The following is a 68,631-nucleotide window of genomic DNA, read 5'->3' as shown; positions in this document are numbered from 1 at the left end:
ACTCAGAAGGTCGGGCAGCGGCAGTGGAGAGAGGAGCAGGTTTATCGTTCGGGGACAATGGTAGGGAATCAGATGTGGTTTAAGGTGGAGAGGAGAGGAGGTTGGCTTCGGGGCGAGGGGGGGAGAGGACGTGGTGCTGGAGGGCGCGAGGGGTGGTGAAACCTGCCCAGGGAGGCCAGAGAGATGAGCTCTGCTGTCTGAGGGAGGGGTAAAAGGACGGGGGGACGTTGAAAGGGAAACAAATACGTTTGGCAAGCAGGCGGGGCCCCTCAACAAGAGGATAGCAGGGGTCGATGGGCTGAATTCCATTCTCCTGTGCTGTTCCGGTTCTAAGAGAGATTATACAGTAAAGACATCAAGGTTGGCGACAAGTCAGGGACCGGCCCTTGGTTCCACAGTCAGAGGTTTTCCCGGGATACCCGTCAATAACGTAACAGTTTCCTGATGGAACTGCTCAGCTGGTCGTACAGGAGCCTGTGGGAGAAGGAACAACGGTCACCATCCCATCACACACCCCCAGGGTCAGACACCCCCAGGGTCAGACACTCCCGGGATCAGACACTCCCAGGATCACGCACTCCCAGGATCACACACACACATCTGGGGTCAGACACAGGATGAGGATCCCTCCACACCGTCCCATCACACACTCCCGGGGTCAGACACAGGGTGAAGCTCCCCCCGCACCGTCCCATCACACACTCCCGGGGTCAGACACAGGGTGAAGCTCCCTCTACACCGTCCCATCACACACTCCCAGGCTCAGACACAGGGTGAAGCTCCCCCCGCACCGTCCCATCACACACTCCCGGGGTCAGACACAGGGTGAAGCTCCCTCTACACCGTCCCATCACACACTCCCGGAGTCAGACACAGGGTGAAGCTCCCTCCGCACCGTCCCATCACACACTCCCAGGCTCAGACACAGGGTGAATCTCCCTCCGTACCATCCCGTCACACACTCCGATACATACGCCATGTCCCGGTGGAATTCGGGGTTGCTGAGCAAGGATGAGAAGAACTGTATGATCCTTGTGAACAGGTCCTGAGCGCCTCCGCGGAGGATGTCCAGGCTGAACTCCGAGGGTTGTTGGGGTCCTCGGTGCTGGTAGGTCGAGGCTGGAGCTGCAGGAAGAACAAGGGGTTACCTCAGCTCCAGGGACCCAGTCAATCCTCCCTCCTCAGCACCTCCCCCTCCCTCCCTCCGTCCCCCTCACCCTCCCTCCATCCCCCTCCCTCTATCTCCCTCCTCCATTCCACCCTCCCCCACCCCCTCCCTCCCTCCCCAATCCTTTCCTCTCTCAATCTCTCCCTAATTCCCCCTCCTTCCCCTCCCTCCCTGCCCTACCTACCCCTCCCCTCCCTCCCTCCCTCAATCTCTCTCGCCGTTCCATCCCAGACTCCTTGCCCCCTCCCCTTCCATTCCATAATCTCCCTCATCGTCCCTACCTCCCTCCCCGTCCCTCACTCACAGCCCCCACCCTCCCCCTCCTGCCCCCTTGTTTACCATCCTCCTCAGCCTGAGCTGCCACTGGCTGGGACCACCACACCTCCCCCCACCCCGTCTGACGGGCTCCCCTGAGGGGGGTAAGGGTGGGTTCGTCGACCTGGGGACCATTTAACCCTTTGCCGGACGGGACACGTACCCGTGAGCAGAACCAGGCCCAGACACAGGGCAGCCAGAGAGATCAGAGAGAGACGCATCTTCACCTGGGAGCACGATGACTGTGGGGGGAACAGGGAGAAGTCAGAGAGTCCCCCCCTCAACAAAAACCGCCCCCCCCAACTGAACACCCCCCCACCGGACACCAACCGCTGGACACCCCCCTCCCCTGCCGGACACCCCCCACCGGCAACTGTGGGGAGAACAGGGAGAGGTCAGAGAGTCCCCCCCACCAAAAACCCCACTACCGCACACCCCCCCACCAGATACCCCCTCACCAAAACTACCCCCCACCTACACAGGAGGGAGTTACAGAGAGAGGGAGGGGTGTAGGGTAAGGAGGGGGTCACAGAGACGGAGAGGGGTGTAGGGGAGGGAGTCACAGAGATGGGGAAGGGTGTGAGGGTCTGAGGAAGGGTCAAAGGGACCACTCTCTGCTTGTCCCAGATGAACTGAGGGAGAGGAAGATCCCGAGAGCCGAGACCATCACCCACGGCAGCCTGCACTCACAGGGAGTGTTGTAGGGTCTGGACTGCTGCTGTCTGCCTGCCTGACCCAGCGGGGAGCCTCTCCTTATATCGGGAGCCTGCACCCTCCGTGAGTCAGGGGCAATTACCCCAGCTGTAATTACCGCCCTCCCGCTGTGGGCTGGGTCTGGCCTTGTGGTTTCACACCTCGCCCTGAATCTGCGCTTGCACAAGAGGTGTTGAGGGTGGCACTGTCTGCAGCCAGGGGTGGTACACAGGTCTGGCCACAGCCCTGGCTGCCTGCTCCCTGCTCCCTGCGGGATGGGACCACAGACCCTCCACCCAGGGTTGGCAGGGATCTCGGCAGTTCAATCTGGAGAAGTGTGAGGTGGTACACTTTGGAAGGACAAACTCCAAAGTGGAGTATACAGGTAGTGGCAGGATTCTGGGTAGTGTGAAGGAGCAGAGGGATCTGGGGTCCATATCCACAGATCCATGAAAGTTGCCTCACAGGTGGATAGGGTAGTTAAGAAAGCTTATGAGATGTTAGCTTTCATAAGTCGTGGGATCGAGTTTAAGAGCCGCGAGGTAATGATGCAGCTTTACAAAACTCTGGTTAGACCACACTGTGTCCAGTTCTGGTCACCTCATTATAGGAAGGACGTGGAGGCGTTGGAAAGGGCGCAGAGGAGATTTACCAGGATGCTGCCTGGTTTAGAGAGGATGCATTATGAGGAGAGACTAAGGGAGCTGGGGCTTTACTCTTTGGAGAGGAGGAGGATGAGGGGAGACATGATAGAGGTGTACAAAATATTAAGAGGAATAGATAGAGTGGACAGCCAGCGCCTCTTTCCCAGGGCACCAATGCTCAATACAAGAGGGCATGGCTTTAAAGTAATGGGTGGGAAGTTCAAGGGAGATGTCAGAGGGAGGTTTTTTACCCAGAGAGTGGTTGGGGCATGGAATGCGCTTCCTGGGGTGGTGGTGGAGGCAGGTACATTGGTCAAATTCAAGAGATTGTTAGATAAGCCTATGGAGGAATTTAAAATAGAGGGATATGTGGGAGGAAGGGGTTAGATAGTCTTAGGCGAGGTTTAAAGGTCAGCACAATGTTGTGGGCCGAAGGGCCTGTATTTGCTGTACTGTTCTATGTTCGGGAGGGGCGTCAGCTGTGTAGGGATGTTCTCCTCCGTGACGGAGAGCAGTGGAGAGGGGATCAGCCCAGTGGTTCAGGGGGCAGAGCTGCTGTCTCCAGGCCCCAGGGACCCAGGTTCGATCCACACATCCGCCGCTGTCTGCACAGAGTTCGCACGCTCTCCCTGTGACCCCTGCAGGTTCCCCCTCCCAGGATCGGAGGGGGAATCGGCTGCCGTGAATCGATCCCCGTGCCCCCCCCCCCATACCGAGTGTGTGGGCAAGGGGATGGAATCGGGGAATAGAATGGGATGGGCGTAGACAGGCCAGCAGCAATTCGATGGGCCAAAGGGCCTGTTTCTGTGCTTGATGGGTTGCAGAGAGGACATTTGGCCCCTCCTCCTCAGGGAGGGGGACCGGACGGTGCGCAGTATTCCAGGGCGTGCCTCCCCAGGGGGAGTCAGAGCTGGGGGGGGGGAGCGTGTGGGGGGCACAAGGTGTCGGGGCCACCGCAAGCCAGTGGGGACCCACGGCAGTGGGATGGAGCTAGCACTGTCCGGATGGGCTGAAGGGCCTCGGCCCTGTGGTTCTGGTGTTTCCCTGGGTCGGGAGTGGGGTGGGGTGGGAGTTGTTGGGTACAGGAAGGGAGAGGGGAGGAGGCACACCCCCCCACCCCTCCCACTGAACACCCCACAAGCCTGTACCACGAGGGTGACTGTCCCAGGACAGGGGACAGGGAGGGGTGTGAGCACACATCCTCACCAACCCCCAACTCACTCTCCCCACCCCTCACCCCAGCCTCACCTCCCCCACCCCCCACCTTCCCAAACCTTCAGCACCCCGTCCGATGCATCCCACGTCTGCTGGGGGCCCTCCCTCCACTTCCCTCCCTCGTCCCTCTCACTCCTTTAGCTGGTTCTGCCTCCAACGCTCTCCCTACTCCTCCCCTGCCCTTCCCCGCTCCCTCCCGATGCCCTCCCCCCACCTCTCTCCCTCCCTTCTCTCTCTCCCCCTCGCCCTCCCTCCCTCTCTCTCTCACACTCTCCCTCCCCTGTCTCCGTCAACACTCTCTCCCTCCCTTCTCTCCCTCCCTCTCCCCTCTCTCTCTCATTCCTTCCCTCTCTCTCCCACCCCCCCCAATTCCTGAAGGAATATCCCCAGCCAGGGATAGCCATCTCCCCCTCTCACCCCCACATTAGCCCCAAGCGATATATCGCCCCATTCCCGAGGGGTTTCTCCCGGTCTCCGTGAGGAGTCGATGCCTCCATCGGCAATTGTGTCAGGAACACAACATGTCACAACAACACACCTGCTGCATTGACATAGCAGCTGTCTCCATCCACGCCCGAAGTGTGCTCCTTGCTGTGATTCTACGCACAGCAAGATCCCACAGGGAGCACTGTCACTCTGACCAGCTTGGGTAATGTTGGGGTGAGGGGTGAGTACCCTGTGGAGAACAACCCCCCCCACCCCACTGCTCTCCCTCCAGGAGATGGGGTCTTGAGTCAACGTCTCGTCTGGAAGACAGCGCCTCGCTCCCTCCTCACTACCCCTCCCACAGCGCTCCCTCCTCACCGCCCCTCCCGCAGCGCTCCCTCCTCACCGCCCCTCCCACGGCGCTCCCTCCTCACCTCCCCTCCCACGGTGCTCCCTCCTCACCTCCCCTCCCGCGGCGCTCCCTCCTCACCGCCCCTCCCACGGCGCTCCCTCCTCACCGCCCCTCCCACGGCGCTCCCTCCTCACCTCCCCTCCCACGGCGCTCCCTCCTCACCTCCCCTCCCACGGTGCTCCCTCCTCACCTCCCCTCCCGCGGCGCTCCCTCCTCACCTCCCCTCCCGCGGCGCTCCCTCCTCACCTCCCCTCCCGCGGCGCTCCCTCCTCACCGCCCCTCCCACAGCACGTTGCTCCCTCCTCACTGCCCCTCCCGCAGCATGGCGCTCAGGAGGGAGAGTGGGCGGGAGAGAGAGGGGGAGGGAGAGAGGGGTGAGGGAGGTGAAGAGAGCAAGGTGTGAGGGAAAGGGGGAAGTGAGGGAGCTGATGGGGAGAGAGAGTTGGAAGGAAGGGGGAGGGGAGGGGGTGAGGGGAGCGTCGGTGAGGGAGTGGGGGAGCTGGTCAGCGCTGTCTCCCCCTCTCCCCCGGGTCCCGGGAGCCCTGACCTCGGCTGTGTCCTGTGTCAGGACTCAGTCACACAGGACGATCTGACGGTAACACGGGTCCCCGAGCCGGCGGGAAACTCCCAGTGCAGGTGGGCAGGACCCCCGTCCCCTCCCCTCCCCATTACTCCAACCCTCCCCCCCTCCCCTCCCCCAACTCGTCCATGCCGACCAAGGTGCCTTCCTGAGCCAGTCCCATCTGCCCGCATTTGGCCCAGATCCCTCTGAACCTTTCCCACCCACGGACCTGTCCGAGTGTTGTTAATGTCCCTGCCTCACCCACTTCCTCTGGCAGCTCGTTCCACGTAAGCACCACCCTCTGGGTGAAGACGTTGCCCCTTTAAATCTCTCCCCTCTCACCTTAAACCTGTGCCTCCAGACTCCCCCAACCTGGGGAAAAGACTGTGACCGTCCACCTTTTTGATGCCCCTCGTGGTTTTACAAACCTCCATTAGGTCACCCCTCAGCCTCCTTCGCTCCAGGGAAAACAGTCCCGGCCTGTCCAGCCTCTCCTTATAACTCCAGCCCTCCAGTCCTGGGAACATCCCCGTGAACCGTTTCTGCCCCCTCTCCAGCTCAATGACACCCTTCCTATAGCTGGGTGACTAGATGGTGTCCAGGAATCTACTGGGTGGGATCGAGCTTCTCGAGTGTTGTTGGATCCGCCCTCACCCCGGGAGGTGGGGAGTGTCCCGTCACACTCCTGACGTGTAGATGGGGGACAGGTAATGTGGCGGATGTGGAGTGCATGGACTAACATGGCCAAGTTGGGGGGAGCTCCATCGCTTTCCCGATTCCTGGACTGGAGAGAGACTGGGAAAGTCCGGCGCCGGTTGAGGGGGATTGAATTGGGACGTTGGAGATGCGGAGTGATCAGGAGGGAGATGAACATTCCCCAGGGAGTGAGGCTGGTCCCAAAGGTTGGTTTGCGGGTGCAACAGGTTATCAAGAAGGTAAATGGAAGGTTGGCCTTCACTGCTGGAGGGATTGAATTTAAGAGCAGGGAGGTTATGCTGCAACTGTACAGGGTACTGGTGAGGCCGCACCTGGAGTACTGCGTGCAGTTCTGGTCTCCTTACTTGAGGAAAGATATACTGGCTTTGGAGGTGGTGCAGAGGAGGTTCACCAGGTTGATTCCGGAGAGGAGGGGGTGAGTCTCTGAGGAGAGATTGAGTCGCCTGGGACTATACTCGCTGGAATTCAGAAGAATGAGAGGGGATCTTATGGAAACATAAAATTATGAAAGGGATAGGTAAGATAGAGACAGGAAGGTTGTTTCCTCTGGGAAGTGAGACTAGAACCAGGGGACGTGGCCTCAAGATTCAGGGAAATAGACAAGACGGAGATGAGAAGAAACTGCTTTTCCCAGAGAGCAGTGAATCTGTGGAATTCTCTGCCCAGGGAAGCAGTAGAGGCTCCCTCATTAAATCTATTTAAGGCACAGTTAGATAGATTAGGAATTAAGGGTTCTTATTAACTAAAAAATTAACTAAGAATTAACATAGTCGGGGAATTAAGGGATGTGGGGAAAAGGCAGGGAGGTGGAGCTGAGTCCACAACCAGATCAGCCACGATCTTATCACAAATGACACAAAGGTTGGACGGGTTGTGGATGGTGTAGAAGGTTGCCGTAGGTTACAACAGGATATAGACAGGATGCAGAGTTGGGCTGAGTAGTGGCAGATGGAGTTCAATCTGGACAAGCCTGAAGTGATTCGCTTTGAAAGATCGAATTTGAAGGCAGAATACAAGGTTAATGACCGGACTATTAGCAGTGTGGAGGAACAGAGGGATCTTGGGGTCCACGTCCATAGATCCCTCAAGGTTGCCGTGCAGGTCGATAGGGTTGTTAAGAAGGCGTATGGTGTGTTAGCCTCCATTAGTCGGGGTATTGAGTTCAAGAGCCGCGAGGTGATGTTGCAGCTCTATAGAACTCTGGTCAGACCACACTTGGAGTATTGTGTTCAGCTCTGGTCACCTCATTATAGGAAGGATGTGGAAGCTTTAGGGAGGGTGCAGAGGAGATTTACCAGGATGCTGCCTGGATTGGAGACCATGTCTTATGAGGAGAGGTTGAGTGAGGTGGGGCTTTTCTCTTTGGAGAGAAGGAGAATGAGAGGTGACTTGATAGAGGTGTACAAGATCATGAGGGGCATAGAGTGGGCAGCCAGCACCTTTTCCCCAGGGTGGCAATGGCCAATACCAGAGGACATCCGTTGAAAGTGAGTGGAGGAAAGTTCAGGGGAGACGTCAGTGGTGGGTTCTTTACACAGAGAGCGGTGGGTGCCTGGAACACACTGCCAGGGGTGGTGGAGAGGCTGATACAACAGGGACATTTAACATCAGGGCACGGATGCAAGGAAAATGGAGGACTCTGGGCTGTGTCGGAGGGTTAGATTGATCATGAAGTAGGTTTATGTAGGTCGGCACAACATTGTGGGCTGAAGGGCCTGCACCGTGCTGTGCTGTTCTATGTAACGGTGGGGCAGGTTCGACGGGCCGAATAGCCTACCCCCCCGCTCCTACGGCCCGGGCGCAGAAAGCAAACACAGGACAACGGCAGGCAGGATGATTCTTTATTGAGTTAGTCCCGAGAGCCAGTTAGTGGAGGTACAGAGCGTCCCGATGTGAGTTCGGAGGGAGGGGCTGGGATCCCAAAACCGTCGCGTACCAGGAGAGGGGGGCAGCGGTGAAGCAGAGGGGAGGGGGTGAGCTGGTGGCCTCAGTTGACTTCCTCCTGTTGCTGCCTCACCGAGTCGAGCAGCTCCTGGAAGCGGTGGGAGATGGCCTGGGCCTCGGACTGGAACCAGTCCCGGAGGGCGGCCATCTGGTCCTCCACTGCCTGGCGCAAGCCCTGGGTGTCGCGGGCGGCCTGCTGCTGGAAGCTGTGCGCCTGCTGCCGGACCTGGTCCAGCCGCTGCTCGAAGCCCTGCTGCAGGGCGGACAGACCCTCCTGCAGCTTGGTGCCGGTGGCCGAGGCCACGGGGTCCACGGCCTGTCGCAGACCCTCCACCGCCCGTTGGCCCTGATCCCCCAGCAGCTCCTGGTACTCCTGGAACTTGTGGCGGATCTGCTCCTGGTCGCGGGTCAGCCGCTTGCGGTACTTGCGCAGGTAGACGCCCAGGGTGTGGCGCAGGTCGCTGTAGCCCTGCTGGGCCAGCAGCTGGCTCTCGGTGTGGTACTGCTCCACTGTGCTCTGCAGGGAGCCCAGGTCCCTCTGCAGCCGATCCCGCAGCACCTCCAGATCCGAGTGGAACTGCTCCGAGTACGGACCCAGCCGTGCCCGTAGGTCCTCGGCCGAGGTGTTCAGCTGCGAGAGGCCCTCGGTGATCAGCTCCCTGCAGCAGTGGGGGGGGGGGGGGGGGGGGGGGGGGAAGGAGAGGGGGGAGGAGAGGGTGGGGAGGGAGGAGGAGAAAAATATTAGTCCCAGGAGAGAGGAACAGAGAGAGAGACAGAGAGACAGAGAGAGAGAGAGGGACAGAGAGACAGAAAGAGAGAGAGAGGAAAATTAGTCCCAGGAGAGAGAGAGAGAGAGAGAGACACACATACAGAGAGTGAGGGGGAGACAGAAGGTGCGGGGGGGTGGGTGCAAAATGTTAGCTCCGAGAGAGAGAGAAATGCAAAGCTCCCCACCACCCCCCTCCCTCCTGTGGCGCCCCCTCGCCCCCTCCTCCCCAACCCCTCCCTCCCTCCCTCGCCGCCCTCCCTCCCTGTGCTCTGTTCTGCCCCCGTCCCCTCCTTCCTTTGCTGCCCCCCCCGTCCCCTCCTTCTGCCCCCCCCTCGCCCCCCGTGAGACCCGTTCACTGGAGCTGACCCTGCGGCTGGGCGTTGGGCAGCACCGATTCGGTGGAGAGCAGGACCTGACTGGCCAAGTCCCAGAACTTCTCCACCGCCTCCTCCCCCCTCACTACCATCCCTCGCTAGCCCCCCCTCCCTCCACCGCCCACCCCCCCCCCCCGCGAGACCCACTCACCGGAACCGGTTCTGCAGCTGGGTGTTGGACAACACCGATTCGGTGGAGTGCAGGACCTGACTGGCCAAGTCCCAGAACTTCTCCACTGCCTCCTCCCACTTGGTCGGGGCGTTGGGAGCTGGCTCCTGGGAACCCTGGGCAGCTGCGGCAGGAAAATGCGGGTCAGAACCTTCCTGAAGAGGCAGCCGGAATGCCTCTCCCTGCGCGGTATGAGGAGGGACTCCCCACCCTCTTGTCCCACCACCGTGGGGGAGCCTCGGAACCAGGGGCACCTCACCCCAAGCACCAGAGCCCATGGGCTGGGGAGGGTGGAGGCCCCCTCCTCTAGTCCAGGGGAGGGGCAGTGGCTCTCTCTGGAGTGGAGGCTGAGGGAAGGGCGGGGGATGTGGGGCAGAGAGAGGGTGGGGAGTGGGAATTAGAATCGGTTTATCATTGTCACTTGTCCCGAAGTCCAGTGAAAAACTTGTCCTGCATACCGATCGTACAGGTCAATTCATTACACAGTGCGTTGAGGTAGTACAAGGGAAAACAAAACAGGATGCAGAATAAAGTGTCCCAGCTACAGAGAAAGTGCAGTGCAGGCAGACAGTAAGGTGCAAGGGCCATAACGAGGTAGATTGTGAGGTCAAGAGTCCATCTTATCGTACTAGGGGACCATTGAATAGTCTTGTAACAGCGGGGTAGAAGCTGTCCTTGAGCCTGGTGGGACGTGCTTTCAGGCTTTGGTATCTTCTGCCCAATGGGAGGGGGGAGAAGAGAGAATGTCTGGGGTGAGTGGGGGTCTTTGATCATGCTGGTTAGACAAACTTGTGTTGTTTTCTCTGGAGCAGTGGAAGCTGAGGGGAATTTATAATTTATAAGATTATGACAGGCACAGATAGGATAGACAGATGGTATCTTTTCCCCAGGGTGGAAATGAAAAGAGAATGTTCGGGGTGGGTGGGGTCTTTGATCATGTCGACTGCTTTACTGAGGCAGCGGGAAGTGTAGACAGAGTCTGTGGAGGAAAGGCTGGTTTCTGTGACGTGCTGAGCTGTGTCCATGACTCTCTGCGGTCACGGGCAGAGCAGCTGCCGTCCCAAGCCGTGTGGCAGAGGTGCCTATGGCCAGGGTGCAGGAGTTTGAGGGGATCCGAGGGGTAATGCTTCCCCCCGGGGGCTTGGGATGTGGAACGGACTGCCTGAGGGGGTGGGGTGGGGCAGAGACCCTCACGGCACTTGAGGGAGGGTCCAGACGGCCACTCGAACAGCCGATACAGGGGAGGGGATGGACTCTGTGCTGAGGAACGGGGTCAGTGCTGGTGGGTTAGCAGGAACGCAATGGGCTGAAGGGCCGGTGCAACTCTGTGACCTTGCTAACCTCACCCAATACATTTGTTATTTCAGGAAGCTGGTGGGGGCAGCATCTATCGCCCATCCCTCACCACTGCTGGAGGTTCGGGTGGGGGATTCAGGGTGGGTGGGTAACTGAAGCAGTGCGGGGGAGTGGGTCCCAGCACTGCGGAGGGACCAGAGGTCCAGAGGTGTGTGTGGGCCCCACAGGGGGGAGGCAGGTATCCCGTCCCGGGGGGTGGGGGGGAGGTGAGGGGCTTATAGGGATAGGGAGGGGCATGAAGGGAGGGGGGTCACTGAGGGGGGAGGGGGTTCAGGTGGGGAAGGGTGTAGGGGGTTACAGAGATGGGAGGGGCATAGGGGGTCAAAGAGGTAGGGACGGGTGTTGGGGGTCACGGGGAAGGGTTACAGGTGGGGAAGTACGGGTTACAGGGGGTGGGGGTGTAGGGGGTACAGGGTGGGGGTAGGGGTTACAGGGGGTGGCGGTGTAGGGGATGCAGGGGGTGGGGGTACAGGGGTTGGTGTAGGGGTTACAGGGTGTAGAGGGGTACAGGGTGGAGATAGGGGTTACAGGGGATGGGGGTGTCTGGGTTATGGGGTGGGGGTGTTGGGGTTACAGGCAGTGGTAGGGGTTACAGAGGGTAGGGGTATAGGGGTTACAGGGAGTGGGTGTATGTACAGAGAGTGGGGGTGTGGGGGTACAGGGGTGGGGAGTGTAGGGGTACAGGGTGTAGGGGGTACAGGGGTGGGGGTTACAGGGTGCAGGGGGTGGGGGGGGGTGTCACAGGGGGTGGGGGTGCACTCCGGACTGCCTCATTCTCTGAACTACTTCTCATTCCCTGCGAGTCCGCCTGTGTCGGCACTTTGAATGTCCGCCTTTGTGTTTTCCACTGACGGTTCGGACCTGGGAGGTCGCCGCACCGGGCAGCCGTCCCAGTGGCAGTCCTGAGCGAAGACCACCTCCCCCACTCTCCCTTCCCCCACCTCTCCCTCCCTCCCTCCCTCCCTCCCTCCCCCACCTCTCCCTCCTTCCCTCCCTCCCTCCCTCCCTCCTGGAATTTCCCAGCCAGCTCCCAGCGCTGTGAGACGCCATGGAGATGGTATCGGGGTAAACAGAAGTTGGAATGTCTCACCAGAGGGACGTCTCCACCCTCCCCCCGACCATCCCCCGCGGGTCCCAACACGCTCAACTATTTCACCGACTCTGCATCCTCTCCCTGTCTCTGGTGCAGTTACCGACACCACCCCCCGCCCAACTCTGTGACCCCCACTCAACTTTGTGACCACCCCTCAACTCTGTGACCCTTTCAAATCTGTGACCCCCATCCCTCAACTCTGTGACACCCTCCCTCAACTCCGTGACCCCCTCAATTCTGTAACCGCCCCCCGTGACACCCTCCCTTAACTCTGTGACCCCCCTCAACTTTGTAACCCCCTCCATCAACTCTGTGACCCCCTTCCTCCTCTGTGACCCCCCTCCGGACCCCACACCCCTCCCTCAACTCTGTGACCCCCCTCCGGACCCCACACCCCTCCCTCAACTCTGTGACCCCCCTCCGGACCCCACACCCCTCCCTCAACTCTGTGACCTCCCTCCGGACCCCACACCCCTCCCTCAACTTTGTAATCCCCCTCCCTCAACTCTGTAACCCCCACTCAACTTTGTGACCACCCCCTCAACTGTGACCCTTTCAAATCTGTGACCCCCATCCCTCAACTCTGTGACACCCTCCCTCAACTCCGTGACCCCCTCAATTCTGTAACCGCCCCCCCTGACACCCTCCCTTAACTCTGTGACCCCCTCGACTTTGTAACCCCCTCCATCAACTCTGTGACCCCGTTCCTCAACTCTGTGACCCCCCTCCGGACCCCACACCCCTCCCTCAACTCTGAGACCCCCGTTCCCTCTCTAACCCCCCCCGTCAATTGTGTGACCCCCTCTCTGGCCCCTACACCCCTCCCTCAACTTTGTAATCCCCCTCCCTCAACTCTGAGACCTCCTCCCCGTCTCTGCGACCCCCCCCCCCAACTTTGTGACCCCCTCCGGTCCCTACACCTCTCCCTCAACTCTGCGACCCTCTCCCCGTCTCTGTGACCCCCTCGGACACCGCCCCTCTCCCCCCAACAGAACGGACGACTTTCCCCGACCGCTCCAACACAAGAGAGTTGGTCCCGTCCCGTCCCGCCGCGCCCCGCCCGGTGGGAGTGAAGCAAGTTGCCCCCACCGCAGACGGGGCAGGGAGCGGGCGGTGGCTGAGCACTCACCTGCGATCAGCCCTGCGACTAGGAGGGTGACGAGGAATTTCATGGTTCCTGCCTGCGGTGTCTGTAAAGTGGGAAGAGAGTAAATGACCAGCAATCTCCTCGTCAGACAATCCCTTTCACCAGCAACCGCACGGAACGCGGGCAGGGCACTAATTTACCGAGGCTCTGTCGAAATCTCAATTAGTCTGCGCTCACTCTCGCTCGCTCGCCCACTCTGCTCCGATTGGACCGGTTCAAACAACAGTCCTTTTAAATAGCCAGGAGCCCAGGACAAGTCCCGGCAGCGAACCCACCCACTGTTACGAGCAACCACCACCCCCCACCCGACTTCCCACCCCAACCCCCAGCCCGAGCCGCAGATAACACCTCCCACACGAGGCTGTCTCCGGGGAGGGGAGGGGAGGGGCGGGGAGCTCACTCTGATGGGCATCAGCATCAGGGGTTACTCCGAGGCACAGAGCGAAGCGGCAGCGGAAATCCCTGCCTCTGGGCTGTGCATCAGCGGCGGCGGACTCGTCCCAATTTGTATCCCGAGTATCTGGTGTTAGCCATCAGTGCCACTCCGTTCAGCCGTCTCTGTAACCCCCTGCACCCCTCCCGTGACCGACTCCCTCCCCTTTGGACCCCACACACATCCCTTCCGCCCCTGCACCCCTCCCCTCTGTAACTCCCTGCACCCCTCCCTGTCTCTATAACCCCCTGCACCCCCGTCTCTATAACCCCCTGCACCCCCGTCTCTGTAACTCCCCTGCACCCCCGTCTCTGTAACCCCTGCACCCCTCCCCGTCTCTGTAACCCCTGCACCCCTCCCCGTCTCTGTAACCCCCTGCACCCCCGTCTCTGTAACCCCCTGCACCCCCGTCTCTGTAACTCCCCTGCACCCCCGTCTCTGTAACCCCTGCACCCCTCCCCGTCTCTGTAACCCCCTGCACCCCCGTCTCTGTAACCCCCTGCACCCCCGTCTCTGTAACCCCTGCACCCCCGTCTCTGTAACCCCCTGCACCCCTCCCCGTCTCTGTAACCCCTGCACCCCTGTCTCTGTAACCCCCTGCACCCCTCCCCTCTGTAACCCCCTGCACCCCCGTCTCTGTAACCCCCTGCACCCCTCCCCGTCTCTGTAACCCCCTGCACCCCTCCCCTCTGTAACCCCCTGCACCCCTCCCCATCTCTGTAACCCCCTGCACCCCCGTCTCTGTAACCCACTGCACCCCTCCCCGTCTCTGTAACCCCCTGCACCCCTCCCCTCTGTAACCCCCTGCACCCCTCCCCATCTCTGTAACCCCCTGCACCCTTCCCCTCTGTAACCCCCTGCACCCCTCCCTGTGTCCGACCCCTGTCTCGGATCCTACACCCCTCACCGTCTGTACCCCCCCCATGACACTCCCCCCTCCCTCCCTGTGACCTCCCTTCCGTCTCTGTGACCGCCCCCCGTCCCTGTGACCCCCCCGCCCCCCGTCTCTGACACCTCCCTTCCCGCGACCTACCTCTCCCCTAACAGAGGTGTAGGGGAGAGCAGACAGGGTCGGACCTTTTATACCCACACCAGCTCGGGAGGTTCCAACTCACGGGGTCAGGGTCCAGAGAGCAGAGAGAGCCGGCCCGTCTGATCTCTGCCGCCGGCCGGGGACCGGGATCAGGCCGGGCTCGGACAGTGCAGGGGAGGGAGACGGGCAGCGCCAGAGCGCCGAGGGTGCGGGAGGAGCCGCTCAGACCGCCCGCACTCACGGAGGGTCCCGCCGTGTCCCGGACACGCAGGGAGAGGCCCCGGCTCCTTCTCCCGGGACACAGGCAGGGAGGCTCTCCCGGTTCCCCCCAGGTCACAGACCCGGAGGGGTGTAGGGGAGGGAGGGGGTCACAGAGACGGGGAGGGGTGTAGGGGCCAGAGGGGGTCACAGAGATGAGGAGGGATGTAGGGGCCGGTGGGGGTCACGGAGACGGGGAGGGGTGTAGGGGCCGGAGTGATTCACAGAGATGAGGAGGGGTGTAGGGGCTGGAGGGGGTCACAGAGACAGGGACAGGTGTAGGGGAGGGAGGGAGTCACAGAGATGAGGAGGGGTGTAGGGGCTGGAGGGAGTCACAGAGACGGGGAGGGGTGTAGGTGCCGGTGGGGGTCAGTGGTTACGGACATGGGGAGGGGTGTGGGGGGCCGGGACTTCCTATGCTGGTGAAGGGTCAGTGCCACAGGGGCCCAGGGATCAGTCTCACACTGACACAACCCCTTCCGCACACCAAATCCTGATGGGAAGTATCCCAGATGATCATAGTTCACTGAACCCAGCCGAGGTTGACGTACCCCTGGAGAGCCGTCCCCAGCCCCACCCCCACCCCATCCCTCTGCCTCTGTCCCTGCCCCCGACACAGCCCGAAGACTCCTATCTCCCCGTGGGCTGACTCAGCTGAGTTGTGACCAGGCGCTCGTGATTCATTGCAGTCACATCAGGGAAATGTGCCCTGCCGGCACATTGGTATCTTATCTGACCCGTACAAGGTCCCTCCGAGGCAGTTTCATCGCTGCCTCCCGCACTTTGCCCTCGCAGGAATCCTCTGAACCTGCCGTTCACATTGGCTGAGCTCCGTATGAAGTCCTCAACACATCGCGGCCTCTCTTCAGCCAGTTACTCAGGGACGGGAGAGGCCCGTTGATCCGACCCCACCAGTTTCATCGGGCTGGGAACTTTCTCCGTCTGACCCGTTTTAACCCCACCGGTTAACAAAAACTGCCCCATGCCAGGTTTGATGTTCACCCCACCCTGGATCCTCCTCCCGCCGTCCTTTGAGAAGGAGAGGTCGAAATACCCTCTACCCTCTACCCTCTGAGAGACAAAAACTTCTCCTCATCTCTTAGACAACAAGGATTGGTGGTGGAGTAGACAAGTGAAGGGAGGTGTCTCAGCTTACAGCAGGGTCAGGATCAACTGGGGAAGTGGGCCAAGGAACGGCAGACGGAGTTTAACTCGGACAAGGGTGAAGTGATGAGTCTGGAAAAATACTTTCACAATACATTGCATCAATGTCACAGTTGTGTGAAACTTTGTTTAGACCACCTCTGGAGTTCTGGTCGCCCTGTTACAGGGAGATTGTGGGGGCTTTGGAGAGGGTGCAGGAGAGGTTCACCAGGACGCTGCCTGGATTAGAGGGCATGAGCTATAAGGAGAGGTCGGACAAACTTGGGTTGTTCTCTCTGGAACGGCAGAGGCTGAGGGGAGACCTGATAGAGGTTTATAAAATTATGAGAGGCACAGATAGAGTAGACAGTCAGTCTTTTCCCCAGGGTGGAAATGTCCAATACCAGAGGGCGTGCATTTAAGGTGAGGGGGGAAAGTTCGGAGGCGATGTGTGGGGCAACTGTTTAACACAGAGAGCGGTGGGTGCCTGGAATGTGCTGCCAGGGGTGGGGGTGGAGGCAGATACAATCGAGGGGTTTAAGAGGCTGTTAGACAGACACGTGGACATGCAGGGAGTGGAGGGAGACGGACCGTGTGCAGGCAGAAGGGATTAGTTTAGTTGGGGTCATTGTTTCAATTAGTTGGCACAACATTGTGGGCCGAAGGGCCTGTCCTGTGCTGGACTGTTCTAGGTTCTATGTTCTAAGTGTGAGGTGATGCATTTTGGGAAGTTACACAGTGAACGGCAGGGCCCCGGGGAGTGTTGTAGAACAGAGAGACCCAGTGGTACAGGTACACGGTTCCCTGAAAGTGGTGTCACAGGTAGACAGGGCAGTGAAGAAGGCATTCGGCACACTGGCCTTCATCGTTCAGGGCACCGAGTACAGGAGTTGGGACGTCCCGTTACAGCTGTACAAGGCGTCGGTGAGGCCGCACCTGGAGTACTGTGTGCGGTTCCGGTTGCCCAGCTATAGGAAGGGTGTCACTGAGCTGGAGAGGGGGCAGAAAAGGTTCACGGGGACGTTCCCGGGACTGGAGGGCTGGAGTTATAAGGAGAGGCTGGACAGGCCTGGACTGTTTTCCCTGGAGTGAAGGAGGCTGAGGGGTGACCTTATGGAGGTTTGTAAAACCACGAGGGGCGTCAATAAGGTGGACGGTCACAGTCCTTTCCCCAGGGTGGGGGAGTCTAAAACTAGAGGGCACAGGTTTAAGGTGAGAGGGGAAGATTTAAAGGGGCATGTTTTTCACCCAGGGGGTGGTCCATACATGGAACGAGCTGCCAGAGGAAGTGGGTGAGGCAGGTACATTAACAACACTCAGACAGGTCCGTGAGTGGGGAAGGTTCAGAGTGATATGGGCCATGGGACTGGCTCAGGTAGGGTCCTTGGTCAGCACGGATGACCAGTTCATTGTCAGGAGGGCAGGGATGTCCCGGGACAACTTCACACGACGTCGGTCAGACCCCCAGTGGGAGGACTGCGTGGGGATGTGGGCCCCACACAGGGGGGAGGAGGTGACTGCACTGGAGAGGCCACGGGGAGGGTGGGGTGTCCCCGGGACATGGCCTTGGGACAGAGCGTTCAGGGAGAGATGGGGAGAAGCTGGGGGCTGAGGGGGGGGCCTGATAGAGGTGGACAACATTGTGAGGGGGGAGAGACAGGGTGGGGAGTAGGGAACCCCTGCCCCGTGGGAGGGGGGTCTAAATCTGGTGATGTGGAGGGGATCTGAGAGGGAATGTTTCCCCCCAGTGGTGGGGGGTTTTGGGATGTGGAACGGACTGGATGTGGGGGAGCAGAGACCCTCACAGCACTGAAGGAGGATCCGGATGGGCACTCAAATGGCCGAGGTAGGGAAAGGGAGGGACCCAGTGCTGGTGAACGGGGTCGGCATCAGTGGGCCGGCAGGGACACGATGGGCCGAAGGGCCTGCGCCACGCGACCCTGTGACTAACTCCCACTGGCATCCATCGGCCGGGGAGGTGGGGGGGTGGTGGGGCGCAGGGGGTTGGTCCAGAGGGCAGACGACATCAGACACACGGGTGTCGGTGTGACGGACAATCCTCAGAGCAGCCGTCGCGAAGTTCTCCCGGACAAAGGCCAGGCCAGTTCTTGCCAGATTCATCAGAAGGAGAAGCAAGGGAAGCCATTCGTCCCCTCCTCCCTGCTCTCCCATCCCCTCCAACCCCAGCTGAGCCCTCCCTCCAGCCTCCACTCCCCTGCACCAACCTCGCATTCCCCCGTTCCCTCAATATCTGGAAACCTCTCCGGGTGGGGGAGAGAATTCCCGAGGTTTCCCTGACCCTCTGGGTGAAGAAATCTCCCCCCTTCTCCGTCCCGACCGGCCGACCCCCTCATTCTGAGATGGGACCCCTGGTCCAGGACTCCCCTGGCCGGGAGAAACCCCCTCCTCACACCCCCACCGTTGAGGGTTTTGTGTCTCAGTGAGACCCCCTCTCTTTCTCCCAGAGAGTCCCGGCCCCTGTCTGCTCACGGGACAATCCCCCTGTCCCAGGGATCGATCCGGTGACCCTTCACCCCCGCCTCCCTCTGTGGGGAGTCCGTCCTTCCCTAGGGAGGGAGACCGGATGGTGCACAGTATTCCAGGAGGTGTCTCCCCAGGGACCTGGTGGGTGGGTGGAAGTGGTAACCCTGGATATTTCACACTGGGAGGTGGGATTGTCCCACCTCCCAGTGTGAAAGAGGAAATCTCCCAGGATAATTCCCACACCCTGTGGGGCTAAATTATGCAGGTACAGTGGGGTCACGATCCCGGGAATTTCATTGGCTCGGTGATGGTTTTCCAAATATCCAGAGGCCGAGCAGATGGAGTGAATGGAGGGAGCTTTTTGGAAAATCCAGGATCCTGGGAGTCTGAAAATTCCAGCCCGGAAGTGCAGTTGGGGAACAACTGGGAAACTTAAAAACTTTTAAACTTTCTTAAAACTTCCATTTACGCCACCAGGCTCAGGGACAGCTTCTATCCTGCTGTTATAGACGATTGAACAGACCTCTCACACGCTAAAGATGGACTCTCAATCTCCCAATCTACCTGGTCGTGGCCCTTGCACCTTACTGTCTGCCTGCACTGCACTTTCTCTGTAACTGTGATACTTTATTCTGCATTCTGTTTTTCTGTACCACCCCGATGTACTGATGTACGGAGAGATAGAAACATAGAAAACCTACAGCACATACAGGCCCTTCGGCCCACAAAGCTGTGCTGAACATGTCCCTACCTTAGAAATTACTCGACTTACCCATAGCCCTCTATTTTTCTCAGCTCCATGTAGCTATTCAAAAGTCTCTTAAAAGACCCTATCGTATCCGCCTCCACCACCGTTGCCGGCAACTCATTCCACACACTCACCACTCTCTGAGTAAAAAACTTACCCCTGACATCTCCTCTGTACCTACTCCCCAGCACCTTAAACCTGTGTCCTCTTGTGGCCACCATTTCAGCCCTGAATGGCACGTAAACTAAAGTTTTTCCCTGTGTCGCAGTACCTGTGACCAGTCGCATCACGGTCTGGGACGGCAATTTGAATGCGCAGGAACATAAGAAGCTGCAGAGAGCAGTGGACTCAGCCCAACACATCACGGGCACATCCCTCCCCACCATCGGGAGTATCTACAGGAGGCGCTGCCTCAAGAAGACAACGTCTGTCATCAAAGATCCCCACCATCCGGGCCGTGCCATCTTCTCGCAGCTGCCATCAGGCAGGAGGTGCAGAAGCCTGAAGTCCCCACACCACCAGGTTCAGGAACATTGACTTCCCTTCAACCATTTGGTTCTTGAACCGACCGGCACAACCCTGATCACTGCCTCAGTGCAGCAACACTGGGACCGCTGGGCACTACAGTGGACTTGTTCTAATTGTGTTCTTTCTTGTAAAAATTGTGTATAATTGATGTTTTTTTCATGTGAATGTTGTGTCTCTGATGCTCTGTGCCTGTGATGCTGCTTGCTGCTTCAGTTAAGTTTTGCATTGCACCTGTGCACACACGGACTTGTGTGTGTGTGTGTGTGTGTGTGTGTGTGTGTGTGTGTGTGTGTGTGTGTGTGTGTGTGTGTGTGTGTGTGTGTGTGTGTGTGTGTGTGTGTGTGTGTGTGTGTGTGTGTGTGAGTGAGACAGTGAACTCCACTTTGAATAACAAACTGGTTAGTGAAATGAAGCAATCACCACTGGATGGATAATGTGCAAAGATTTATTCACATTGAGCTGGGGGTGAGGTTAGGGGTGGGGGGGAGGGGTGCTCCTGGGTTGGGGAGGGGTCCGGGGACATCCAGGATCGGGGGAGAGGGGCGGAGGAGGATTCAGTTCTCCTTCTGGATCTCCTCCAGGATGGCGTTGATCTTCTGCCGCACGTTGTGGTCGTAGGTGGAGAGCTGTTCGCTGACGTCCTCAGCGTAGGGCCGGAGGTTCTCATGCAGCTCCTGGGCGTGCTGCACCACCTTGGCCTGCATCTCCTCCACGAAGGGAACCAGGCCCTGCTGGAACTGCTCGATGCCCTGGTTGACCTTGAGCTGGACCTCAGCCGAGTAGGGTGCCATCTTCTCCTCAAAGGCCTCCACACTGAGCCGGACCATCTCCCGGAGCTCCTGGCCCATCGCCTCGGCATTGATGTCCACCTGATCCTTCAGGGAGTGGCCGAGCTTGGTGACGTGGGCGCTCAGCTGCTCCCGCAGCTGCTCAGCGTAGGGCGAGAGGCGCTGGTTCACTTCGGCCAGGTTGCGGGCGATCTGCTGGCGCATCATCTCGGCGTTGGCGCTCAGCTGCTCCACCAGTTCCTGGGCCAGGGGCTGCACTTTCTCGCTCACCTCTGCTGCATACAGGTTGGCGCTGTTGACACTCTGGGCGATCCGCTCACTGGGGAGGGACGGAGGGGGGGGGGTGAGAGTCATGCGGTGCTGGGAGAGGCCATCCGGCCCATCGTGTCCACCCCTCCATACTAACCCAACTCCCAGCACTTGGCCCATAACCCTGACGATCCTGGACATGCGGTCACAGAGTCTTTCAGCACGGAAACAGGCCATTCGGCCCAGCCAGTCCGTGCTGACCAAGGTTCCCATTCCAGCCAGTCCCATCTGCCTGCGTTTGGCCCATATCCCTCTAAACCTTTCCCATCCACGGACCTGTCCGAGTGTTGTTAATGTACCTGCCTCACCCACTCCCTCTGGCGGCTCGTTCCATGTACGGACCACCCTCTGGGTGAAGAAGTTGCCCCTCGGGTCCCTATTAAATCTCTTTCCCCTCTCACCTTAAACCTGTGCCCTCTGGTTCTTGATTCCCCAACCCTGGGGGAAAAGACTGTGCGCATTCACCCTATCGATGCCCCTCGTGGTTTTATACACCTCTATAAGGTCACCCCTCAGTCTCCTACGCTCCAAGGAATAACGTCCCAACCTGCCCAACCTCTCTCCGTAACTCAGGCCCTCGAGTCCCGGCAACATCCTCGTAAATCTCCTCTGCACTCTCTCCAACTTAATGGCATCTTTCCTACAGCAGGGCGACCAGAACCGCACACAGTTCTCCAAATGCGACCTCACCAACGTCCTGTACAACTGCGACATCACCTCCCAACTCCTGTACTCAGTGCCCTGACCAGTGAAGGCCAGAGTGCCGAACGCCTTCTTCACCGCCCTGTCTACCTGTGACGCCACTTTCAAGGAACCGTGTACCTGTACCCCTGGGTCCCACTGTTCTACAACACTGCCCGGGGCCCTGCCGTTCACGGTGAAAGTCCAACCCACGTCTGTCTTCCCAGAATGCGACACCACCCCCTCCAGCAGTGTGTTCCAGGTCCTCACCTCTCTCTGGGTGAAGGAGGTCCCCCTCAGACTCCCACCTTAAATCTCTGCCCCCTCACCCAAAATCTATGACCCACACCTCAAGGTTCAACAACAGCTTCCACCCCACTGCCATCTGGTTCTTGAACCCACTGGAAAAGCTCAACACTGCCTCGGACTGTATCCCGTTTCCTGTCTCTTAATCTGCACTGGTGTCGTTATCTTTATCCTGTCCTGCAAGTTCTGTATAATTTATGTTAGTTTAAGTTTATGCTAACTTCTGTCTGTGGTGTAATGTCCTGCTGCAGGAAGCCCACTCCCCTGGCATTTACACCCTGGGTGTGTGTGTGCCCGTGACAGCAGACTTGAACTTCACTTCCAAGTTCATCTACATGGGGGAGAAGTTCCCTGCAGTCCACCCTGTCTCTCCCCCACCTCACAATGTTGTCCACCTCCATCAGGCATCCCCCCCAGCCCCCTCCGCTCCAGGGAGAACAGACCCGGTCTCTCCCCGTCACCGGAACACCCTGTCCCAGGGCGATGTCCCAGGACACCCACCCCCTGCGCCCTTTCCAGTGCAGTCACCTCCTACCCCCAATGTGGGGCCCACAGCGCGCGCAGTCCTCCCGCTGGGGGTCTGACCAACGTCGTGTGAAGCTGTCCCAGGACCTCCCTGCTCTTGTACTCTGTGCCCCGGCTGATGAAGGCAGGAGTCCCGCACGCCTTCCTCACCTCATCTCCCAGCCCTGCCCCTCTCAGGGATCCTCGGACCTGTACCCCGAGGTGTGGGTGTGGGATCTTGTCTTCAAACCCCAGACCGGTGCCTGTTACCGAGTGAATTCCAACCAACCCTGGACCGCCAGGAGATCCCGGCAACAGCTTGGTGAGAGGGAGGGAGGTGCAGAGAGGGTGAGGGAGGGGATTCTAGAGCTCGGGGCCCGGGCAGCTGGAGGCACGGCTGTCAGTGGTGGAGAGGCGGGAATCAGAGGGTGGAGAGGTCAGGATTGGGGGGCAGATTGAGGAGGGATGTGGGGGGGGGTCACAAGAGATGGGGGGTGTAGGGGCTCACAGAGATAGGGAGGGGTGCAGGGGAGGGAGGGGGTCACAGAGATGGGGAGGGATGTAGGGGCCGGAGGGGTCACGGGGAGGGGTGCAGGGGCCAGAGGGGTCACAGGGATGGGGAGGGTTCGAGGGGTGGAGTGGCCCTCCCCACAGTGGCGCCCCCTGTAGACCGCTCGGGACATGTCACCTACTTGAGGTCCTGCCCCAGTTCTGACTGTTTCACCGCCTCCAGCGTCTCCTTGGCCATGTTACTCATCTGGCTGACGTACTCCCAGAAGGCATCCTTCGCCTGTTCCAACCTCGTCCGGTGCTCTTCCTGCCAGGGGAACAGGTAGGCCTGGGATCCTGGGAGAGGGCAGAGCAGGGAGCACCGTCCCAGTGAACTGCTGAGCGAGAGAGAGAGGCGTCCCACGTGCGGGGAGCGTGGACTGTGTGTGTACACGCACCCCGGGAACGAGTGGGAACTCCCCCGGGGACCCCACCCCACCCCGTCCCAGTCCCAGCACCGTGGGGAGACCCCACCCCACCCCGTCCAAGCCCCAGCACCGTGGGGAGACCCCACTCCACCCCGTCCAAGCCCCAGCACCGTGGGGAAACCCCACCCCACCCCATCCAAGCCCCAGCACCGTGGGGAGACCCCACCCCACCCCGTCCCAGCCCCAGCACCGCGGGGAGACCCCACCCCACCCCGTCCCAGTCCCAGCACCGCAGGGAGACCCCACCCCACCCCGTCCCAGCACAGCACCGCGGGGAGACCCCACCCCACCCCGTCCCAGCCCCAGCACCGCGGGGAGACCCCACCCCACCCCGTCCCAGTCCCAGCACCGCGGGGAGACCCCACCCCACCCTGTCCCAGCCCCAGCACCATGGGGAGACACTGGGACAGGCCACCCAAGAGGGGAGGGCAGTGAGGGTGGAGGGGGGTGGAGGGGGTGGGGAGGGCTGAGAGGGAGGGGAGATAAGGTCGGAGAGGGTGAGAGGGATGCAGAGGGGGTGAGGGAGGGGGTACCGGAGCTCGGGGCCCGGGCAGCTGAAGACACGGCCATCAGTGGTAGAGAGACGGCAATCGGGTGGGGTTGGGGAGGGGTTGGAGGGATGGTGGAGGTCGGGATTGGAGGAGGGGAGATCAAGTAGGGGTGTTGGGGTCATAGAGGTAGGGAGGGGAGGGGATAGAAGGGGTCACAGAGACGGAGAGGGGTGTAGGGGTCGGAGGGGGTCACAGAGACGGGGAGGGGTGTAGGGGCTGGTGACCTAGGACCCCACCCTGGTAGCTCCCTTCCACTGTGAGATGAGGGTGGACTCACCGAGTGCGAGGCTCAGGACCATGAGGAGAGCGATGAGTTTCATGTTGACGGAGAAATGGATCCACTCGAGACGCTGCGGGAAGAGCAGGCAATTCCAGGGATTAGTCCTTCCCCCAGAGCAGGTGCATTCCCCGAATCCCAGCCCGGGCACCGGGAGCGGCTGACCAGCCCCTGAGGCCACTCGGCCCATCAAATATGGTAGCTGTCTCACCAAGATCCCAGGGGCCAACCACTTCTCTGCACCCCTCCTGCAGCGCGACGCTCCCTCCTCACCGCCCCTCCCACACGCAGACCTCCCCCCTCACTCCCCCTCCCTCCTCACCGCCCCTCCTGCGGCGCTCCCTCCTCACAGCCCCTCCCTCCTCACAGCCCCTCCCTCCTCACGACCCTCCCTCCTCACGTCCCTCCCTCCTCACAGCCCCTCCCACGACGCTCCCTCCTCACACCCCCTCCCTCCTCACCGCCCCTCCCACGACGCTCCTTCCTCACCCCCCCTCCTCACCGCCCCTCCCACGACGCTCCCTCCTCACCCCCCCTCCTCACCGCCCCTCCACGACGCTCCCTCCTCACCACCCCCTCCCTCCTCACCGCCCCTCCACGACGCTCCTCCTCACCACCCCCTCCCTTCTCACCGCCCCTCCCACGACGCTCCCTCCTCACCACCCCCTCCCTCCTCACCGCCCCTCCCACGACGCTCCCTCCTCACCACCCATGCACTGTTATTCTGAACATTCCTCTCCAGGATTTGCTCTGCCCACTTTGCGCCCTGTGTGTGGCAGCGGAGGTCCAGGACCTACCGTGCTAGGTTACGGGGGTCCGATTTCGATGCTCGAATCACAGCACCAGGAACAGAAGCAGGACGCCATTCAGTCCCTCGCTCCTGCTCTCCCATTCCCCCACCACATCTCATCCTCTCCCTCAGCCCCACTTCCCTGCACTAACCCCGTATCCCTCAATATCCAGAAACCTCTCCCGGGGGGAGAGAATTCCCAAGGTTCCCCGCCTCTCTGGGTGAAGAATCTCCCCAATCTCCGTCCTGACCAGCTGACCCCTCACTCTGAGTCCGGGACCCTGGTCCTGGACTCCCCCGGCTGGGGGGACACCCTCCCCACACGCCCCCTGTTGATTCTCCGAACGTCAGCTCTTAATCTTCCCAAGTCTGCTGAGGCAGACTAATCTCTTCTCCGGATCCCCAGGGAGTCTCTGCTGATAATCCGCTGTTGACTGGGCAGCCTGTCCCCTGCCACCTGCATTCACCCTCCTCCCGAACACCCATGTCCCCATGGATACTCGCACTGCGCTCTCTGCCGGCGTATCCCTGCGTGGAAGGTCTTACCTGCCAACCCGTGGATGTCCGGATGAAGTAGACAGAGGCAGTGTGGGTGTCCGTATATATAGGCGGTGTTCCTCGACGACAGGGAGTGCCGCTACCTCCTTGGCGTCCCAAAGTTCAACCTCTTATCTCCTTCCCTCTCTCTCCGAGCATGTTGTAACTCAAAGGTCCCACTGGTGATAACGGGCAGCTCAGCCCCGAGAGAGCTGCACCGAAGGGCCAAGGTCTCGGTGACGAGGTCAGGAAGTTCTGGCCGGGTACCAGCTGGCTCCTATGGAGGAGATTCTCCTGCGGCCGGTTTAGGTGGAGATGTGGTGCCCACGGGTCAGTTGTGGTTTGGTTGCCAGTGGGAAGAAGGCGGTGTCTTCCCCACTGCCACCGGGCGAGCGGTTGTTCGTTCACGGGGGGGGGGGCATTTCTGTGTTGCTGGCAACACCAGCATTTATTGCCCCTGAACCGAGGACGGATCACGAGGGGTGGGTCAGGAGCCAGCTCTGGGCCAGACTGGGTAATGACGGCGCAAACTCCTCTCCTGAGGGACACAGCTGGGCTCATGGGTCACCTCTGCTGAGAAATGGGACCAGGTGCATTCATTCCTTGGAGCCTGTTGGTCCGTCGGTCGATATCCCAGCTAATCTCCCTCTTTCCTGTCCTGACCCCCGATATCCCTCCCCTAATATCCGGGAATCTATGGGTCTCTTATCTCAATAGTTTTGGGTAAATTGGTTTATTATTGTCACCTGTACCCGGGGTACCGTGAAAAACTGCTTTGCCGTTCAGGACAGATTGTTTCGTCACGCCAATACATCGCAGAATCTTCAAGAAGGCGGCATCCGTCACTGAGGACCCTCACCACCCGGGACATGCCCTCTTCTCGTTACTATCATTGGGGAGGAGGTACAGGAGCCTGAAGACCCACACTCAACGAGTCAGGGAACAGCTTCTTCCCCTCTGCCATCAGATTCCTGAACGGTCCATGAACCCGTGAACACCCACCCCATTATTCCTCTTCTTTTGGACTATTTTACTTATTTTGTAATTTACAGTAATTTTATGTCTTGCACTGTACTGCTGCCACAAAACAACACCTTTCACCTCATATCATCTGATCCTGATGTCAAGGTAGAACAAGGGAAAAGCAATTCTCTGGAGCAGCGGAGGCTGAGGGGAGACCTAATAGAGGTTTATCAGATTATGAGAAGCACAGATAGAGTAGACAGCTGGGATCTTTCTCCCCCAGGGTCAAAATGTCGAATACCAGAGGGCATGGGTTTAAGATGAGGGGGGGAAAGTTCAAAGGAGATGTGTGGGGCAGGTTTTTTTACGCAGAGAGTGGTGGGTGCCTGGAATGTGCTGCCAGGGGTGGGGGTGGTGGCAGATATGATGGAGGGGTTTGGGAGGCTGTTAGACAGACACAGGGATGTGCAGGGAGTGGAGGGAGATGGACTGTGTGCAGGCAGAAGGGATTTAGTTTAATTCAGCATCATGTTCGGCACAGACACAATGGGCCGAAGGGCCTGTTCCGTGTTCTATGATTGAGACCTCTGGGGGGAGAGAATTCCTGAGGTCCCCCGACCCTCTGGGTGAAGAAATCTTCCCCCATCTCTGTTCCAACTGGCCGACCCCCTCATTCTGAGACTGGGACCCCTGGTCCTGGACTCCCCTGGCTGGGGGGGATCCCCCTCCCCCACATCCACCCTGTCGAGGGTTTTGTGTCTCAGTGAGACCCTCTCTCGTTCTCCCAGAGAGTCCCGGCCCCCGAGTGCCTAATCTCTCCTCACGGGACAAACCCACCCTCCCTGTTCTTCACTGCACTCCCTCTGGGGCATGTCTGTCGTGTGTGATGTGGGGAGACCAGACCCCACTCCAAGGACATTCTCAGCGAGGCCCCGCACGGTCTGAGTGGCACATCTTTACACCTGCAGTCAAATCCTCTCATAATAAAGGCCAACGCACCATTTACCCCCATAATTGCTTGCTGCCCCTTCAGTGACCAGTGTACAATGACACCCAGGACCAACTGAACATCAGCACTACCCGATCTCGCACCAGGTAACAAGGCCTCCCCCCTCCTGGGCCAGATTGGGTCACCCTCAAATTTTCCCAGTTACCTTCCATCTGCCATGTTCTCACCCCTCGCCCCACCTGTCTGTACTCCCTGAAGCCGCTGTACACCCCCCTCCCCACTCCCACCTCAAATCAAATCGTGTGCACAGGGACGGTGAGGTGCAGGTACAGTGTAAAACGTGCTTGCAGCAACATCACAGGCACAGAGGTACAGACAACACACAGAACATAAAGTGTACATCACATTATACCAGGCAGTGAAGAAAGTGTGCAAAACCAAGGCTTTAGTGCAAACACAAACACACAATCAGAGACAAGTCCACTATAGTGCACAGTGGCCCCAGTGTTGCTTTACTGAGGCAGTGATCGGGGATGTGCCGGTCTGTTCAAGAACCGAATGGTTGAAGGGAAGTCGCTGTCCCTGAACCTGGTGGTGTGGGGACTTCAGGCTTCTGTACCTCCTGCCCGATGGGAGCTGTGAGAAGATGGCACGGCCCGGATGGTGGGGATCTTTGATGATGGACGTTGCCTTTTTGATGTAGATACTCCCGATGGTGGGGAGGGATTGTGCCCGTGATGTATTGGGCTGAGTTCACCACTCTCTGCAGCTTCTTACGTTCCTGCGCATTCGAATTGCCGTCCCAGACCGTGATATAACCGGTCAGGACACTTCGAACAGAACATCCGTAGAAGTTTGTCACAGTGTCGGGTGAGCGACCCCTGGGACCCGGCTGTTTACGATCTGCCTCAGTGATTCAACTGAGGGGACCTGGTGTCATCTTTTTTAGCTGGTTGATGTTACCAGAGCAAGACGGCAATGTTTGTCATCGGAGACCCCCACCATCCGGACCGTGCCGTCTTCTCACAGCTCCCATCGGGCAGGAGGTACAGAAGCCTGAAGTCCCCACACCACCAGGTTCAGGAACAGCGACTTCCCTTCAACCATTCAGCTCTTGAACCGACCGGCACAACCCTGATCACTGCCTCAGTGCAGCAACACTGGGACCGCTGTGCACTACAGTGGGCTTTGGTGTTTAGTTCTAATTGCGTTTTCTTGAAAAAATTGTGTACAATTGACTTTTTCTTGTGAATGTTGTGTCTCTGATGCTCTGTGCCTGTGATGCTGCTGCAAGTAGGTTTTTCACTGCACCTGTGCATCTGACAATAAACTCGACTTTGACTTTGGACCTGGATTAAGCAGAACCCCAACTCATCACAGTCCAACCTGGGAGGGATCCGTTTACTCCCAACCTTTGCCTTCCAATGTGTTAACCAGCTCTCAGCACACATTCCGGTAACTCTGCGTGAACTGAGATCACATAAACCAGCGACCTTTTACCCCAGTGTCAGTTCCTTCAACTAACTCCATGGTCCCAGACCCAGTCAATAACTGGGGAATTAAGTTCAAGCCCCCAGGGTCCCTACAGGGCTGGACAGAGTCACGTAGTTTGTGTCAGTTGATGGCCCTTCCTTTCAGAGAACAGTGTGCAGGATTAGCATGTTAATTAACACAAAAGATTTATTAACATTCATGTCGCAATTGTACAAGGCCTTGGTGAGACTGCATTTGGAGTATGATGTTCAGTTTTGGTCATCCTGCTGTAGGAAAGATGCCATGAAGCTGGAAAGAGTGCGGAGGGAGATTTACGAGGATGTTGCCGGGTCTCGAGGGACTGAGTTACAGAGAGAGGTCGGGCAGGTTGGGACTTTATTCACTGAAGTGTAGGAGACGGAGGGGTGACCTTATAGAGGTGTATAAAATCACGAGGGGCATCGATAGGGTGAATGTGCACAGTCTTTTCCCCAGGTTTAGGGAATCAAGAACTGGAGGGCACAGGTTTAAGGTGAGAGGGGAGAGATTTAAAGGGGCAACGTCTTCACCCAGAGGGTGGTGCTTACGTGGAACGAGCTGCCAGAGGGAGTGGGTGAGGCAGGTACATTAACAACACTCAGACAGGTCCGTGGATGGGAAAGGTTTGGAGGAATCTGGGCCAAACGCAGGCAAATGAGACCAGCTCAGGTAGCCACCTTGGTCAGCATGGACAAGTTGGGCCGAAGGGCCTGTTTCTGAACTGTAAACTCCAAGAATCCACGATTCCAAATATCCATCAAAATAAAGCATAATCACTCTTAGCTATAAGGAGAGGTCGGACAAACTCGGGTTGTTCTCTCTGGAGCAGCGGAGGCTGAGGGGAGACCTGATAGAGGTTTATCAGATTATGAGAGGCACAGATAGAGTAGACAGCCGGGATCTTTCCCCAGGGTGGAAACGTCCAATACCAGAGGGCGCGCATTTAAGGTGAGAGGGGAAAGTTCAAAGGAGATGTGTGGGGCAAGTTTTTTTTTAACACAGAGAGCGGTGGGTGCCTGGAATGTGCTGCCAGCGGTGGGGGTGGAGGCAGATACGATCGAGGGGTTTAAGAGGCTGTTAGACGGACATGTGGATGTGCAGGGAGTGGAGGGAGACGGACCGTGTGCAGGCAGAAGGGGTTTAGTTTAATTCAGCATCGTGTTCAGCATGGACACGATGGGCCGAAGGGCCTGTTCCTGTGCTGGACTATGTTTCTCCAGGACACACTCCACCCCTGTGGCTCCCATCGGTCCCAGAAATCCCCGTGTACCCGCGTGCTCCCTCTCCTGGGACACATGGGCACGGACGTAACCCCCGGAGGAGGGGCGAGCAGGACCCTCGACGGCCCACTGCCCGGACCCGTGGATGGTCATCTCGGCCAGGCCCAGGAGATCGATTTCCCCAGTGACCCACACCCCCTCCACAACCAGGTGACAGAATGTGGGTCATGTGGGTGGGTGGCTCAGTGGGCAGAGACCCGGGTTTGATCCCGACCTCCGCCGCTGTCTGTGTGGAGTTTGCACGTTCTTCCCGTGACCACCTATGTGTCCATGGGTTCCCCCCGGGGGCTCCGGTTCCCTCCCACACCCTGGGGTCAGAAAGGGTGTGGGTGAGGGGCATAATCAAGGGGGGAAAACTGATGGGCATGTGGGAGGGGGTGGGGGAGGCAGAGGAGCTGGTTACAGGCTTAGCGGGGAATGGGACTTCTCTGGCACACACTTGATGGGCTGAATGGCCTATTTCACAGGGAAACATACAACGTGCTCCCATTGTCTCTGGGCAGTCCCACAGGACACAAACCGTGCTGGATCAGGGGCATGAAGAGGCCATGCAGCCCCTCTACGTGCTACCCCACTCAGCAAGGACAGGGCTGTCTGGTGGGAACCCCAGCCCCCCCATTCCTGGCGAGGATCAACCTCCCTCCATCTCAACGACAGTCACACTCAGCTCCCACCAGGCTTCGAGGGGTGGGGGAGGGACAGACGCCCTCCCCTCGTCTCCACCTTAGATGGGTTGTCCCTCAAACGGTGGTCCCTCGATCGAGAACCCTCCCCACTGGGAGAGTGTTGGGGCAACATCCTCTCCAAACCCTCCCGTCCAATCGTCCCCATGTCCCTCTGGCCGCCACGCCCCTCCCTGTCTCCATGACCCCCTTGTGAGGGCCAAGAACGATCCACATCTGGACACCACCACGGCAGGGCTGAGGTGGGTCGGGGCGAGTCTGTGCCTGCCTTGTGCAAATGCTGACTCACTATCAGCAGTTCCAACTAGCGACCGGCCCTGTAAATCCGCCTCCCTCTTTGCCTTGCCTCCCTGTTTCAGTTGGATCCTGACCTTTGGAACCCGGGCAACGTGCAGCACATCGCCCAGCGTGACGGGGCAAAGCTCACCTGCCACACTCCAATACGGCTGGCACAGCGGGCAGAGACACTGCACTCCCGGCCCCAGACCCCGGTTCAATCCCCACCTCCGCGCTGTCTGTGTGGAGTTCGCACCCTCTCCGTGACCCCCATGGTTCTCCCCCAGGGGCTCCTGTTCCCTCCCACACCCTCGGGATCAGTGGGTTAACCTGCTGTTGGGAATCGTCACCCAGTGTGTGTGGTGGGGGTCGGGGGGGTGGGGGGAGGGGAAATGAGTCAGTACGGTTCGGTGGGCCGAAGGGCCTGCTCCCATGCTGTAACGCTGACTGGAGGAGGACAGTCAGGCGCAGTGGGTGGTGTGGCCCATTCGGTCCATCATCCTTGGGTGACTGTCCCGTCAGATCTTGGCTCCCCCGCGCCGTCACACCCATTGCTCTGCAACCCATGACCCATGAACCCAACTGCAACCATGTTCAGAGTTCATATCATCGACTGGCACCAACATCTCAGGGGAAGGAGGTTCCAAGTACCCTCAGACAACCTCTGAGGGAGGGGAGGTCCACCTCGGGCTCTTTCCCTTCCCTCCCCCACCATGTTCTATCAAAATCACTGGCACTGTTGAAGGCTCTCAGATCCCCTCCGTTACAGGAAGGGTGTGGGGCTTTGGAGAGGGTGCAGGAGAGGTTCAGCAGGACGCTGCCTGGATTAGAGGGCATGAGCTATAAGGAGAGGTCAGACAAACTTGGGTTGTTTCTCTCTGGAGCTGCCGGAGGCTGAGGGGGAGACCTGATAAGAGCTTTATCAGATTATGAGAGGCACAGATAGAGCAGACAGCCGGGATCTTTCCCCAGGGTGGAAATGTCCAATACCAGAGGGCGAAAGTTCAGAGGAGATGTGCGGGGGCAAGTGTTTTACACAGAGAGCGGTGGTGCCTGGAATGTGCTGCCTGGGGTGGGGGTGGAGGCAGATACGATCGAGGGGTTTAAGAGGCTGTTAGACAGACACGTGGAATGTGCAGGGAATGGAGGGAGACGGACCGTGAGCAGGGCAGAAGGGATTGGTTGTTTGGCGTTTAATTAGTTCAGCACAACATTGTGGGCCGAAGGGCCTGTTCCTGTACTTTTCCGTGTCAATGACCTTTCATCAGAAGGAAATGTCATTGACCTGAAATATTTGTTTCTACAGAGCTCTGTGACCCCCTCCCTCCCCCTACACCCCTCCCCGTCTCAGTGACCCCCTCCCTCCCCGACACCCCTCCCCGTCTCGGTGACCCCCTCCCTCCCCGTCTCGGTGACCCCCTCCCTCCTCTACACACCTCCCCCACTCTTCGTTCAGCTCCTCAGGACGGGTTGAACTTCCTTCCTTGATTTTGGTTTCGAGGATGCGGAAGGAAAGTGGGGGAGAGGTCAGACAGACAGACGGTCCCCATAGAGGGGGTGGGAGAGCTTGTCTGGATCAGCCTTGGGTGTCCGGGGACCGAGTCTGCGGTGTGGGGGGAGGGAGGCAGGGGAGGGGCCAGTCCCCCAGCCCCCAATGGATAATCACAGCAGCTGGGAGCACTGTGGGAGGGGCGGTGAGGAGGGTGCACCGTGCTGTGGGGGGGGGGGTGGCGGGGAGTGAGGAGGTGCACTGTGGGAGGGGTACGAACTGGCCAAGACTAACCCAGGAAGGGTGCCCAGACTGTGCGCTGCATCCAACATCCAACCTGTAGGTGTTGGGGACCGTGTGAGTGCCCTTGTCCCCTGGGGAGGGGGTGGGGAGTCTGTGGGCTGCTCCCCCACTGCTCGCTGTGAGCACGCTGCCCTTCACCCCATCGTGGTCTCCCCCTTCCATCGGGGGGTGGTGTCCCTCACTGGACAGGGGTCCACGACCTGGTTGGGTTGGCAAGTTTGCAGACAACACAAAGGTCAGAGGTGTTGTGGACAGTGGAGGGCTGTCGAAGATTGCAGAGGGATATTGATAGGATGCAGAGCTGGGCTGAGAAGTGGCGGATGGAGTTCAATCTGGAGAAGCGTGAGTGGTACACTTTGGAAGGACAACTCCAAGGTGGATTACACAGTTAGTGGCAGGATTCTGGGCAGTGTGGAGGAGCAGAGGGATCTGGGGGGGGGGGGGGGGGGTTCATATCCACAGATCTCTGAAAGTTGCCACACATGTGGATAGGGTAGTTAAGAAGCTTATGGGGTGTTAGCTTCATAAGTCGTGGGATCGAGTTTAGAGCCGCGAGGTAATGATGCAGCTCTGCAAAACTCTGGTTAGACCACACTTGGAGCACCGTGTCCAGTTCTGGTCGCCTCATTATAGGAAGGATGTGGAGGTGTTGGAAAGGGGGCAGAGGAGATTTACCAGGATGCTGCCTGGTTTAGAGAGGATGCATTATGAGGAGAGACTAAGGGAGCTGGGGCTTTACTCTTTGGAGAGGAGGAGGATGAGGGGAGACATGATAGAGGTGTACAAAATATTAAGAGGAATAGATAGAGTGGACAGCCAGCGCCTCTTTTCCAGGGCACCAATGCTCAATACAAGAGGGCACGGCTTTAAAGTAATGGGTTGGGAAGTTCAGGGGAGATATCAGAGGGAGGTTTTTCACCCAGAGAGTGGTTGGGGCATGGAATGCGCTGCCTGGGGTGGTGGTGCAGGCAGGTACATTGGTCAAATTCAGAGATTACTAGATAAGCATATGGAGGAATTTAAAATAGAGGGATATGTGGGAGGAAGGGGTTAGATAGTCTTAGATGTGGTTTAAAGGTCGGCACAACATTGTGGGCCGAAGGGCCTGTATTGTGCTGTGCTGTTCTATGTTCTATGATTGAGGAACTGTGCAAGTCGCCCGGTACTGAGTCACCACTCAGCCAGCGAGTGTACATTGCAACATCTGTCCCCCCCCCACCCACCACACTCAAACCAAAGGACGCAGACAGCCCCAACTAAACTCGCAGCTCAGCATTAACCCTCCGTGCCCGTCTGCAGAGGGAGGGAGGTGGAAGGCCCATGCTGTCTCCCAGACGAGACGTTAACCCAAGGGCCCCGTCTGCTGGGGTGGGGGGGGTGTAAGAAAGTCCTCCTGGGGTTCTCTCCCTCACCCAACATCACCCACGTTGCTGAGGCTGAGCTGCTCCCCCACTTGAGGGTGATCCACCCCCCCACCCCCACCCGAACCACTGCAGTTCGTGTGGGGAAGGGGCTCCCACGGTGCTGTCGGGGGGGGGGGGGGGGAGGGAGTCCCAGGGATTCAGGGTGAAGGGACGGCCGATGGATTTCCCAGTGGAGGCGGCAGAGGGGGGAACCTGCGGGCAGTGGTGGGGGTGGGGGGAGGCGGAGAGGTGGGGGGTTCGGGAGGTGCAGTCGGAGTAGCCCAGGCGAGTGGACGGTGCGCACTGCGGCCGCTGAGGACCGGTGCTTGAGGGAGGGGGTGCTGATGGAGCAGCTGCTCTGCCCAAGGCAGCGAGGAGGAGGAGGGGTGTCCGGAGGGAGCGAGGGTGAAGGAGGAACGTGCTTTGTGCTATATCAGCAGAGCAGAGAGCCGTGGGGGAAGCTGGAGGTTAACATAGAGCAAAACAACAGCCGTGTTATTGTGCGGGCCTGTCGGAGCAGGCTGCCAGCATCCTGCCGTTGTGTAACCGTGGCCACACATCACACACACACACGGGCACGTTGCCAACATACAGGACGGGCAGTGATTGCAGGAAAACATCTGGTTACACAACAGCTGCACCCTCCACACCGGCACCTTCCACACTGTCCCGTGTCTTTTAAACGTTGTTAATGTACCTGCCTCACCCACTGCCTCTGGCAGCTCGTTCCACGTACGGACCACCCTCTGGGTGAAGAAGTTGCCCCTCAGGTCCCTTTTAATCTCTTTCCCCTCTCACCTTAAACCTGTACGCTCTGGTTCTTGATTCCCCAACCCTGGGGAAAAGACTGTGCACGTTCACCCTATCGATGCCCCTCGTGGTTTTATACACCTCTATAAGGTCACCCCTCAGCCTCCTACGCTCCAAGGACCAACCTGCCCGACCTCTCTCCATAACTCAGTCCCTCAAGTCCCGACAACATCCTCGTAAATCTCCTCTGCCCCCTCTCCAGCTGAATGGCATCTTTCCTACAGCAGGGCAACCAAAAAGGTACACAGTACTCCTGCTGTGGGAGGGGCAGCGGGGAGGGAGCGCCGCGCTGCGGGAGGGGCAGCGGGGAGGGCACTGAACAGAGAGACGTGTGCGTAAATGGCAGACATGCAGTCCTGCGACGTGTGGAGTGAGGCTCCTCTCGGTTTATTAACAGAACAATGCAGAATATCACTTGCAAAAAAGAACAGCTCCTGCGGTTTCAGTTATCGAACATGATTCACATGCACGCCTCCGAGCATTGACAGTGCCACACTCTGTACATCGGCCTCGGTGGGCAGGGGAGGGGCATCCAGCCGTCAGAGGGCACTACAAACCCCTTGGGACCTGGGAGGACGGGGGGGGGGGACCATTTAATAAAAGCAAGAGAAGGAATCGGGCCCTGACGGCAGGAGCCCCCCATCAGACAGGGATTGGGGTGGTTCGGGAGTGGTCTGTGGGGGTTTGGCCCGGTTACAGGGAGGGAATGGCTCCTTGGAGCGCACCTTTATTGGGGGGGGGGGGGGGGGGGTGCAGAGAGGGTAATTTGAGCCGGCAGCCCTCCCCAGTGTTGGGGGAGGGGCTCTGAGGGAAGTGCTGAATGAAACACCTCCTGCCCCTAGGCAGAGGGAGTGCCCCCCCCCCCCCCCCCCCCCCGGTCCAGAGCACTTCCCCTGCGGAGTGTGGGGGTCCCCCCCCATTGAGGCTGCTCCAGGGGATTAGGGGGCTGGGTCCCATTTGCCCTCTCCTGGGTCAGTACTGACAGCCGCCTGCAACCCTCTGAATCAGCAGGGGGAGCGAGGGGCTGAATGGCCAACCAAGCTGCAGGGGGTTGTCTTATCGCTGCTGGTGGCCCTTCCCCCAACCCGACCCGACCCTTCCTCCACCCCCGAATTCCGGAGTGCTGGGTGTGGGAAGAGAGACACCCACCCACACCCACCACCCCCCCCCCCCCCCCCCCAGTCCCACAGCACCGGCCCAGCTCGGGATACACCGGCCCAGCTCGGGATACACCGGCCCCACCCTCCCCTCCCACCCGAGGGTCCGAAGGATAATGATGACTCCTACTCCGAGGCGTATGCCCCACACGGGCACTGGGGGAGAGAGGGGGGAGGGATGGGGGGGGGAGGTAGAGAGAAGAGAGAGGGAGGGGAGGGGAGAGAAAGAGGGAGGGAGGGGAGAGAGAGGGGGGGGTGGGAGGGGAGGGGAGAGAGAGAGGGGTGGGGTCTGACTGTTCGGACTCAGGGACCACCCCAGATGTAACGCATGCCATGTGAAGGTGGAGCCGGTCTCTCCCCACACCGCCACCCCCCCCCCCCCCCACACTGGACACAATCCCAGCCCCGTCACCAGGGGAGGAGGGGGAGATTGCACTGCCCCAGCCCCCTCCCTGCAGTCCCCCGCCCTGGACCACCGAAGGCGGGACTCTCGACAACAAGGTCTCTGTACATTCCAGTAAAATATAAAAACGTCCGTCCTTCTCGTCCTCGTCTGTGAGCGGCAGGGGTGGGGGGGGGGTCTCCGCACCGCCTGCGACTAGCCGATCGTCAGCCCGAAGCCACACTGGAACTTGTTCTTCCTGTGGTTGAGGAAGGCTCCCAGCGCCAAGGTCAGAGGCAAGGGCACCAGCTTCTTTTCCAGGGTCGCTCCCACCACCCAGTTACTGTCCAAGGAGCCTGCGGAGACAGAGTTGGTGGGGGAGGTGGTGAACAAGGTTTAAGTGTGCTCCAGCCCGCCAGGTCCCCACCCCCAGCCGTGCTCTGCCATCCTCCACTCACTGCATCGCGCCTGGGGAATAAGCCTGCCCTTATCACCAGACCCTGCCGCAGCGTCGGTCGGGAGTTTCACAGCTCCCGCTCCTCGGGAGCCTTCACGTTCGGAGAGACGCCGGAGACGTGCGCTCGTTAAATCGGCTAATTGACGTGACTCTGTTTACAGACGTTTAAACACGGGGAAGGTTCCCTCCTTTTGACAGCAAATCCCAAGTTCCCGCCGGATCTACAGGACGGGTGGGGGAACGGGGGCAGAGGATGTTGAGGGGACGTAAAATTGTGGTCTCGAGGAAAGACAGGATGTTGGGATCGTTTTCCCCAGGAACGGGGGGACGAGTGGGGATCGTTTCCCCAGGAATGGGTGGGGATGATTGGGGATCGATCCGCCCACACCTCCCTCAGACAGGCGAGCTCAGATTTCAACACCCTCCCTAGAATCGCACAAAGGACAATTGAGTCCTGAGGCAACACAGTTCCACACCGTCAGAAACATCCCCCCACCCCTGTCTCTGTCTCCCGGTCCAACCCTCTCTCTCCCCCCGCCCCCCCCAAGTACATCGAGCACCCACCTTTAAACAGTAGGTTGGCCTTGGGCAGGTCCAACTGGTATCCGAAGGTGACGCTGGTGTCCTGCATGCGTAAACTGGCCTCCAGCTCCACGCCTACCTGTAACTGGGGGGGGACACAGTGATCTGGGGTTAACCATGGTCATCCCACATTCCCAACATCGCTGCACGAGCAGACCCCAAGGCAGGGTCCCCCGACAGCCGGAGGAGGAGCAGTCGGCGCAGGGAGAACAGAGATGTCCGCAGGCGAGGACACAGAGAGATCCCACAGAGTGTCACTCAGACCCGTGAGGTCACTGCGGGTTGATGGTGGGGTGAGGGGTGAGGACCCCGGGGAGAACTCACCCCCACCACTCTGTCTCCGGATCGCGGCCTCAGGTCAGCGTCTCACCTAGAAACAGCGCGGCGCTCCCTCCTCGCCGCCCCTCCCCACCCCTGGGCCACGTTTACCTGATCGTTAGCTTTGTGGTAATATGTGGCGTGTCCGCCCGCCGGACTGAGGGTCAGTGTCCCGATCCAGTTACTGCCTGTGGGAGTGAGGCAGAGCGATGCTGGTCACACAGGTTTAATGATTACCCCCTCTGGCCCCCACCCCTCCACCCCTCCCTGTCTCTGTGACCCCCCCCCGGTGGAACCATCTCTTCCTCTCTGGCAGCCTGACCCAGCCTCGGAGCAACACCACCACCTGCTGGCTGCTGCAGGAAGTTCTGGCCAGGACAACCTTCACCCAGTGAGCCTGGACAGCCCGCTGCCCCGTTCACAGCCCCTCTCCTCAGGACCCCAGCTCCTCTCCTGGATCCGAATACAGTCAGTCTCTGTGGGAGAAGATTCCAACGAGTCACTTGAGATTGCACTACAATATTTGCATCACTCGGCGCTCAACGTCAGCAAGACCAAGGAATTGATTGCGGACTTCACGAGAACACACACAGTCCTCACTGAGGGTCAGCAGTGGAAAGGGTGAACAGCTTCCTGGGGTCAGCATCTCCGAGGATCTATCCTGGGCCAAACACATGGATGCAATCACAAAGGCAGCATGCCAGCAGCTCTACTTCATTAGGAGTTTGAGGAGATTCAAAAGGCTCTTGCAAATTTCTCCAGATGTACGGCAGAGAGCGTTCTGAGTGGTTGCATCACCGCCTGGTGTGGAGGCTCCAATGTGCAGGATCACAAAAGGCTGCAGAGGGTTGTAGACTCAGCCGGCTCCATCGCGGGCACAACCCTCCCCACCATCCAGGACATCTTCAAGAGGCGGCGCCTCAAGAAGGCGGCATCCATCACTGAGGTCCCTCACCACCTGGGACATGCCCTCTTCTCGTTACTGTCATCGGGGAGGAGGTACAGGAGCCTGAAGACCCACACTCAACAATTCAGGAACAGCTTCTTCCCCTCCGCTGTCAGATCTCTGAATGGTCCCTGAACCATGAACACCCCTCGTTACTTGCTTTTTTTGCACTATTTAGTTATTTATTGTAATTCTATATCTTTGCACTGTCTTGCTGCCACAAAACACATCTCAGAGCAATTTCACTGCACCCTGTGGTACGTGACAACAAACTGCTGTGAACCAGAGCAGGGGGTACATAGAGGGACAGGAGACTCACCCGTGTAGCGACCGGCCACTGACATCACTGCCCCTTCCTCTCCCGGTCGACGGTGATAGACCAGCTCACCCCCAAGGGCAAGGCGAGGGGTTACACTCTGCAGGAAGTGCGCCACGATGATACCTGCAGGGAGATCACCGCTCGGTGAACATACACAACACGTACATGTACTGGGGACGGGTCTGTCGCTGTACAGCACCGGGGTACGGTACCGGTGGGGACGGGTCTGTCGCTGTACAGCACTGGGGTACGGTACCGGTGGGGACGGGTCTGTCGCTGTACAGCACCGGGGTACGGTACCGGTGGGGACGGGTCTGTCGCTGTACAGCACCGGGGTACGGTACCGGTGGGGACGGGTCTGTCGCTGTACAGCACCGGGGTACGGTACCGGTGGGGACGGGTCTGTCGCTGTACAGCACCGGGGTACGGTACCGGTGGGGACGGGTCGTTCAACTTGTCGATGGACTGACTGTGGATGGGATGGTTCAGGGGAAGATTTACAAGTGCGGTTTGTGACTCACCTGAACCCAGGAGAATGTCGGGGTTCCCCAGGGTCAGCGTCGCTGTGTAATCCTCGCCCCGATACTCCGAGTCCACCTGCCAGTTAATGAACTTCGACTGTTGCGTCTGTGGAGGACAAGTCACGGGGTCAGACACAGAGTGAGGCTCCCTCTGCATCGTCCCATCACACACTCCCGAGGTCAGACACAGGGTGAAGCTCCCTCTGTACCGTCCCGTCACACACTCCCGGGGTCAGACACAGGGTGAAGCTCCCTCCGCACCGTCCCATCACACACTCCCGGGGTCAGACACAGGGTGAAGCTCCCTCTACACCGTCCCATCACACACTCCCGGGGTCAGACACAGGGTGAAGCTCCCTCTACACCAGCACAGGAGCCTGTGTTTAATATTTAGCACAGGAGCCTGTGTTTAATATTTATGAGGAATGTGAGAGGTTGCAGCTCGTTTGAGGATTTCAGGGAAGTTCTGGTCACCCTTCAGGCCCAGGGTCCTGATTGTTGGTCCCCTGGTGCAGAGGGAGGTGGGTCGTTCGGGGATTTCCTGGTTGGATGGACGAGGTGGGCATTCCTGGGTCCGGGCAGCGGGTTCTGCCTGAGCCGACTGTATGCACTTCCTCCGGGGTTACATCCGTGCCCGTGTGTCCCTGGAGAGGGAGCACGGGGTGTCCGCGGGTACACGGGGGGATTTCCGGGACCGGTGGGCACCACAGGGGTGGAGTGTGTTCTGGATAAGGTGAGACACTGGCCGAGGATTCGGTGTAAACAAAATGTCACGCGGCACAAAATGGGGGCAGGCGCCAAGCGTGGACACAGAGCGAGGCGGGTGTACTCCACCTCCCGAAATTCCCAACAGCTGGAACGCCGGCTCATTCACTCACCTGAAGCACCATTTTGGAGCGGACTCTGTTCGTTATCTGGTGAATAACCTGCGCGTTCAGGCTGCCCGTGTTGTCCATATCCCCGACCAACACTGGAAACGCCTGCAACACAGCAGCAGCATGGCTCAGGAGATCCCAGCATGCAACTCACATATAAACCCCCAGAACCCCTGGATCAGATCCCAGCCTGTAACCCACTCCTGGGGACCTGTTATTCTAAATATAAACCCCCTGAACCCTGGATCAAACCCCAGCCTGTAACCACTCCCGGGACCTGTTATTCTATATATAAACCCCCGAACCCCTGGATCAGACCCCAGCCTGTAACCCACTCCAGGGGACCTGTTATTCTATATATAAACCCCCCAAACCCCTGGATCAGACCCCAGCCTGTAACCCGCTCCCGGGACCTGTCAGCCCCTCTCCACACCCCCTGCCTGGACAGGACACACCACACACGTGGTGCTGAGTGTGCTGGGGGATCCCCCTCCCTGCGACCATCCCTTGGTGCTCCCCACAGCAGAGCAGCCGAGACTCTCACCTCGGTTGGACTGATCTGCTTGGTGCCGACGTACGTGGCCCCAAAATGATAGCTGGATTCTGCTGTTGTGCTGAGAGAGACGGTGTGATTGACCTGTGGGGTGGTGGGGAAAGAGATGTACTTAGTGAGGTAACAACACGTCAGTGACGGCAGAGCGAGATCCAGCGCAAGCCCCTTCTCTGACAGGGGCACACTGTACAGTAACAGGCCCTTCGGCCCACCGTCCGTGCCGACCCTCACCCACCCATTCACACCGATCCAGTTCCACTCCCCCCATGTCCCCACCAACCCCCCCAGATTCCACCGCGCTCCCCCCCAACACACACCAGGGGGCAATTCACAGCGGCCGATTAACCCACAGACCCCAGGATGTGGGAGGGAACTGGAGCCCTCGGCGGGAAACCCACGGGGTGACGGGGAGAACGTGCAAACTCCACACAGACAGCAGCGAGGTGGGGATCGAACCCGGGTCTCCGGGACGGGAGACAGCTGCTCTACCCGCTGGGCCACCGGGCCACACCATTGCAGATTCCACATCTGCGGGGGCATGTGTCACAGTGGGAGGGGCGGTGAGGTGGGAGCACCGCCTGAAATGGAAGTGGGACCCATCAGGATATTCCCAGATTGTGGGGGGGGGGGAGCAAAATGGGAAGCTGGAAGGTCTGAAGGTGGATAAGTCACCTGGACCGGATGGTCTACACCCCAGGGCTCTGAAGGAGGTCGCTGAAGAGATTGTGGAGGCATTAGTGGTGACCTTTCAAGAATCACTGGAGTCAGGAATGGTTCCAGAGGACTGGAAAATTGCAAATGTCACTCCACTCATTAAGGGAGGGAGGCAAAGAACAGGATATTACAGGCCGGTTAGCCTGACTTAGGGTAAGATGTTAGGGTCCATTATTAAGCATGAGGTTTCGGGTACTTGGAAGCTCATGATAAAATAGGCTGAAGTCAGCATGGTTTCCTTAACAGGAGATCTTGCCTGACAAATCTGTTGGAATTCTGTGAGGAAGCAACAGGCAAGATAGACACGGGAGTCGGTGGATGTTGTTTACTTGGGTTTTCAGAAGGCCTTTGACAAGGTGCCACACGAGGCTGCTAAACAAGATAGGAGCCTGTGGTATTACAGTAGAGGTACCAGCATGGGTAGATGGGCTGACTGGCAGGAGGCAAAGAGTGGGAATAAAGGGGCCTTTTCTGGTTGGCTGCGGTGACTGGTGGTGTTTCGCAGGGGTCGGTGTTGGGTCCGCTACTTTTCACGTTATATGTTAATGATCTGGATGATGGAATTAATGGCTTTGTGGCCAAGTTTGTGGATGATACCAAGACAGGTGGAGGGGCAGGTGGTGTTGAGAAAGCAGGGAGTCTGCAGAAGGACTTGGACAGGTTGGGAGAATGGACAAAGAAGTGGCAGATAGAAGCGTAGGGAAGTGTACGGTCGTGCACTCTGGTAGAAGGAATAAAGGCGCAGACTATTTTCTAAACTGGGAGACAATTCAGAAATCAGAGGTACAAAGGGACTTGGGAGTCCTAGTGCAGGATTCCCCAAAGGTTAACTTGCAGGTGGAGTCGGTGGTAAGGAAGGCAAACACAATGTCAGCGTTCATTTCAAGAGGACTAGAATGTAAATGCAAGGATGTAATGCTGAGGCTTTATACGGCGTTGGTCAGACCACATTTGGAGTATTGTGAGCAGTTTTGGGTCCCATATCTAAGGAAGGATGGGCTGTCGCTGGGGAGGGTCCAGAGGAGGTTTACGAGAATGATCCTGGGGTGAAAGGGTTAATGCATGACGTCTCTGGGCCTGTCCTCGATGGAGTTCAGAAGGATGAGGGGGGAATCTTATTGAAACCCCCGGATACTGAGAGGCCTGGATAAAGCGGACGTGGAGAGGATGTTCTCATCAGTGGGAGAGTCCAGGATCCGAGGGCAGAGCCTCGGAATAAAAGGACGTCCCTTTAGAACTGGCATAAGGAGGAATTTCTTCAGCCAGAGGGCAGTGAATCTGTGGGATTTGTTGCCACAGACGGCAGTGGAGGCCAAGTCATTGGGTGTGCGTAAAGCGGAGGTTGACAGGTTCTTGATCTGTAAGGGTGTCAAAGGTTACAGGAAGAGGGTGGGATAGTGGGAAGCCATGGGGGGGTGGGGTGGCTGGAAAGAGAGGGATGGACAGGTGAGCTTGATCCCGGGGGTGGGACAGGCCAAGTGGGATCCTCGGTGCCAATCCTGGAATACTGAGCAAGAGATGCCTCTACGTCAGCCATGTGGCCAGATCCTGTCCGCAGTGCCATACCGACAGCGGGAAGGTGGGAGCGGAAGTTCTCAGCCCGTCGGGCAGCTGCCATGGAGCGAGAGGTGGGATCGCCCCGTGCGCCGCGGGCCCACCCGAGTCTGACAGACGGCGACCGGCTGCCCCTCGCCCAGCCGTGACCCACCTGGAAGTGGTTGCTCAGACCCTTGTTCACGATGAGCTTCACCCCCTCCATCTGGATCGGGAACAGTTCTGGAGGAGGAGGAGGAGGAGGTCAGTGGAAGGGACCGCGTAACTGTGCGCAAACCAGATCCACACTCGGGGGGAACGCATAACTGTGCACGAACCACATCCACACTCTGGGGGGGGGGAAGACTGCGTAACCGTACACAAACCAGACCTTCATTACAAGGATGGCCTGCGTTTACCTGGTACCGTCTGCGCCAGCACCGGGATATAGGGTGGGAGCTCGACCCGAGGGGAGGGAGCCCTGCATGGGGGCAGTGGGGTACCAGACCCCAGGACCCTGACCAATGTAGTGTACAGGCAGCCCCGGTAATGAGAAGCTCTGACACTCTGTCAGGACCTCGCTCCAGCGCAAACTCTCTGTATTCCCAAAGAACCCTGGTCAAATATTGTCCAGAAACCAGACCAGTGTTATACAGAGACAGACCTGTCCCCACCAGTACTGCATGACTGTGTTACACAATGACGGACCTGTCCCCAACGGTACTGTCCTCTGGTGTTATACAGTGACAGACCAGTCCCCACCGGTACCGTGCCCCAGTGTTATACAGCGGCAGGCCCGTCCCCACCGGTACCGTACCCCGGTGTTATACAGTGACGGACCTGTCCCCACAGGTACTCTACCCCGCTGTTGTACAATGACAGGCCCGTCCCCACCGGTACCATACCCCAGTGTTATACAGTGACAGACTTGTCCCCACCGGTACTATACCCCCGTTATACAATGACAGGCCCGTCCCCACCACCGTACCGTACCCCAGTGTTATACAGTGACGGACCCGTCCCCACCGGTACCGTACCCCGGTGTTATGTTATACAGTGACAGACCCGTCCCCACCGGTACCGTACCCCGGTGTTATACAGCGACAGACCCGTCCCCACCGGTACCGTACCCCGGTGTTATACAGTGACGGACCCGTCCCCACCGGTACCGTACCCCAGTGTTATACAGTGACGGACCCGTCCCCACCGGTACTGTACCCCGGTGTTGTACAGCTGATATAATGAAGGAACTCTGCTGCACTCCTCCCCTGCCTCAGCACAGCGTTCCCCTGCCCTGGGAATTCCCAGATGGATTTTGCTCCCTTCTTCCTCCCCCCTCTCGGTGTTCCTAGTGAGGGCTGTGGATTGAACACTCGAGCCGGGAGCACTGCAACACCCAGGCCGCAACACCGGTGCAGTCAGGTACAGGACAGCTAGACCGGACAGGGTGGGCCAACGGGCCTGTCTCGGTGCCTTTCCTCTCCACGACTCCTGGGCCCCAACCTCTCGGAGGGACGGTTGGGAATGCCGTGCCTGGAGTTTGCAGACTGACCCCTCAGTAGGTACAGTGCGGGGGGGGGGGGGGGGGGGGGGATGCATCTGAAGCACCTCGCGTTAACTCCCAGTTACCCCATTGGCCACTGGACGCGCTGGGCACTACAGGAATGCACACTGCCACTAGCCTGTTCACAAGCCCCGTCCGTGAACAGAACAAGGCCATTCTGCCCCTCGGGGCCAGCAGATCCCAGGTAAATCCAGGAAAGGATCTGTTTGCTGCTCAGCCAGAGCTCCCCCACGCCCCCCCCCCTCCCCAGTGTGAGATAGGGACAGGAGGAGGGCATCTGGCCTGTTGAGCCCGCTCCGCAAGTCAACAAGATTGTGGCTGATCTGGTCCTGGACTCAGCTCCACCTATCTGCCTTTTCCCCACAACCCCGAATTCCCCACCATGCAAAAATTGAACTAACTGTGCATTAAATATTTTGAATGAGGCAGCCTCTACTGTATCCCTGGACAGAGAATTCCACAGATTCACCACTCTCTGGGAAAAGCAGTTCCTCCTCATTTCCGTCCTAAGTCTATTCCCTTGAATCTTGAGGCCATGTCCCCTGGTTCTAGTCTCACCTCCCAGTGGAAACAACCTTCCTGTCTCTATCTTACCGATCCCTTTCATAATTTTGTGTTTCTATAAGATCCCCTCTCATTCCTCCCTGAATTCCAGTGAGTATAGTCCCAGGCGACTCAATCTCTCCTCATAGACTGACCCCCTCATCTCCGGAATCAACCTGGTGAACCTCCTCTGCACCACCTCCAAAGCCAGTATATCTTTCCTCAAGTAAGGAGACCAGAACTGCACGCAGTACTCCAGGTGTGGCCTCACCAGTACCCTGTACAGTTGCAGCATAACCTCCCTGCTCTTAAATTCAATCCCTCCAGCAGTGAAGGCCAACTTCCATTTACCTTCTTGATAACCTGTTGCACCTGCAAACCAACCTTTTGCGATTCAGGCACAGGCTCTCCCAGCTCCCTCTGCACAACAGCATGCTGCAATCTTTCACCATTTAAATAATGATCTGATCTTCTATTTTTCCTTTCTAAGTAGATGACCTCACATTTACCATCATTGTGCTCCATCTACCAGACCCTTGCCCACTCACTTAACCTATCTATATCTTTCTGCAGACTCTTCACATCCTCTGCACAATTTGTTTCTCCACTCAGTTTAGTGTCATCAGCAAACATAGATATGCCACACTCGGGCCCCTCTTCCAAATCGTTAATGTATACCGTGAACAGTTCCAGGCCCAGCACTGACCCCTGCGACACCCCGCTCACCACTGATTGCCAACCAGAGAAACACCCATTCATCCCAGCTCTCTGCCTTGGATTAACCAATCCTCTATGCATGCATCCTTATCATATGGATATATCCCAGCCCTGAAACCTCTCTCATCCCCCACCCCTCTCACCAGCCCCGAACACAACTCCAGACTCCATCGATGGAGTCACCGCCACGGGCTCTCTGTGTCTGGGCCACAGTTCTCCGCACACAGCAAGATCCCACGACGAGATAGCTTCCGGCATAATCCGCCATTGTGCTCATTTAATCCACAAGAGACCTTTGGGCCCCTCATTCCTGCTCTCCCATTCCCACCGACACCAGCCGAACCCCTCAGCCCCATTCCCCTGCACCAACCCCACATCCCTCCGTTCTCTCAATACCCCGACACCTCTCTCAGATACACTGAGACCTCCAGGGGTAGAGGATTCCCCGACCTTCTGTGTGAAGAAATCTCCCCCCATCTCCTTCCCTGAATGGGTGACCCCTCATTCTGAGGCCAGGACCCAGCCAGGAGGAAACCACCCCCCCCCATCAAGGTCAGAAACAAAGCGATGGGAGCGGAGGAAACATGGGCAGAGGGGAGGAAATGAGGTGGTGACAGGGGCTTCATTAAAGGGGGAATTAATGTGGGGGAAGGGGAGGAGGGGAGGGAATGGGGGAAGGAAATGGGGGAAGGGTGAGGAAATGGTGGCAACAGGGGAGGAAATGTGGGGGAAGGGGAGGAAGTGTAGGTAGAGGGGAAAATGTTGGGGGGAGGGGGAGAGGGAGGTGAGGGGGGAAGGGAGGGGATGGGTGAAGGGGGGGAGGGGAGGGGGAGGGGAGAGGGGGGAGGGGAGAGGGGGGAGGGGGAGGGGGGAGGGGAGAGGGGGGGAGGGGAGGGGGGGGAGGGGAGAGGGGGGGAGGGGAGAGGGGGGAGGGAGAGGGGGGAGGGGGAGGGGAGGGGAGGGGAGGGGGGGGAGGGAGGGGGGGAGGGGAGGGGGGAGGGGGAGGGGAAGGGGGGAGGGGGAGGGGGGAGGGGGAGGGGGAGGGGGGGGGGGAGGGGGGGAGGGGGAGGGGGGGGGAGGGGGAGGGGGAGGGGGAGAGGGGAGGGGGAGGGGAGGGGGGAGAGGGGAGGGGGGAGAGGGGGAGAGGGGGAGAGGGGGAGAGGGGGAGAGGGGGGAGGGGAGGGGGAGAGGGGAGGGGAGAGGGGAGGGGGGAGGGGGGAGGGGGAAGGGGGGAGGGGGAGGGGGGAGGGGAAGGGGGAGGGGGAAGGGGGGAGGGGGAAGGGGGGAGGGGGAGAGGGGAGGGGGAGAGGGGAGGGGGAGGGGGGGAGGGGGAGGGGGAGGGGGGAGGGGGAAGGGGGCAGGGTCAGTGGGGGGGCTCCGGGCCAGGCTGGGATCCTCCTGTGCACCGTCCTTACCTTTGCACTTGCGGTGACACTCCTCGAAGGTGCCGGGGTTGGGGAGCCCGCCGCCGGCGGAGCCCGGGCCCCTCCCCGGGCCGGGCCCAGCCCCAGCCCCGGGCCCGCTCCCCGCCGCCGCGCCCGCTGCTGCTCGGGGCCCGGCACCGGCGGCACGGCGAAGCCCGGCGGCACCGAGAAGCCGGCGCCGGGCAGGGGCGAGCCAGCCGCCAGCACGTTGCCCATGGTCGGGTGGTAGTTAACCGCCGACTAACCAGCGACTAACCAGCGACTAACCAAGCCCGCCGCTCCCGGCGGCCGACCGGCAGAGAGCCGAGGCCAGGCACGCAGCGCAACCAAACCCTGGGCCCCGACCTCCCGCCCCCGCGCCGCGGCCTTCCCCTCCTCCCATTGGTCGCCCGCCCGCGCCGACGTCAGCGCGCCGCACTCCCATTGGTCGGACTAGGGTGTCAATCCCCCGGGCGGGGTTCGGTTGGCCGGCGCTTCCCCCTCTCACCCTAACTGAGCTGCACCGCCCACCCGCTCCCATTGGGTGGCCGCCCGCGGCCGCGGACGCCCATTGGCTGGCCGCGCCGCCGTCGGGCCGGGGGCCCCGTTTCAAGGTAGGTTGCGCGGCGGACCCATGTGCTGCTGAAGGTCAGGAGCCAAGCGGCAGGCGTGGCGAATGAATGGCGGAAGGTCGGCGGGTCCGGCGGCTCGGCTGCACGGCTGCTGCGGGCTGCACGGCTGCTGCGGGCTGCACGGCTGCTCCAACCCAGGGCCTTGCGCTGCAGCATTGCTGGCAGATGCAGGGGGGACGGCGTTAACCGACAGGGAAGTCGGCACAGGGCGGGCAGTGCACATGGCATCCCCCCCCCCCCAGAGGGCTAGTACAGGTCCGACGGGACAAGTGGCTCCCGTCCCTGCCGCAAACCATTCTCCGCTATGAAACGATCTGCTGCATTGGGAATCTGCCCCTGACCGTTCCAGAGATCCGGGCAGCAAAGAGAAGAGGGGAGGGAGCGCCGGTGGGGAGGGAGCGCCGCTGGGGAGGGGCGGCGGGGAGGGAGCGCCGCTGGGGAGGGGCGGCGGGGAGGGAGCGCCGCTGGGGAGGGGTGGCGGGGAGGGAGCGCCGCTGGGGAGGGACCGCCATGGCCTCAGTGATATAGCCTCGTTGGTGACTCTCCAAATGGTGGAAACATCTCACATCTTGCCTCATGTCCCCTCCGTATTGGAGATATGTCAGTAAGGCTCCCCACCCCCACCCCATTCTTTTAAACCTTTTACACTCTGTCTACATTTCCTGCTGCTTCAGTAAAGCAGCCAGCATAATCAAAGACCCCACTCACCCAACCCGGACATTCTCTCTTCTACCCCCCCCCCCCCCCCCCCCAATAGGGCAGAAAATACAAAAGCCTGAAGGCACGTACCACCAGGCTCAAGGACAGCTTCTATCCCGCTGTTATCAGACTCTTGAACGGAGCTCTCGTACACTAAAAGATGAACTCTTGATCTACCTTGTCATGGCCCTTGTACCTTATTGTCTGCCTGCACTGCACTTTCCCTGTAGTTGTGACACCTTATTCTGCATTCTGTTTTCCTCTGTACCACCGCGATATACGGAATGATCTGTCTGGATGACACACAGACTAAAGCTTTTCACTGTATTTTGTTACATGTGACACTAATAAACCAATTACTGTAGGGGTCTTGTATGTTAGAATAAAGTCACCCCTCATTCCTTTAAACTCCAAGGAATACAGACCCATAAATTGTCCAGCCTCTCTTGACAGGACAATCCTTTCATCTGAGGAATGAGCCTGGTGAATATCCTCCAATGCTATCATATCCTGCTGTAAGTAGCAGGACCAAATCTGTGCACCATTCTCCAGGTACGACCGAGATACCTCAGCGTCAGTGGGGACTAAGTCACCGTTGCAGGAGTGGGACTGGCCCTTCACAGATGCACAGTGAACAGGCTTGTTGAGGAGGGGGTGATTGAAGGTAGGGGTGGGGACAAGTTGTATAATCCAGTTGTGAAGGGTGTGGTTTTTGGCTTTATGAAGGGGGTGTGTTTGAGGTAAACGTCAGCCATTTCCAAGGGAACCGCCCACATTGCTCTGCGTAGTGCCGAATGGTTTACATCACTGGAGCACCGTGTCACCACCATAGAACAGGATGGCAGGGGAATAGGCCCCTTGGCCCACCGTGTTGTGTTCAACTAATTAAACGCCTAACTAAACTAATCTCTTCTGCTTGCACACGGTCCGTCTCCCTCCACTCCCTGCATGTTCCTGTGTCTGTCTAACAGCCTCTTAAACCCCTCGATCGTATCTGCCTCCACCCCCACCCCTGGCAGCACATTCCAGGCACCCACCGCTCTGTGTAAAAAAAAACCTGCCCCGCACATCTCCTCTGAACTTTCCCCCCTCACCTTAAATGCATGACCTCCGGTATTAAACATTTCCTCCCTGGGGAAAAATGTTCCAAACGGAAGAACACAGGGCAAAGGGAGCGGGAGCTGGCCACTCAGCCCCTCTATCCTACCCCATCGTTCAGTACGATCACAGCTGAGCTGTCCCAGTTCCCCATCACCTTCAATCCCCTTCCCAACCTTTCAGACATTGATCACCCCCCTCTTTAATCTCCCCCCCCCAGTGATTTGTCCTCCACCTCCCTCTGGGGCAGAGAATTCCCGAGAAGAGAAGTTGCCCATGGAAGACAGCGGGTAGTGGTGGAGGGATGTTGTCTTGGCTGGAGATCCGTGACCAATGGTTTTCCGCAGGGATCGGTGCTGGGACCTCTGCTCTGTGTCATGTATATCAATGACCTGGGCAAAAATGTCGGTGGGCTGATTAGTAAGTTTGCAGATGACACAAAAGTTGGTGGAGTGGTAATGAGGAGGGTCGTCAAAAGGTTGCAACAGGATATAGACCAGTTGGAAATGTGGGCAGAGAAGCGGCAGATGGAGTTTAATCCAGGCAAGGGTGAGGTGTTGCACTTTGGGAGGTCAAATGTAAGAGGAAGGTACACAAGAAATAGCAGGACCCTTCGGGGTATTTATATACAGAGGGATGTTGGGGCGCTAGTCCGTAGCTCCCTGAAAGGGGCAACACAAGTAGACAGGGTGGTAGACAAGGCGTACGCATGCTTGCCTGTATCGGCCGAGGAGTATAAAGGTCAGGAGGTCATGTTGCAACTGTATAAACCTTTGGTAAGACTGCACTTGGAGTATTGTGTGCAGTTCTGGTCACCCCGTTACAGGAAGGGTGCGGGGGCTTTGGAGAGGGTGCAGAAGAGGTTCACCAGGACGCTGCCTGGATTAGAGGGCATGAGCTATAAGGAGAGGTCGGACAAACTTGGGTTGTTTTCTCTGGAGTGGCAGAGGCTGAGGGGAGACCTGATGGAGGTTCATAAAATTATGAGAGGCACAGATAGAGTAGACAGCCGGGATCTTTTCCCCAGTGTGGAAATCTCAGATATTAGAGGGCATAGCTTTAAGGTGGTGGGGGGCATTTATGAGGCAAGTTTTTTTACACAGGGAGTGGTGCGTGGCTGGAATGTGCTGCCAGGGGTGGGGGTGGAGGCAGATACGATCGAGGGGTTTAAGAGGCTGTTAGACAGACACGTGGATGTGCAGGGAATGGAGGGAGACAGACCATTGTTGGCCTGAAGAAATTAAAAATCTGCGGAGCAGCAAGCTGGAACAAGTCAAGGACGGTGGATGAGTAGACACAACAAATGTCTTTATTTTTGCCAAGTGGTGAAGTAAGTGGAGACTCGTTTTGTGAGACTATTTTGTGATCACCATTTTATGAAGTCATTTTCTGAATTAACTCTTTCTGGATTGAAGTAATCACAAGTGGACATAACGAGGGCCCTACCGATCATCTGCTAAATCAGAGATCGTTTCCAAATAAGAACTGAATTGTGGGATGCTCTCTTTCCAATAAGAACTGAATTGTGGGATGCTCTTTGATAAGGGAGAAGAACCAACGCAGGTTTAAAAGAAGAATTGTCTATGTCTGTGAACTGAAGTAACCTGTGCCCAGTGTCTGACTGGAATTCGTGTGAAATGGCCTGATTCTGGGGAAATAAGCCATCAGAGACATTTCCTTATTTGGGAGAAGAGCCGGGGTCAACATATCTTGTGCGGACATTTGCATTGATATAATAAAATCTATACAATAAAGTTATGAGTAGTTTAATTGGAATTTGTGTGATCATTTACCCAGCTCGTTAGGTGACCAGAATCAGGTTATTTCCACTGACTTAGATGATGTGAAATTTGTAGTTTTGTGGCAGCAGTACAGTACAAAGATGTAAAATTACTCTGTTACAAAGTAAATAGTGCAAATGAAAAGGAATAACGAGGTGGAGTTCATGGACCATTCAGAAATCTGATGGCAGAGGGAAAGAAGCTGTTCCTGAATCGTTGAGTGTGGGTCTGTACCTTCTCCCCGATGGTAGTAACGAGAAGAGGGCATGTCGTGGGTGGTGAGGGTCCTCAGTGATGGATGCCGCCTTCTTGAGACACCGCCTCTTGAAGATGTCCTTGGTGGCGGGGAGGGTTGTGCCCGTGATGGAGCCGGCTCAGTCTACAACCCTCTACAGCCTCTTGCGACCCTGCGCGTTGGGGCCTCCGCACCAGGCGGTGATGCAACCGGTCAGAACGCTCTCCACCGTACATCTGTAGAAATTTGCAAGAGCCTTTGGTGACGGACCGAATCTCCTCAAACTCCTAACGAAGTAGATCCGACAGATAGTAGTTTACATTGGCGTCATGGTTTGCTCAGATATGATGGGCCGAATGACCTGTCCCTGTGCTGTACTGTTCTGTGCTCCTATGCATCCCAGTGTTAAATGACTACCCCCCAACCCTGTAACTCTGTCCCCTGGATTGAGACTCTCCCGCTGGGGAAACACCTCCACCTCTCCCCTGCCCTGTAAACACTTTTAAGGTAGTTCACATCTGTATTATCCTGTTGCCTGTGGACGCTTTGGAGAGGGTGCAGGGGAGATTTACCACAATGATCGTGGGGTTGAGGGACTTCAGTTGTGTGGAGGGACTGCAGAGGCTGGGATTGATCTTCCTGGGACAGAGGAGGTTGCAGGAGATCTGATGGGGGTGTTTAAAATCCTGGAGGGGGTAGACAGAGGGGGAGATATGGAGCACACTGGCAAGAGCGGTGGTGTGGGGAATGAGGGTGGGTGGCAAAAGATTCAAAGGTGATATGAACATAGAGCAGGAACAGGCCCTTCGGCCCACAATGTCTGTGCCAAACTAATTGAATGCCCAACTAAACTAAACCCCTTCTGCCTGCACACGGTCCGTCTCCCTCCACTCCCTGCACATCCCTGTGTCTGTCTAACAGCCTCTTAAACCCCTCGATCGTATCTGCCTCCACCCCCACCCCTGGCAGCACATTCCAGGCACCCGCCGCTCTCTGTGTAAAAAAACTTGCCCTGCACATCTCCTTTGAACTTTCCCCCTCTCACCTCAAATCCATGGCCTCTGGTATTGGACATTTCCACCCTGGGGAAAAGATCCCGGCTGTCTACTCTATCTGTGCCTCTCGTAATCTGATAAACCTCTACCAGGTCTCCCCTCAGCCTCTGCCGCTCCAGAGAAAACAACCCAAGTTTGTCCGACCTCTCCTTATAGCTCGTGCCCTCTAATCCAGGCAGTGGCCTGGCAATAAGGCTCTTCAGAAGACAGAACAGTACAGCATGGGAACAGGCCCTTCGGCCCACGAGGTTGTGATGCACTAATTAAGCTAGCAATTAAAAGCCTAACCATGAGACATTGCATTCTCAACATTTATCTCGGGAATTGTCTGCCCTGGAGGGAGGTGGGGGAAGGATCACTGGGGGCAATTAAAGAGGAGAGAGATCAATGTTTGAAAAATCGGGGGGTTCAAGGGTGAGGGGGAACTGGGACAGAAGGAGGTGAGGTCTCGGACAGATCAGCCATGATTGTACAGGATGGTGGGGCAGGTTACAGGGGCTGAGTGGCCATCCTCTGCTCCTGTGGCCTTTGCAATGATTTCAGAGAGAGTTGGCAGCTTTAAATCCCCGGGCATTAACACATCGCACAATCCGTCCTGGGCCCAGTACGTAGACGCAATCACAAGGACAGCGCACCAGTGTCTTTACTTTCTCAGGAGGTTTGGCTTGTCACCAAACAGTTCAACAAACCCACAGATGTGCTGTTCGAAGTGTCCTGACTGGTTACATCACAGTCTGGGACGGCAATTCGAATGCGCAGGAACGTAAGAAGCTGCAGAGACTGGTGAACTCAGCCCAATACATCACGGGCACATCCCTCCCCACCATCGGGAGTATCTACAGGAGGCGCTGCCTCAAGAAGGCAACGTCCATCATCAAAGATCCCCACCATCCGGGCCGTGCCATCTTCTCGCAGCTCCCGTCGGGCAGGAGGTACAGAAGCCTGAAGTCCCCACACCACCAGGTTCAGGAACAGCGACTTCCCTTCAACCATTCGGTTCTTGAACCGACCGGCACATCCCTAATCACTGCCTCAGTGCAGCAGCACTGGGACCGCTGAGCACTGCAGCGGACGTCAATTTTTTTTGTTCTAATTGTGTTCTTTCTTGTAAAATTTGTGTATAATGTGTGTTTGATTTCTGTTTTTTTTTCTTGTGAATGCTGTTTATCTGATGCTCTGTGCCTGTGATGCTGCTGGGGGTAAATTTTTCACTGCACCTGTGCACACACGGACCTGTGTGTGTGAGCCTGTAAACTTGACTTTGTATCTGACCAACCATTCCAGATTGGGAGCTCACACTTCAACCATTCTGATTTGTTCTTCACTCCTGGTATTTTTGAATTTATTCTTGTATTTTCACCTCCCCCAGAGACAGCTTCACCGCTCCCCCTGCGGGCACCTCTACAAGGCATGTCACTGTACTGTGCAGCCTATTACAGGCACTCCCTTCTGTTCCAGCCAACCCCTCCATGCCACATGAAGCCGAGATATGTACAGTGCAGAAACATGCCCTTCGGCCCATTGTATGCATGCTCACCACCCAGGACCCATTGACACCCATCCCATTTACCAGCCTTGGGTCTGGAGCCGGCTCTGCCTTGGTGATTCAAGCTTGTAATGTCCTGATTTTCACAACCTGAACCATTAACGCTCCATGGGTACTGCCTGACCTGCTGAGTATTTCTCATCTCTTCTGCTTTAATTTAGGTTTTTCAGTATCTGTGACATTTTGTTTATGGATGTCTGATAGTTTTTCAATTTCTATTTACTTTGGGATGTAGATGCCAGCATTTCTTGCCCATCCCTCACCACCCCCCACCCCCAAACCGCTGCAGTCTGTGTGGGGATGGTCCTGTTCAGACCCGGTGAGGGAGAAGATATCCGTGGCGCGTTCTGTAGATGGTGCGCACTGCAGCTGCTGTAGGCCGGTGGTGGAGGGAGGGGGTGCGTGGGGGGGGGGGGTTGCCGATGGAGTGGGCTGCTCTGTCCTGGACGGTGTCAAGCTTCTTGAGAGTTGTTGGAGTCGCCCTCACCCAGGGAGGTGGGGAGTGTCCCGTCACACTCCTGATGTGTAGATGGGGGACAGGTAATGTGGCGGATGTGGAGTGCATGGACTAACCCCACCCAGGGAAGTGGGGAGTGTCCCGTCACACTCCTGATGTGTAGGTGGGGGACAGGTAATGTGGCGGATGTGGAGTGCATGGACTAACCCCACCCAGGGAAGTGGGGAGTGTCCCGTCACACTCCTGATGTGTAGGTGGGGGACAGGTGATGTGGCGGATGTGGAGTGCATGGACTAACTCCACCCAGGAAAGTGGGGAGTGTCCCGTCACACTCCTGATGTGTAGGTGGGGGACAGGTATGTCGGATGTGGAGTGCATGGACTAACCCACCCAGGGAAGTGGGGAGTGTCCCGTCACACTCCTGATGTGTAGGTGGGGGACAGGTAATGTGGCGGATGTGGAGTGGCATGGACTAACCCCACCCAGGGAAGTGGGGAGTGTCCCGTCACACTCCTGATGTGTAGGTGGGGGACAGGTGATGTGGCGGATGTGGAGTGCATGGACTAACTCCACCCAGGAAAGTAGGGAGTGTCCCGTCACACTCCTGATGTGTAGACGTGAGAGATCCTGTTGAGTTTCTGGTCAGTGGTGACCCCCCCCCCCCCGGATGTTGAGGGTGGGGGTCTGGGCAATGGGAACACCACTGAATGTAGAGGGGAGGTGGTGAGACTCCATCCTGTGGGAGATGGTCACTGCCTGGCATGTGTGTGGGGTGAACGTCACTGCCCACTGATCAGCCTGTGTCTGAATGCTGTCTGGGTCTTGCTCCCCGCAGGAGTGGGCGACTCCCTGGGCTGAGGGGCTGTGGGTGGGATTGAACCATGTGCAGCGTCAGTGACCTGCTGCCGGAGGACGGTCACTGATGGAGCAGCTGATGGTGGTTGGTCCAGGACACTGCAGTGATGTCCCGGGATTGGAGCACTGATTGCCAACACACACAGACTCTGTCCATTTTGTGGGCCTTGGGTGCCATCTGCTGGCCTGTCTTCACATTGCTGCCCATTGACGTGAGGTTTACCAGGGCTCCTGATACTACACTGGAATCAGCACCAGATTTATCATCAAAGTCAAGTTTATTGTCAGATGCACAAGTCCGTGTGTGCACGTGTGCAATGAAAAACGTATCTGCAGTAGCCTCACAGGCACAGAGCGTCAGAGACACAACATTCACAGGAAAAACATCAATTATACACAATTATACACAATTGTTACAAGTAAACACAACTAGAACCTGGTGGTGTGGGGACTTCAGGCTTCTGTACCTTCTGCCCGATGGGAGCTGTGAGAAGATGGCACGGCCCGGATGGTGGGGGTCGTCTTCTTGAGGCAGCACCTCCTGTAGGTACCCCCAATGGTGGGGAATCACTGACCTGGGTGATGTGAAACGTGTTGTTTTGCAGCAGCAGTACAGTGCAAAGACTTCAAATTACTATAAATTATATGGACCGTTCAGAAATCTGATGGCGGAGGGGAAGAAGCTGTTCCTGAAACACTGAGTGTGGGTCTTCAGGCTCCTGTACCTCCTCCCCGGTGGTAGTAACGAGAAGTGGGCATGTCCTGGGTGGTGTGTCCTCAGCGATGGATGCCGCCTTCTTGAGGCACCACCTCTTGAAGATGTCCTCGATGGCAGGGAGGTTTGTGCCCGTGATGGAGCTGGCTGAGTCTACAACCCTCTGCAGCCTCTTGTGACCCTGCACGTTGGAGGCTCCGCACCAGGCTGCGGTCCAACCGTTTAATATACTCTGCACCATGCATCTATAGAAATTTGCAAGACATACCAAATCTCCTCAAATCTAATGAAGTAGAGCCACTGGCGTGCCTTCTTCGTGATTGCATCAATGTGTTGGGCCCAGGATAGATCCTCAGGAACTCGAAGCTGCTCACCCTTTCCACCGCTGACCCCTCAGTGAGGACTGGTGTGTGTTTTCCAGACCTTCCCCTCCCTGAAGTCCACAATCAATTCCTCAGTCTTGCTGACATTGAGCGCGAGGTTGTTGAGACCACTCAACCAACCGATCTATCTCACTCCTGTACGCCTCCTCATCGCTGTCTGAGATTCTGCCAACAACAGTGGTGTCACTGGAGAACTTCTAGATGGCGTTTGAGCTGTGCTCAGCCACATAGTCATGAATGTAATGCAGTGGGTTAAGCCCACATCCCTGAGGTACGACTGTGTTGATTGTCGGTGAGGAGGAGATGTTATCACCGATATGAACTGACTGTGGTCTCCCGATGAGGAAGTCGAGGGTCCGGTTGTAGAGGGAGGTACAGAGGCCCAGGTTTTGAAGCTTGGTTATTAGTACTGAGGGAATGGTGATGTTGAACACCGAGCTGTAATCAATAAACAGCAACTGAATGCATGTTTTATGGTTGTCTAGCTGCTCTGAAGCAGAGTGGAGACCCAGTGAGATTGCGTCTGCTGTAGACCTGTTGCTGCCTTGGTGTTGTGGGCAGTCACTCCCACCTCACCTCTGGATTCCAGCACTTGGGTCCACGGTTGGACACAGGCTGTTATAAGGTCTGGTGTCGACTAGTATTGGCGAAACCCTAACTGGGCATTGGGGAGTGGGTCAGTGGTGAGCGAGTGCCACAGTCCATGACCCCTTCAGAGGGGACTGATAGGGCAGTGATTAGCCAGATTGGATTTGTCCTGCTGTTGGAGAACAGGACACCCCTGGGCAACATCCCACATTGTCAGGGAGATGCCGGTGTTGTAACTGTGCCGGAGACACAAGAGACTGGAGATGCTGGAACCCAGAGCAACACAAAAAACGCTGGAGGAACTCAGCGGGTCAGGCAGCATCTGTGGAGGGAAATGGACAGTCGATGTTTTGAATCCAGATCCTTTTATCTGGACTGGCCCATTGTTTCTGCCTGCTCTCGCCCTGCAGAGCTCCTTGTACCACGTCTCCACCTAGTCCCCTCCTACCTACATCCGGGACACCTCACACACTCTCCATTTTAACGATTTCCAACTCCCTCGATCCACCGCCCCATCTTCACCATGGACGTCCAGTCACCGTACGCTTCCATCCAAGACCCTGCAGGGCAGGCTGGTCTGGAAGGTTTGATCACGTGGGATCCGGGGGAGGGAGGCCAATTGGATACAAACCTGGCTTAGTGGTATTTGTCGGAGGATGGTTGTCTTTCAGGTTGGAGGTCTGTGACTGGTGGGATGCCACAGGGTCCCCTGTTGTTTGTCGCACAAACGATTTGGATGAGGATATCAGAGGCGTGACTGGTGCATTTGAGGGTGACTCCAAAATTGGTGGCGAGGACAGCAGTGGGAAAGGTTGTCCAAGGTTGCAGCAGGATCTGGATCCACTGGGAAAGTGGGCCAAGGACTGGCAGCTGGAGTTTAAGTGCTGCCATTTGGAAAGTTAAAGCAGGGATGGACTTACACGGCGAATGGCAGGGCCCCGGGGACTGTGTTCGAGTACAAAAGTAGGGACACCACGTTGCAGCTGGACAAAATGTTGTGTGCGGTTCCTGGGGGTAAATGTTTCACACAGAGTAGTTGGTGTCTGGAACGAGCTGCCAGAGGAGGAGGTGGAGGCAGGAACAGTAACAACATTTAGGAGGCACCTGGACAGGTAGTTAAATGGACAGGGTATAGACGGATATGGAGTTAATGCAGGCAAATGGTTAGCATAAGCAGTGGGCTGAAGGGCCTGTTTCTATGCCGTACAACTCTCCACAGATGCCGACCAACCAGCCGAGTATTCCCAGCATTCCCTGCTGGGAACACTCAGCTGGTCAGACAGCATCCGTGGAGAGAGAAACGGTTTGGACCGGAACCGCTGACCGTTTCTCTCTCCACGGATGCTGTCTGACCAGCTGAGTGTTCCCAGCAGGGAGTGCCATGCCTTTGGTGCCCACAGATTGGGCTCCAGCACTGTTGAGGGCGGCGATGTTCTCGGAGCCTCCTCCTTTCAGCTGTTGAACCATTCACCACCACCTTCGATGAGATGGGCAGGACTGGAGAGCTTTGATTGAGGGATGACTTTGCTCTGTGCTCTTTTTTTATTTATTCAAGGGACGTGGGCTTCACAATTGACCCAGCATTTAATCGCCCATCCCCAGTTGCCCTTGAGAAGGTAGGGGTGAGCTGCCTTCTTGACCGCTGCAGTCCCTGAGGTGTGGGTAAACCCACAGGGCTGTTAGGGAGGGAGTTCCCGGGATTTGGACCCAGCGACGGTGAAGGAACGGTGATATATGCCCACTCCCAGGGGGCAGTGCTCCCCGTGCTTTTGCCGTCCCTCCAGCTGGGAAGAGGCGGTGGGTTTGGAAGGTGCCGTCTGAGGGGTCTCGGTGAGTTGCTGCAGTGTGTCCCGTAGAGGGTACACACTGCTGTTACTGTGTGTGAGCGGTGGGGTGGGTGAACGGTTGTGTGTGGGGCACCAATCGAGTGGGCTGCTGTGTTCCAGACTGTGTTGAGCTCCTTGAGTGTTGTTGAATCAGAATCAGGTTTATTATCAATGTCATATAATGACATGAAATGTGTTGTTTTGCGGCAGCAGTACAGTGCAGTGCAGTGCAAATACAAAATCACTATAAATTACAACATTATAAATAGTACAAAACTAGAAAGGAATAATGAAGTAGTGTTCACGGACTGTTCAGGGATCTGACGGCGGAGGGGAAGAAGCTGTTCCTGAATCGTTGAGTGTGGGTCTTCAGGCTCCTGTACCTCCTCCCCGATGGCAGTAACACCCTGGGTGGTGAGGGTCCTCAGTGACGGATGCCGCCTTCTTGAGGCGCCGCCTCGTGAAGATGTCCTGGATGGTGGGGAGGGTTGTGCCCGTGATGGAGCCGGCTGGGTCTACACCCAGTCGGGGTGTGAGGTGCTGTTTATGTCAGGCGTTGTTGAAACAGTGCAGGAGAGCCATGGGCAGAGTGGTGGAGAGTTAAAGTGACGGGTCCCAGACCATCCTCACACGCAGCCTCCCTCTCTTGGTGTTTCAGAATTCATTAACCTCCTACTTACACCTTCCTCTGACACACACCTTCACCATTCACACACACACACTCCTGGTCTCAACCCTATCACAGATCCCACCCCCACCCCCCCTTGCCTTCCCGACCCCTCCCCACGACTTTTAGCTTCAACTGACCCCAATTCGGATGCAAGATAATTTCCCTGAAACATTAACCGATGGTCTCTCCATTCGCTGCCTGACCTGCTGGGTGTTTCCAGCGGTTTCTGCTCTTAAGTCCTGGAGGATCAAAGGAAGTGGAGACCAGAGGTTCCTCGATAGCACTGGAATCAGAATCATTATTAAAATCAAAGTCGAGTTTATTGTCATGTGCATGGAACGAGAAAGCTTACCTACAACAAAAACAAAGCCCAGTTTAGTGTAGTGCTGCTAAGCTGTAGTGATTAGGGTTGTGCCGGTCAGTTCAAGAACCGAATGGTTGAAGGTAAGTTGCTGTTCCTGAACCTGGTGGTGTGGGGACTTCAGGCTTCTGTACCTCCTGCCCGACGGGAGCTGCGAGAAGACGGCACGGCCTGGATGGTGGGGGTCTTTGATGGTGGATGGACTGTGCTGCTGCTCCCAAAAGCTACATTTTCACAGATTTTATACCCTGGGCACCTATGCCCCTGACAATAAACTTGAACTGAAATCACCATAGGATTTCTGATTTAATTTTATAAAATCGAGAACATCATTTTGAAACAACTATCAGTTAGCAGGGAGGGGAGGAAGCAGGAGGACAATTTCAATTAACTGGTGGATCTCAGCGGCTGCATTTGGACCCATCCCCCTGGGGGGGACTCTTGGTTCCCTCCCACACCCCAGGGTTGGTGGGTTAATCTGCCGCTGGGAATCGCCCCCGTGTGTGTGGGTGAGGGGGTGAATCTGGGGGGAGTTGGGGACAATGGACCGCGATCAGAGTGAATGGGTGATGGTTGGCACGGAGTCAGTGGGCCGAAGGGCCTCTATCCGTGCTGGGTGAGACTCAGACCTGCCTTCCTGAGGAGAGGTTTGTGACTGGGAAGCTGGGGAACGTTTCACTTCACCACTGTGTCCCCAGCTCTCCCCGGGGCACTGCACCCCCAGTGGGAAGCTCTGGGGCCACTGTCGCTGATGGAATTTGCACAGACAGCAGTGCCACAACGACCGGATGCCCTCACGCCAGTGCCACTGAAGGAACGGATATCAGTGCCAGGATGCTGGGAGAATTCCCAGCAAACGGAAAATGCCGTGGGACGTCCCCCCACCCCCCCATCCTGGTCTCTCCCGCTGGAGATGGTCATTGCCCATCTTGTTACAACAGGATGTTGATAGGATGCAGAGCTGGGCTGAGAAGTGGCAGATGGAGTTCAACCCGGGTAAGTGTGAAGTGATACACTCCGGGAGATCAAATTCGAAGGCAGAATGCAAGGTTAATGGTAGGACTCTTAGCAGGGTAGAGGAACAGATGGATCTTTGGGGGTTTTTTTTGGATGGGGGGTGGTGGGGGGTGTTTGCAAATTTCCACTGCCCTTCCCGTGTTTTGCTGAAGAACCAATGGAGAAAATCACCACCGTTGTCAGCGCAGCCTCCAAGGGAAAGGGGTGAGAGGAGATCAGGACCTCAGACCCACCACTCAACCCCATCAAATTCCTGTCCTGATGCAGGGTTTCAACCCGGAATGTCGACAGCTCCTTCCTCCCCTCCCCACAGATGCTGCCCGACCCACTGTTCCTCCAGCAGATTGTGTGTTGCTCCAGATTCCAGCATTTGCAGTCTCGTGTCGCAATCGAATTCTGTTACTGAGCGCCTCAGCCTTCCCAAACCCACACCAAAGACCGGATAAACTTCTCAACCTTCCTGCAGCTCCGCTCCAACATGCTTCCACCCGGAGTGGAGTTCTACAGGACAAAGAGGAAACTGTTCAAGTGTTGTTATCTCCATTCCAGCAGGAAGGTCACTCCCACCCTGGGTCGATGTATCATGTGAAGGAGGGGCTGGCGTCTCCCAATCTGCCTCTGATACAGGGTCTCGGCCGAAAACATGGACTTTTCCCTCCATCGATGCTGCCTGACCCGCCAAGTGCCTCCAGCATTGTGCGTTGTCTCAGGTTTCCAGCATCTGCATTCTCTTGTGACATCCCACTGACAAGCAAGGTGTGTGTTTTACCTTCACATCATCTCTCTTTCATTCCTCAGTTCTGATGACTTGCAGTCTTCCAAGGAATTGTATATTCTTTCAGATCCAATACCAAGAACCAACAACGTTGTCCCAAATAAGACAGGGAGAGACTCATACAACTTTGGTTCCTAACCAGGGCATCCCACTCCCGGAACACCATCTGCTGGGTCACCCACCTTCCTGGTGTTGGGGCACTGGGAGTTGGGCACTGTTGGGGGGGTGACTTGCTTCAGATGAGCTGGTAAACCCGCCTTCTCTCCCAGGCAACAGGTGTGGGGGGTGGCGTGGTGGAATGGAGGCTCAAGTAATTCTCCCTGCTGTTTGAGGAGGCTGACAGGGCCACAAATTGACGGCTGCAGTCCTGACAATGCCAGTGATCCTACTTCAAAGGCGAAGAGTTGCGGAGGAATCAGTAGGGTTCGTTCACCTCTAATCGGAAATAATTACATCAAGAGTTGCTTTCCACGACTGTCGGAATTTATTCTGGAATACCACTTGATATTGAGTGGGTGCCTTGATACTGCTCTTAAGTTGTTCCTCGTCATTCAGGTAGTTTGCATTGATCTTTTTTCCTCAGAAGTGGGTAGTGCTGGTGTCACGTTGCCCCAAGGAGGTAGTAGCTTGTCATTTGGTGCGATTGCAGTTACGAATGGGCAAATAATAGAGGTCTGAGGGGCGGGCTGGCCTACTCCCGCTATTGTTTCTTGTGTTCTTGAGGCCCTTGCGCTCACACGTTGACGGTGTGTGAAAGGGGCACCAGGACTGGAGACCCGCTGTGGTGTGGGTGGTGCAGGGCGAGGCCAGGGAACACCGCCCGGCAGCAGGAGACCAGGACGACGAGGGATCCGAGCGGCGGACAAGGCGCCCCTCAGAGCCGGCAGTGAATGCCGCCGTTCACGTTGATGGTCTCCCCGGTGATGTAGGCGGCGTCGGGCGAGCAGAGGAAGGAGACGGTCCCGGCGCACTCCTCGGGCTCCCCCAGGCGCCGCATGTCGATCACCTTCTCCAGCCTCCGCCGGCAGCCCTCGTCCTCCCACAGGCCGGCGCTGAAGCGGGTCCGGATGAAGCCGGGAGCCAGGCAGTTGACCCTGATGTGGAGCGGGGCCAGCTCGGTGGCCAGCGCCTTGGTCAGGCCCAGCAGCGCCGTCTTGCTGACCGAGTAGGGGCCGATGGGTGGCAGGGGCCGGTAGCCGGCCACCGAGCCCACCAGGACGATGGAGCCGCCCCCTCGCCTCTCCATGTGGGGCACGGCCAGCTGCACCAGCAGGGCGGCCGCCTTGACGTTCACCTCGAAGATCTTGTCCCAGGCGCTGTCCGGGCAGTCCAGCGTGCGGCCGGCGAACGGGTTGACGGCGGCGTTGGACACCAGGATGTCCAGGCCGCCGAACAGGCCGACGGCCTCGGCCACCAGCGCCTCCCGCTCCGCGCCGCGGCCCACATGGCAGACGGTGCCCCAGACCGGCAGCTCCTCGGCCCGCAGCCGCGACACCGCCCTCTCCACGTTCTCCCGCTTGCGGCTGCTGATCAGCACCCGGGCGCCGTCCCGGGCCAGGCGCCGGGCCACCGCCAGCCCGATGCCCTGGCTGGAGGCCGTCACCACGGCCGCCTTCCCCGCCAGCATGGTCCGTGTGCTGCGGCTCAGCTGACCGGTCAGGTGGCGGCGGCGCCTCGACCAATGGCGAGGCGGCAAGCCCGCAGCCCCGCCCCCCTACTGCGCTGCAGCCAATGGCGAGGCGGAAAGCCCGACGCTCCGCCCCCGACCTCACTGCAGCCAATGGGAAGGCGGCAAGCCCGAAGAGCCGCCCCGTCCCTGTCTCAGACGGGGCTGCAGCCAATGGCCAGGCGGCAAGCCCGACGCTCCGCCAATAGTGAGGCGGCAAGCCCGACGCCCCGCCCCCGACCGGGTGTCCAACCGCGCCGCCGCCGATGGCGAGGCGCCGAGGCCCGACACGTCCGTCCCAGATCGTTGCTGCGTCCAATGACGTGCCTTGGCGGCTTCGCCGACTGAGCCCGGTCACGTGACCGTGGCGAGTCGGGCGGGGTAGCCACCGGGCGACGGGCCCCACGTGGTGTACAGAGTGGGCGGTGCGGATCGACGGCAGCGGCCAATGAGCGGAGGAGGGAGGGCGGGCGGGAACAGGAGCGGCCGCTTTGATGCGGATATACGAACGGCCGCGGCACCACTGGGTGCTCACGAGTAATAGCGCATCGTCCCCCCAACACAAACGGGGACCATTACCGACTCGGGGTAGGGTGATCGCCAGCCGCCTTACGTCTGCATTTGATTCCCCGCCCCATCGCCGCGGCCTCTACCCATTGGCTGCGGCGAATGCTCGTCTTGCCTGGCATTCATTCCGGCGTTTTCATTGGTCCACTTTACGTCAATCAGGTGACGGATCCTCCTCCACTCGCGCGCCTGGTTTAAAATAATGGTCGGATTCCAACGGCAAACCGGGCGCGAGGGAAGGGGCGGGCATAACGTGATTGGCGTTTCAATGCTCCAATCAACGTTTGAGTGGCTGACGACGCGGGCCGGAACCGACCAATGAGCAAGGAGAGCCGTACTTCGGGCGGACCGGTGCTGAGATGGGACGTGGGTCCGTTTCCTCCGCCTCTCCTCCCCGGTGGGTACGAGGATCCCGCCGCCCAAATCGACGAGCAGCCACAGCGATCACCTCTGATGCCGCCGCTTCAGGCGCTTCGTGTCCTTCACGGCGGCGGCCTCCCTTCTGGTGACAGGTAGACATCGCCCCGCCCTCAGCCGGGTGACTGACATGCGATCCACCCAATCCAGATCGAAAGCCCGCCCTCAAACGTCACTCTCCCGTCCCCCATTGGCTACTCGCTGATGACCGACAGGCGAACGCCCCAATGGGAGTGGAAGCTAAAATCCTGCAGATGCTGGGAATGCCGAGACAAAAGCGGGGAATGCCGGAAACACTCGGCGGGTCGGGCAGCGCCGGCGTCCAGTCCAGTTTATTGTAGTGTGCACAGCGGCATCGCAGGCATAGGGGTACAGACAGCACTCAGAATATAAATTAGACATAAATGATACCAGCCAGTGAAGAAAAAGCGTGCAGAACAGTACTTTAGTGCAAATATAACACGACCAGTAACAAGCCCATGGTGGTGCAAACGTGGTCCCTAGAGTTCGGTGGCGGAGGTCAAGTTTAAGGTTACTGTCACCGGCACACATACCCAGGGTATAAATAATAATGTCTTTATTAGTCACGTACATCGAAACACACAGTGAAATGCACCTTTTTGCGTCGAGTGTTCTGGGGGCAGCCCGCAAGTGTCGCCACGCTTCCGGCGCCAACATAGCATGTCCACAACTTCCTCACCTGTATGTCTTTGGAATGTGGGAGGAAACCCACGCAGACACGGGGAGAACATACAAACTCCTTACAGACAGCGGCGGGAATTGAACCCGGGTCGCTGGCGCAGTAATAGCGTTATGCTAACGGCTGCACTACCATGCAGCCCTTTGCATAGAATCTGCTGGGGCCACCCTGAAAATTGGCATTTTGCAGCAGCATAGGACATTGCAGACATGACAAATATAAATTTAAATTAAGATAAATTAAACATAACTTGCACAACAAAGTAAACATAACAGCATTAGCACAAATTGAGAGAGAAGAAATGGATAAGAGTCCGAGGTGGTGAGAGGGTTCAAGAACCTGATGGCAGTGGGGAAAGAGCTGTAAATTGGTTTATTATTGTCACTTGTACTGAGGTACAGTGGAAAAACTTTGTTTTGCATGCCAGCCGTACATATCATTTCATCACATCAGTGCATTGAGGTAGGACAGGGTAAAACAATAACAGGATGCAGAGTAAAGTTACAGCTACAGAGAAAGTGCATTGCAGGCAGACAATAAGGTGCAAAGGTCATAACGAGTTAGATTGTGAGGTCAAGAGTCCATCTTATCTTACTAGGAGACCATTCAATAGTCTGATAACAGTGGGATAGAAGCTGTCTTTCAGCCTGGTGGTATGTGCTTTCAGGCTTTTGTATCTTCTGCCCAATGGGAGAGGGCATTGCACCTTGAGGTATGGGGTCTTCGGGCTCTTGTACCTCTTGCCTGATGGCAGCATTGAGAAGAGGGCATAGCCCAGATAGTGCACATCACCTTCCTGAGTCATCACCTCTTGTAGATAGATGACCTCGACGGTTGGGAGAACTTTACCCGTGATGGAACTGGCTGAGTCCATCACTCACTGTTCTGGCGTTCCTGTGCATTGGAGTTTCCATACTAGGCTGTGATGTAACCAGTCAGAATGCTTTCCACTGTACGTCTGTAGAAGTTTGTCAGAGTCTTCAATAGATGGCTTGCTGAATTTCCTTAAACTTCCAAGAAAGTAGAGATGCTGGCTCGCCTTCTTCATGGTTGCATCTAGCTCGGCCCAGAACAGGTCATCCAAGATGATAATGCCCAGGAATTTTCTGCTGACTCTTTCCACCTCCGACCTATCAATGAGAAGTGGCATGTGGTCTCCCAACTTCCCCTTTTCAATGATTCGCTCCTTGCTTTGGTTGATGATGAGCAGGAACTTGTTGTTGCGACACCACTCAACCAGATTTTCTATCTAATGCTGCACGCTGACTCATCACCATCTGTGATTTGGCCAACAACAGTGGTTTCATTGCCGAAGTTGTAGATGGTATTGGAGCTGTGCTTAGCCACACAGTTGTGGGTGTAAAGAGAGTAGAGCAGGGGGCTAAGCTCACAGCCCTAAGGTGCATCCAATCCCCAGCAGTACCATGTCATGAGCCCACCCTTTAATGCCAGTCGCCTGACCCCCATTGACTGAGCACTGCTGACTGACAAGCGAATGCTCCAATGGGAGTGGAAAAGCAAAAATCTGAGACAAAAAGAGAGAATATTGGAAACATTCTGCAGGTCAGGTAGCATCTGTGGAGAGAAAAACTGGGTGAATGCTTCAGATCCGAGAACCCTCATCTGAACTGGAAAAGTGGGAGTGGGAGAAGACTTTCAAGTTGCAGAGACAGTGGAAGGGATGGATGGGACAAAGGGAATATCCCTAATAGGTGAGGCCAGGGTTGCCCTGGGGATAAGTCGTGACTGAAGTCATTTGGTTGATGAGTTAACAAGGGCACAGAGATAGTGAACACATAGCAGTTTGCTGAACTTGGAACCTAAAGAAGAATGCCCAGGAGACCAGGCAGTGTCTGTGGAGAGAGAATAATTGAGTTGATGTATCCAGGTGGATGACCGGTTCTGATACAGACAGTGGAAACGAGTCATCTAAAGTTGGAGAATTCGACGTCGAGTCCTGCTGGCTGCAACGTGCCCAGGTGGGACAAGTAGGTATTTATAGAATCATACAGCATTGGCCCATCACATTCACACTAACCAGGGCACCCATCCCCTTAAATATTCAATTCACCAAATGCTTTTGACAAGGTCCCATGTGGTGGGCTGGTCCAGCTTCAAACATATCATGGGCCTCACTGTAACAGTGCAGGATGCCACAGGTACAAAAGGTCAGAGCGGGAATTAAAGTGGCAGGAAACTGGAAGTTCAGGGTCACCCCGGTGGGGTGGACACAGGTGCTCCGTAAAGCAGTTACCCAATCTGCATTTAGTTTCTCCAGCATAGAAGAGAGCACCTTGTGAACACTGAAAGAAGTGGAAGTGAATCACTGGAAGAACTGTTTGGGTCCCTGTTGTAAGAAAGGTTCTTTGGGGTCTTAAAGGGGAAGGACTCTGGACAGAGTCTTTGGAGCTTAAAAATGATTTATTCACAGAGACAAATGCAGGATAGGATAACAGGGGCAATACACACATGCACACAGGTGATCACGAACGTGGTGGAAATCGCAACGAGGGTGAGGTGCACGCACACACACACACACAACAAACTGGTTACAAATGATCAGGGAAGAAACAATACAATGCCTGTCACCCCCACCCCCACCGACTCAGTGCAAGTATCAGCTCTATGGTCCCAGGGATCAACTAATTACCCTTAAGTAGTGCACAGCTTACCTCAACATCCCTTGGAGACGAACAAAGAGACAGAACCAAGCATGTGGAACTCTTTATAGTGCTGGAGGGCTGGGTGGAGCCAGCCCAGGTAATTCAAACAAGCTAATCGCTCAGGGCCAGGTACAAAGGTGTTTTATAAGGGCCAATGGTCAAGTGTGTATGCACATAGGTGGGTGGAGCCAGACCTTGATTGACAGTGGTGTGTCTTCCGACCAGATGGGGTCAGTGTTGTCACTGTCGCATGACAACCATGACCTTTCACACTACGTTCCACCCCTCAGAAGTTACACCACCTGTCAATCGTTACATGGAG

General features: G+C 57.4%; 4 protein-coding genes across 5 annotated transcripts; all 4 read right to left on the bottom strand.

Annotated features, from left to right (window-relative positions):
* Positions 1 to 7,979: 7,979 nt before the first annotated feature.
* Positions 7,980 to 13,314, bottom strand: apoeb (apolipoprotein Eb). 2 transcript variants are annotated; one of them, XM_052045546.1, is made up of 4 exons: positions 13,145 to 13,314; positions 12,987 to 13,047; positions 9,391 to 9,532; positions 7,980 to 8,755 (listed from the first exon to the last, which is right to left on the bottom strand). In XM_052045546.1, the coding sequence occupies exons 2-4, from the start codon at positions 13,027 to 13,029 to the stop codon at positions 8,140 to 8,142; spliced, it is 801 nt and encodes a 266-aa protein (XP_051901506.1). In that variant the 5' UTR covers positions 13,030 to 13,047; positions 13,145 to 13,314; the 3' UTR covers positions 7,980 to 8,139. The 2 variants fall into 2 exon arrangements, with proteins under 2 accessions (XP_051901506.1, XP_051901505.1); XM_052045545.1 differs by having other exon boundaries at positions 12,987 to 13,302.
* A 6,871-nt stretch (positions 13,315 to 20,185) lies between these two features.
* On the bottom strand, positions 20,186 to 25,387 carry LOC127587154 (apolipoprotein A-IV-like). Its single transcript, XM_052045348.1, has 4 exons — positions 25,361 to 25,387; positions 24,025 to 24,097; positions 22,912 to 23,065; positions 20,186 to 20,738 (listed from the first exon to the last, which is right to left on the bottom strand). Exons 2-4 carry the CDS (start codon positions 24,065 to 24,067, stop codon positions 20,186 to 20,188), a joined length of 750 nt encoding a protein of 249 aa, XP_051901308.1. The 5' UTR covers positions 24,068 to 24,097; positions 25,361 to 25,387.
* An 11,006-nt stretch (positions 25,388 to 36,393) lies between these two features.
* Positions 36,394 to 48,048, bottom strand: LOC127587153 (mitochondrial import receptor subunit TOM40 homolog). The gene is made up of 10 exons (XM_052045347.1): positions 47,892 to 48,048; positions 47,616 to 47,849; positions 43,552 to 43,619; positions 41,121 to 41,213; positions 40,580 to 40,681; positions 39,702 to 39,807; positions 39,181 to 39,303; positions 38,027 to 38,103; positions 37,580 to 37,682; positions 36,394 to 36,914 (listed from the first exon to the last, which is right to left on the bottom strand). The coding sequence occupies exons 1-10, from the start codon at positions 48,046 to 48,048 to the stop codon at positions 36,775 to 36,777; spliced, it is 1,203 nt and encodes a 400-aa protein (XP_051901307.1). The 3' UTR covers positions 36,394 to 36,774.
* Positions 48,049 to 60,441: 12,393 nt separating this feature from the next.
* dhrs4 (dehydrogenase/reductase (SDR family) member 4) lies at positions 60,442 to 65,049 on the bottom strand. The gene is made up of 4 exons (XM_052045346.1): positions 64,846 to 65,049; positions 64,576 to 64,718; positions 64,064 to 64,492; positions 60,442 to 63,969 (listed from the first exon to the last, which is right to left on the bottom strand). Exons 1-4 carry the CDS (start codon positions 65,047 to 65,049, stop codon positions 63,171 to 63,173), a joined length of 1,575 nt encoding a protein of 524 aa, XP_051901306.1. The 3' UTR covers positions 60,442 to 63,170.
* Positions 65,050 to 68,631: the final 3,582 nt, after the last annotated feature.

Source organism: Pristis pectinata, chromosome 39 (assembly GCF_009764475.1).
Source record: "Pristis pectinata isolate sPriPec2 chromosome 39, sPriPec2.1.pri, whole genome shotgun sequence".
Lineage (NCBI taxonomy): Eukaryota > Metazoa > Chordata > Chondrichthyes > Rhinopristiformes > Pristidae > Pristis > Pristis pectinata.
The sequence above is the reverse complement of the archived record's forward strand: the minus strand, read 5'-3'. Positions and strand labels throughout refer to the sequence as shown.

What these genes read in the sequence shown, in the direction of transcription:
- apoeb (XM_052045546.1), bottom strand. Translation starts at nt 13,029, where the DNA reads ATGAAATTCCTCGTCACCCTCCTAGTCGCAGGGCTGATCGCAG. An exon ending in AGTCGCAGGGCTGATCGCAG is followed by an intron (nt 9,533 to 12,986) that starts GTGAGTGCTCAG and finishes TTCCTGCCGCAG; the next exon opens with CTGCCCAGGGTTCCCAGGAG. An exon ending in CAGCTGCAGAACCGGTTCCG is followed by an intron (nt 8,756 to 9,390) that starts GTGAGTGGGTCT and finishes CCACTGCTGCAG; the next exon opens with GGAGCTGATCACCGAGGGCC.
- LOC127587154 (XM_052045348.1), bottom strand. Translation starts at nt 24,067, where the DNA reads ATGAAACTCATCGCTCTCCTCATGGTCCTGAGCCTCGCACTCG. An exon ending in GGTCCTGAGCCTCGCACTCG is followed by an intron (nt 23,066 to 24,024) that starts GTGAGTCCACCC and finishes GCCCTCTCCCAG; the next exon opens with GATCCCAGGCCTACCTGTTC. An exon ending in GAACTGGGGCAGGACCTCAA is followed by an intron (nt 20,739 to 22,911) that starts GTAGGTGACATG and finishes GTCCCTCCCCAG; the next exon opens with TGAGCGGATCGCCCAGAGTG.
- LOC127587153 (XM_052045347.1), bottom strand. Translation starts at nt 48,048, where the DNA reads ATGGGAGTGCGGCGCGCTGACGTCGGCGCGGGCGGGCGACCAATGGGA. An exon ending in AGCAGATCAGTCCAACCGAG is followed by an intron (nt 40,682 to 41,120) that starts GTGAGAGTCTCG and finishes GCTGTGTTGCAG; the next exon opens with GCGTTTCCAGTGTTGGTCGG. An exon ending in GGCCAACCTACTGTTTAAAG is followed by an intron (nt 36,915 to 37,579) that starts GTGGGTGCTCGA and finishes CTGTCTCCGCAG; the next exon opens with GCTCCTTGGACAGTAACTGG.
- dhrs4 (XM_052045346.1), bottom strand. Translation starts at nt 65,049, where the DNA reads ATGTCTACCTGTCACCAGAAGGGAGGCCGCCGCCGTGAAGGACACGAA. An exon ending in ACGGCTCTCCTTGCTCATTG is followed by an intron (nt 64,719 to 64,845) that starts GTCGGTTCCGGC and finishes ATTTTAAACCAG; the next exon opens with GCGCGCGAGTGGAGGAGGAT. An exon ending in GCGGGGAATCAAATGCAGAC is followed by an intron (nt 64,493 to 64,575) that starts GTAAGGCGGCTG and finishes ATTACTCGTGAG; the next exon opens with CACCCAGTGGTGCCGCGGCC.